This window comes from Cornus florida, unplaced genomic scaffold (genome assembly GCF_030987335.1).
Source record: "Cornus florida cultivar Cherokee Brave unplaced genomic scaffold, ASM3098733v1 CherokeeBrave_3.0.0_Hap2_Chr07, whole genome shotgun sequence".
NCBI classification, from domain to species: domain Eukaryota; kingdom Viridiplantae; phylum Streptophyta; class Magnoliopsida; order Cornales; family Cornaceae; genus Cornus; species Cornus florida.
In genome coordinates, this window is record NW_026775577.1 from 4612454 (window position 1) to 4684542 (window position 72089).

The following is a 72089-nucleotide window of genomic DNA, read 5'->3' on the forward strand; positions in this document are numbered from 1 at the left end:
TGATACAAAAAACTATAATTAAGAAAAGCTATATTTCATAAATATTTTTATTAAAAGGAGGGTATAATAATAATAATAATAATAATAATAATTTTTTATTTAAAAAATAAATAAAACAAAAAAGACAAAAGTCTAAAATCAATACTACTAATTGACATGATAAAGAATTCAGAGAAAAAGAAGAAGAATTCCGTCTATTGATTGGGATGTATTAATTTGAGTTATTCAAGTTTCAGGTTAGAGATTTTCATTCTGTGTTTTATCTAATTGATATTTTATATATTTACATTCATCATGTTTTAGAAAACTAATAAAAATTTAAAAAAATTTATCTATAAATATTTAAAAAAATTATTATATCTTATCATAACCATATTTAATTTAGAAATTTATTGTATCATCGTATTTGTGCTGTATGGTATTAATATCCTATCTTTTTATATTTTTTTTAATAAAATTTTACAAATTTGAGTTTTTATTGGAGTCTATAATAATAAAAATAACAAGAAGATACATTGATACAACCACCAATGCGACACTCGGCTCCTTGTGGCGGTCACAAAGGCGGCTATGACTGTCGCAGATTGAGAATGTCGGTCAAAATACAGTACGTATTAATATATATATATATATATATATATATATATATATATATATATATATTGTTGTTTTTTGTTTTAATCAATTCAACTTGAATACAATTTTTTATTTTAAAATTATTATATTCAATTAATGAAGTATTGGACGCGTTAATATTTCATGAATCCAATACGAAAACAACTACCATATCAAATTATTCTCACCTTACAGTTAAAGGTTACACCAGCAGCCCCGTACGTGGTCATAGAATATGTATCACAAACTCTTATTAAATAGGTAAGATGTTGAAATATGAAATTGCTGAAAGAAAAAACTAAAATGAAATACTGAGAATAAAGGGCAACTCATGACACTGCTGAAGCTGAAGCCATGCAGCATAACACCTGATTTCTTATGTCTTCCATATATATATATATATATATATAATAACAACTAAAATAGTGTATACCTACATTTACAGGCGAACTGTCTATGATCACATGCTTGTGGAGCGACCAATAACCTTGCTAGATACATTTGATTCTCTCCCGACCTCGACAGGAGTGTCGTGCACTTGGGGAAAGTGACCCCGTTGTTCCTATATTGATATTGCATCATGGTTTGAATGATAATGTAGATTAGACTTCATTTGCTTCAACATGGCAAGCCTAGTTTGCACATCATAAAGTTCCTCGTACCTTTGTTGCAATTGACATTGAAGGTGTCTAATGATGTCCGAGCATCCAAAAACTGGGAACCTTTTTCGTATATTAGACTCAAACTTGATAGATGTGATGAAGTCCTCCTTTTCATTCTCATCATTCAACTGATTTAATATCTTCGTAACGTTGCGCACACCGAAAAGACGGTGCACACTATGAAAAATCTCCGATTGATTGGCCGGAAAATATGGCGCAAGAATGCAATCTGAGGAGCATTTTCTCCTTTGAAGTTTGCATGCAGCACAGGCATGCCTTGATGTCATGTTTGGATCACATGCAAGGACTAGGAACACTGCAAAGGGTAACAAGAATGGCTTCATTGATCATCACCAAAATCTATGATTTATTGGAACAGAAAAGACTTGGTAAAAGTTTAAAATCTCAATCAAGAGATTGAACATTGAAGTTGTTGGGATTCATATATATATATATATATATGTTCACCTGTCACAGGAGTCACCTCCTACAAGGGGTTATTTGGAAAAGGTGTTTTTGGTTATTTACTTTTCATTTTGGTTAAGTAATCAAAATGTCCCTGTAATACTTGTGTTTATTGTGACAAGTATACTTCATAGAACTGTCCATGACATCTAAGTGAGTTAATTTTTCTTATTGCTTTAATGTTACTATTATATATATATATATATATATATATGTAATGCACAAATTTTTTTTATAATTGTGATTTCATTATTCACCATTATTTCTCAAATATAAAGCTTATAAATGGTTAGATTAATTATAGTGAATCTCATATGAGGGGCACATGAGATGATGTTTCTATGTATAAAGGAAGGCTTTTTAAATGGCAACATAATAAGTTTGTTTTATTCTGATTAACTTGGTTCTTTTAGGATTTTAGTGATTTGATTTCAAAAGAGGAGTAGATCGATTTGTCTCTTTGGAAGAGAAAAAGAAAAATCAAATTCAGGGCAATTACAATTTTGGTAATTAACAAGATAGTAATCATCTTTGTGATCAAACAGATAGATAAGATTGGCTTGATGATCAATATAATCAAGCTGTTTATAAGTTCTTTCTATGAGACTGCAGATATGTTTCCAAATTGTACAATACATCTAACTCTATTTTAATTCAAAATACACTATTTAAATGTGGATAATTTGAGCAATTTTGCAACAAGAGAGAACATTTTATTGAAAGAAAAATCATAAATAGTACTAACTAAATTGAATAGAATAAAAGGCAGAGATATAATGGGTTGTGTGTATGAGTGAACAAATTGGATTGCTTGGTTGTGTGTGAGGAACAAATTCAATCATTTAAAAGTACTTCTATTTTTAATTAGTTTTTTTTTTTTTTTTTTTTTTTTTTAAGATATACTTTTAAATGGTAGAAATTTTAGTTCACTATTTTAATTTTTAACTTTTGTAACTTTGTTTTAATAGAGATTTTATATTTTAGGTAATTATTTTTCTTTAAACAAATTTATCTCATTTTATTTTTACAAAAACAATTTTATCCCTTCCTAGTATTATCAAATGTGAGAACCCTCCTTTAGAAGTCATTATTATAAATTTGTAATAAAAGTGCTTTTGTTACCAAATAAAAGAAGTGCTTTTTATTTTTATTTTTATTTTTATTATTATTATTATTTTTTTCAACAAATGTGGTAATGATTTTCTCAATACATCTTATTTTTTGGGGCTAAAAACATAAATTCCCTATTGTTTATAAAAATTATCTATTAACCTCTTAACTACATAAACTATTATATTACCCTTCCATATTTTTGAAAATATATTATATCACTTCCTTCCTTAGTTGACAGTCTAAAATTATTAACAGGATTTTATCACGTGACTATCATATATTGCATTATAATGACAAAAATACCATTGTTTTTTTGAAATGACAAAATTGCCCTTCTCTACAGTCTCTCTTTCTATCTTTCTCTCTCACACACAAGCACAAACATGGCGACTGAGGAGTCCAATAATCCACGCCGGCACCTGTTGCATCCTCTATACCTCAGACTTTAATTTGTTGTTTCAATAGATGATTTTGGCAGTGATAATCGAGGCTCTGAATGACAAGAACGGCTCGAATAAGTCACCGTTTCCGAATGATTGAAGCAACAAAACCTGGTTTTGCCGAATAGGCACTGTAATTGGGACACCGGACCGGGTTGGATCAGGGAATGATAAGAGAGAAGATGAAGTTAGTTTATACCAGTCATCTTCTTCGACCTCTCGCAATCTCAGTCGTTCAAGCTGAGCTACACCCATACCTTTCTGACGCTGCATCTTCTTCTGAGTCGACTCATTCGACTTTGATTTTCTACTTATACCATGTTTCCCATTTTAAGACCTTGTTTATTTAGACCCATTAAAGCCTTTTGTGTCTGATCATCGCAAGCCATAAGAATTGAAGTAACCATTAACAACTAATGAAGAAAATGGGTTTTAAGAGAGAGAAAGAAGATGGGCTTGATAAGAGAGAGTGTGTGTTTCTGCCTAGAGTGGTTAAGTAAGAGATAAGGCTTGTGAGATGTCATGTTTTGATTGGTTCCTATTATCGTGAACCTCCACATCATATACATAACATCGTTTCACACCGAGGGTATTCACCCCAATGCTATTTCGTTTCACATGGAGGCATAATTGTCATTTTAAATTCACAATTTTATTTTTATATAATATTAATATAATATCAAGGGCATTCTTGTCATTTCGCAGTCACATAACGGTTATGTAACGAAAAGTGGGCAATGTGATAGTTTATGTTATTTTAGGAAACTTTTTAATAATTGAGGGGGTTATATGTAATTTTTGTAAACAACAGGGGTTTTTGTATTTTTAGCCTTATTTTTTATGTTCGGGTTATTCCGGAAGCTATAAAATTTCGTGAAAAGGGATTAGAGTATTGTTTTAAATTAGATGGCTATTAATGGATGTGGTGGCATCAGGAGATAGATCTTGGGCACCGTCCAGTGTACTACTTAGTTTTAGTGATTTTTCAAGCGACAAAGATTTTTAGGATGATGATTCAAATGCAAACAGTAACCAGTCTCAAAGACTTGAGAATATTGATGCTGGCATTGACGTTGGGAGTGTTGAATGACAAAGAAAGAGAACAAAAGAGTCAAAACTAGCATAAGGACGTCCAAAGAAAATTTCGTCTGAAACAAAGTTGTCTAAACAACTTGATTGAATGTGTGATGTTGTAGAAAATAGAAGTTCTACTATGCATTCATGACTTGACCCACCAGGATGTAGCATTCAAGAAGTAATGGCAATTGTGTCTGCAATTCCACAAATTTCTCGAGGGAGTGAACTTTTTCTATTTACCGAAAAAGAAAACAGAGAGATGTTTGTGGCACTTAATGATATTAAAACACAAAGTACATGGTTTAAACAAGAACAAGCTAGGTAACTAATTAACCCACCCCTTTTCCAAGGACTTTTAGGATAGTAATTAGGTTTCTCTTTCTTTAGTCTCGACTTGTTTAGTGATGATTTTTATCTTGCATTTAAACCTATTGGAGTGTGTGTGTGTGTGTTTGTTTGTTTTTTTTTTTTTTTTTTTTTAAGATTTGAATTCATGCATCCCTTTAATTACTATTCCAATTTTATTAGTTTTCAATTGTTTATGAACATGAATGTGTTTTAGACTTTCAATATTATATTTTATTTATTCAAAAATCGTTGCTTGTATTAAATGATATATGATTGTGTTTTAGATTTTGCTAATTTGTAAATCATTTTATAGCTCTTACATGGATTCATCGGAGGAAATTGAAAATGAAGACGCTGAGTTCTACGCTCTTGTGGTAGCAGGTTCCACCACAGTTATCACATATTTTAATAATTTTATTTCTAAGGAACCATGTAGAACTTCAGAAGAATATATCAGGTTCAAAGTTTTTGATGGAAATCCTTGCCGGTCATGATAGACGATGCTACGAACAATTTAGAATGAAAAACCCTGTTTTTATAAAACTTTGTGAAATTTTGGAGGAAAAGTATGAATTGAAAAGTAGTCGAGAAATTGGTGTGGATGAGCAAGTAGCTATGTTTTTAATGACTATAGGACACGGTGTAAGTAATCGAATGATTCAAGAACGTTTTCAGCATTCAGATAAAACTGTAAGTAGACATTTTACAGATGTGTTAGTTGCAGTCATAAAGATACTATTGATTTTATAAAACCTCTTGATCTTGATTTTAAAGAAGTTCCTAAATATATTCGTGAGAATCGAAAGTACTGGCCACAATTTAAGGTAATTCTTTATAGAATTTTATTATTTTAATTTAATACTATTAATTATATAATAATTAACTGTTTATCAATTGTTAGGATTGTATCGGAGCAATTGATGGGACACATATTCCCGCTGTTATCTCCAAAGATAAGAAAGTTCCATACATAGGAAGGAAAATGTATTGTACTCAAAATGTGATGGTCGTATGTGACTTTAATATGCTATTTACATTAGCATGGGCCGGTTGGGAGGGAACTGCTCATGATACTCGTATTCTTTTAGAGGCAACTGAGACATTAAACTTGAAGTTTCTGAAACTCCCAGAAGGTTCGTGTATACACTAATTTTATCTATATTATTTTTTCTATCCTTGAAAAAAAATTATTTAATATTTCATTAATTATTTGGTTTTGTATGAAATAATATCTTCTAAAATTTTACCGTCATAGATAAATATTATTTTGTTGATGGAGGGTATCCTAACATGAAAGGATATTTAACGCCTTATAAGGGAGTGCGATACCATCTTCCAGATTTTTGTCGTGGAAGTCAGCTAAGGGGCACTAATGAGTTCTTCAATCACGCTCACTTATCTTAATTTGAGAACGATTATCTAAAGAACCTTTGGTGTTTGAAAAGTAAAATGGTGAATTCTATCATGAATGTTTAGCATTAATTTTCCAAAACAAGTTGCAATTGTTATCGCATCCATGGTGATTCATAATTTCATAAGGTGAACGGCTATGTTGACAAGGATTTTCAGCATTATAATGAGAATTTAGATTTGGCACCTGATGAAGATAGAAATAATAATAATGAACATCCATATGATAGGTAAACTGGCAATGATAATGAGATGGGCGTTGTTCGTGACTGTATAGCTTCTAAATTATATTAGATGTTTATTATTTAATAAATTATGACTTGTACTTGTTTTTTAATAACTATAATACAATTATGCTATTTTGACGAGTAATATCATTATTAATTGTGGTTGAAGTATGCAGTTTTATTTGATTAAATGTTGTCTGTATTGTAAATCATAATATGATTGAAGGCTCGCGTGCGCTTTACACCCCTATGGTATTGATATATTGCGTATAACCCCACATTGTTTGTTCACTTCCCCTATACTTTAAAAATGGTGCGGATTAGTGCCTTTTGGACATTGACCTCTACTGATCGGTACCGGAGCTACAAAAAAAATAAAATAGCCCTCTATCTATGATTTAAAAAAACTAATAATATAACATAAAATAGGAAAAGACAAAGACACCCTTTGTCAATATGACATCGTTTCATGTTAGGGCATATTTACACACATTGTGAACCATTTCCTCTATCCTTGTTGTGACGATTTCTTCTGGTTATGCTTCGGAGTCGCCATGGAAACAGAGCTTTCCTTTGTTTTCTGGAATTTTGATTTGCTAAACCCTAGCATGAAAACTAGCGAAGATCTCAGCAATGAAATCAGAAACTGATCGAGGCAGAATCGTGAGATAGAACCGAGTTTTAATCACGAAGATCTCTTCAAACCCTTTCTTTAATTGAACCTCAATTTTCATAATTTAACTCGCATGAAACAACAATATCATAATCATCTAGATTTTCAGAGAGAAACCACAATCGATCAAGTATTTTTAAGGTTTAGTTTAGTTGGGGGTTGTTTTGTTGGAGTTCAAAGCATGGCGGGGTACTTGCCGTTGAAGACAAAGAGGAAGGAACTCGATCGAGTGAACGACGATTTCTTAGATTTCTCTCTTTCTTCGCCTGCTAGAAAAATCCGTTGATTGGTAACTAAAATTTCTCTAATTTCTTCATACAAATTTTGCAATTTCTCTTTTTACTTTTTCTCTGTATCAATATTACAATCTCTCTCTGTATCAATATCAATATTACAATCTCTCTTTAGTGAAAACATAACATAATTTTCCTTCGTTTGGTGGTGTTTGACAGTGCAGAGAATCGAGAGATGGAAAATGTAAGCTTTTGTACAGATAGGGAGAGAGAGGAACGTTTGGATGGTCTGTTTATATAAACCATACCACCGGATGTTATATATATATATATATATGGTGAGGAGTAATAAAGGAATATAAGAAGGGCAATTTGGGAAATAAATGATTTAAAATGGTCATGTATATATATGGCACATGACCAACTAACGTCGAATTTCCATCAAAATTCTGATCGGAGGTGCTTAGATGCACATTTTCATATCTTGTATGGATTTATATAAATAAATAAAACTATAAGGGTGTAATTCGCACATATTTTCAAACTATAGGGGTTTTTCAAACTTTCCCGTGATTGAATTTGCTTATTTTATTACTAAAAAATCACAAATCAGGTACAAATGAATTTATCATTTACATATGTTTAATTCATTTATATTTTAGTACTAAATACAAATACTATATAATAAATAAAATATGTGAAATAATAATAAATAAAAAAAAAAAAGAAAAATCAATACAAGTTGATCTTCATATAATTATTAAACTCAATGAAATTTTAAAATATTTAAATTGGGGAATTAACACATGTTTATTAGTGTAGGGGAAATAAAATAAAATAAATAATAAAAGTGTTTTAAGCAACATTGTTACCAAACATATTTAAAAGTGTTTCAAGTATAAATAAATTCTTTCACAAATTAGCTCGCAATATATTTCAATTATGAAAAATATTCACCTAAGATACCCATTAGAAGTCATTAATTATGAAATTTTTTCATCTTTTATTTATTTATTTAATTATTATTATTATTATTATTACTTTCTAGAAAAGAAATGGTACTTAATAACCACAACCGGAAAATATCTATGGTAATGCTTAATTTGGATATGAAAACACGTACACAATGATGTGGTTCCTTTGCCATCTCTGAATTCAAAACGAAATTATCATCTTCAAATTACTTAAAATGGAAGCCTTTATATAACAAAAACAGCTCATTTCTATAGTACTATTTTCCAATAGGATAATGTGCTGTAATCTGCACATTATGATCACCCATCTACATAGTCTAATGCACCAAAAATAGTTACGCGAATTAAACAAAGCATATATACTTGGGGAAAAAAAAACCAATGTTTGGTTCTGTTTTCTGTTTCGAAGTTAAAAAATCATAGAACAATGCTTTATGACAATCAATATAAATTACTCAAATTTGAGTTATTAAATTTCACAAAGTAATTAGTTGCACAAATTTTATAACACTTTCGTTTTCTGTGCATATAATTATCAAAAAAAGAACCAAACAGGTGTTAAATCTTACAAATCCATTTTTGTAATTGGATTTGTAAAAATTTGATGGAGCTCTTTCAAAAAGCAATAACGGTTCGCCTTCTCAGCCACCATGAAAAGTACCTCATAGCAGAGGATGACGAAGAATCCGTCTGCCTCCACCACAATGGCTCCTCCAAGAATGCACATTGGACTATCGAGTTTGTAGAGGGTGACGAAAATTTTTTGCGCTTTAAAAGCTGCTATGGCAAGTACTTGACGGCCTCAAACCTGCCATTCCTTCCCGGGGTGACAGGCCGGAAGGTACTTCAGACATTGCCGGCCAGAAAGGACTCGTCCATCGAGTGGGAGCCGGTGAGGGACGGATTTCAGGTGAGGCTGTTGACGCGATACGGCAATTTTTTGAGGCCGAATGGGGGCCTACCACCGTGGAGGAACTCGGTCACGCATGACCAACCTCACAGGCCTGGCACGCATGAGAAAATCTTATGGGACGTTGAGGTTGTTGAGAGGACTCGTTCAAAAGGGTCGTCAAGCCATCGAAGAGCTGCGACATTGTCTGATTTTTTAGATTGGGAAACAAGTTCACCTTCTTCTGTATTTTCCTCTCCGGATTTGACCAACAAAGAGAGTTTTCCTTTGGTATAGTAACTTTTTACCAACATATACGTGTATATATAATGATTCAATGAAAAATCTGGTAAATTTTTCGAGGATATATATATATATATATATAGGTGATATGGTTTTTTCATGCATCTTGTTAAAATACGCAGGCTTTGAATATCATTACGATTTACAACACATGCCCATTCATTAGTCCTTCTATGACAATGCTTTGCGAAATGAGGTTAATTTTTTGTATTTTGAAGAATGAGAACAATTTTTGAAAAATGATGATATACAGACTCTTTAAATTTGAAGGATTAGATATCCAAATATGGAGATTTAGGAAATAAAAAAAGTCATAATGAGGGTTTGTCATGCATGGTGATCCTAATGTTTAGAATTTATTACAACAATTGCATATCCTCCATCGATCATTTCTACTGTAACTATACTCTGGGGAACCGACAATACAAGTACCCCACACAATAATAAATTATCATTTTTCACTATTAAGGAAAATGAGAAGTCTTGGTAAAAAAATTATTAGATGGTTCTAGATCATTTGACATTTTGTATACTAATTCAATAAAAATAGATATTAAAATTTTTATGTAACATTATTAATACACTGTTGTGAGACAGTTTTCGCAATCGAAAAGTTTGAATTGAACTGGCTGGTCCATCAAAAATTAATAGCTTAGGACCAACTAATAATTTCTCGTCTTTAATGACATTGTTGAAACCTAAGTCACATAATATTTCTTAGTAGTTGCATGTCGCTCTCATGCTCGAAGCATGTTTTCGCTCTCACGCTTTGCTTGCACTCTCACTCCCATTCTCATTATGTTTGATTTAAATTTTGTCATTTTCATGCTCCCGCCCTCGAATTTGCTCTCTCTCTATGTGACTTAGGTTGAAACTAGATGTGACCAAAACTTAGGCCCAGTTTGGTTGGAGGGTAAAGAAAGGAAAAGAAAAAAAATGTAATGGAGGGAAATGAAATAGTATGTTTTGTATAGTTTTTTTAAAGGAAAAGAAATGAAACAAAGGGTTTGGAAGGATACAAATTAGGCAAAAATATTAGTTTTGTAATCCTCCAGAAAATGGAAAGAAATGGAAGGAAATGAAATGGTATGTTTGGTATAGTTTTTTAAAGAAAAAGAACGGAAATGAAGGGGTTTGGAAATATACGAATTAGGCATGAAAATGTTAGTTTTGTAATCCTCCAAAAAATGGAAGGAAATGGAAGAAAAGGGAAAGAAATGTTAACATTTTTCATAAAATTTTGCTAATACCAATTTTGTTCTTACTTTTATAAAAGACAAAGTCTATGAAAAAGGGTAATGATAGTAAATGTATTGAAATAATAATTAAAAAAAAAAAATTTCCCCCCCAAAACATGATTACTATAATTTCATTTCTTTTCTATTACTAATGAATCAGGCAAGTGATTAATCTCTTTTTTTCTTTTCTTTCTCTTATTTCTTTTCTTTTTCACTGTGCCAAATATAACCTTAATGTATACCTATAATCAGAAGTGGAGGTAGGATTGCAAAGTAGGAGACTAAAGATAAGAAAATTTAAAAATGAACACAAAAAAAGTTGTGAAATATTAGAAAATTTTCTTGTAGAAGTGAGATATGGTAAGGGTATATTATATTCAATATGGTCTTACTTCCATATCCAAGTAACTAGATTATGAAATTGATCAATTTTTTTTTTTTTTTTTTTTTTTTTTTTCACTGAAGATTCGATCCGAGATGACCTATAAACCTAATTTACCAAATTTAGATCTCAACTTAAAATCAGGTATAAAAACATGTTTATTATCCACCATCAAAGTACCCATTAGAATTCATATTCCAAGTAAAAATAAAATAAAAATTTATCCAATTGAATCTTGAACATCCATTCAACTATTAATTGATAAAGGTGCTTAGATTATGAAATAAGACTGCCCATGTTTTAGGAAATATGGGTTTATGTCATAATTTAAAGGGTAAAGTGCATTAAACCCCCCTAAATTATGGGGGTTTTGCAACTAACCCCCCTGAATTACAAAAAACCCCCCTGAACTTTCACTTGTTTGCAATTTGCCCACTCAGGCCACCGGAAAAGATAAAAGACAATTGTACCCTTATTCAAAACTACATCGTTTTTATCTCCCCCTCTCTATTTCTCTATGTGTGTATATATTATAAATATATGTATATAATATATATATATATATATATATATATATATATATATACATATATATATAGACACAGAGAGGAGAGGGAGCACGTCGATCTCGCCGGCCAGTTATAACGCCACCTCGATCATGTTGTCGTTGACCAGCGACACCGACGGCAAGCAGCCGTCGTCCTCGTCGGCGTTCCAGATCACCAACATGTCCCATGTGTCCCGCGAAGAACAGAAGTAAAGGCGACAAAGACCCGGGCGGCGGAGATGGACCATCACGGCCGAGTCCTCACCGGACGACCTTTTCATAGCCGACCTCTTCACGGCGGCAAACGACGAAAGCAGATCTGACATCCCAGTGTTGTCGAAGGTGCAGACGGTGATGGACTCCCGTAACTCCTTATGCCACACCCAGCGCGTCCTCACCGCCTCACCAGTAACTCCTTATGCCGCTGTTCTCTGTCCTCGTCGGCGCCGTTTCTGGGTTCGACGGCAACAAAAAACCATACCAGTTGCAGAGTTCGTGATTTGGGGATTTTTTTTATTTTTTATTTTATTTTTGGTTGAATATTATTTGGGGAAATTTGGCAAAACCATGATCAATTTCATTTTTTTGGCTAGGGTGGATTGGTTGGGCAGAATGGTGACTGTGGAGGTTTTGGGTGGAGAGCGGTGATGGTTTTAATTGGTTGAAGGTGGTGGTGGACTGGTGGTTATGGGCTGGAGGCTTCGGACGGTGGAAAGGATGAAGGTGGCCTTGGCGGTTTCGGCTTTGGATGATGTCGGCTGTGATGCAACGGCGGTGATGGATCGGCGAGGGCTCGGCCGTGAGGAAGAAATGTGACGGTGGAGTGGACCGGCCGGCAAGGATGAATCCAAGCTTCTTGTTCTGTAAATGGATTTTGATTTTTTAATTTTTTTGTAATTTTGAAATTTTCTTGTTCTGTAAATGGGATGAATCCAAGCTTCTATGCCTTGGATCGTTTCAATTCTAATGCCAAAGGACCGGTCACGAGCATCTATAAAACACACAACATATATATATATATATATATATATATATATATATATATATATATATATTGGCAGATATATACTGAACAGATCGATGAGGGAGACGGACAAAACGTTAAGGCTTGTTTGGATACTAGTTGAGTCCAAATGTCTTTAAAGGTTATTATGGTCTTTTTACATTCCATAAGGGTTCTATGGTCATTTAGAGAAATATGGGCTATCACATGGTAGAAATCCATCGGCCAGTTGCCGGATTGGGGTAAAGTGCAACCAAACAACATACTTCAGGGGGGTTTTATGCTACTTTATAAATTCAGGGGGGTTTTTTGCTCATTAAGGTATAGTTGAAGGGGGTTTAATGCACTTTACCCTAATTTAAATAAAAAGTTGGATGTTTCCTCATTTTCTAGTAGTTGTAAACTTTTTGAATTGTGGTTTCTAATTAATATAATTTATACTCTTGCTTAAAGATGGAAAAATCAAAGATAAACACAAGAACAGTTCAAAGAAGAAAGATAGTAGTAGCATATTACTCAGATAAACGCATGAACAGTTGGACTAATAGAAAGAGTAGTACTACAAATTAATTACATATGCACTGAATTTATATGAATAGTAGTACTAATTTTTATTATTATTTTTAATTAGATCTGGGTTATAGCCTAAGTTAGCTCATTAACAGTTCCTCCGTACCTATAACACTTTTCAACAAATACAATTCTACAAACTTTGTCTCTTTGAACAAATAATTCTAGAAACTCCATTTGATTTTCGTCTAGAAGAAAAAGATGATCCGCGAACACTAAAAATTATCAAATTAAAAGAATTTTTGGGATTCAAAGTGCTGGAAGAAAGCTGCAAAAGGCTAAGAATTCCTTGTAATTAATTACCGGGACGACTTCCTTGCCATTGAAGGATTTTGATTACGTACAAAACTAGTCTTTGTTTGTATCATCCATCAGTCTCGTCCAATTTCAAAGAAGTTGCATTCATCATTAAGGTTGGGCCTAGCTGAGCTCAAAGTCTCAATCTGTAACAACCAGATATATATTGCATATATATATATATATATATTTTAATTTTTGAATTCATGTTTATCCATATAATATATATCTATGTGGAATTATGAGGGTTATCGTATAATGGAATTTGAGAGATATCAGGCTATCAGTTTAGTTGATTTTTTGTTTTTTTTTTTTAAGAGTCCATATAGAACTCAACTACTAGATATATATCTAGACTTGGTGTATCGGCATTATTTTTTTTATGGGCAATACTATTCTGTGAGTAACGAAGAGGCGCAATACTATTCTGTGAGTAACAAAGAGGCTTAAGCAGATTCCATTGTCAGGCAAGTTAATTCTTGCTTCTAATTCTGTATTTATTCATGTATTAATGGTTAGATTATTAGATATGATTTAATTGTAGGACTCATGATATTTATTTTTTAGTGATATGGGGATTATACAACGAATTATTGATTGAATAGAAATTATATCTATTTCATTATTTCTTTTGTTTATTTGGAGGTGCATATTAGCATAGATTTATACTGATTGATTGTTGGGTTATAAAAGAAATTTAGTAATTAGGGTTAATGATAGTTTTGTTTTTTAGTGCTAATTTAGTAAAGGAAATATGAAAGAAAAGGCAAGGAATCCGTAGAAGCCTGGAATGTGGAATAAAGAGAAAACTGAATTTGTCTTGTGCGGGTGCCACTTAAATGAATGTCTAAAGAGGTTGATTTGGTTTTTGATAATATATATATATATATATATATATATATATATATATATATATATATATATATATATATATTGGTGCACATGCATGCTAGCAGCCGAAATTGTGGTGGGGAGAAGAAATGGAAATGTGTTCTTGTGGGGTCCACCACTTGGGTGTTATTTATGTAGTAAATTTGGTGGAGTTTGACACTATTCACGTTCTGATATGCTGGGTAAGAATATATCCTTTGTGTGTAGAAATAACAGAATAAGAGAATGAACTTAGTGATGATAAGTTGTGCACTCACTTAAAGTTAATTATTGGGTTTGCATTATTGTCCCAAGGTATGCACTTATATATATACATGTGTGCTATATATATTAAGTTTGATTGAGATTGAAGCTTAAAGGGAAGTAGGGACTTCTTTGGAAATACAAAAATGATCCAAAACAATGGAATCGATTAGTAACAGTAAGGTAGTACGACAATAAGAAATAGATTGTTACACTTGTCGTTATGTTTGAGTGGAATTCATGGATTTGGTTCTGTTTATTATGGAGTATTATATACAAATAATGGCAGAACAATTGGAGTGATATTAAGGTTGAAATTTAGAGTATTTGCAACCTATTGTAATTAGGGCTATAAGTTGGTGTGTCAGTATTAATTAATTAATTAATTAATTAATTAATTATTAATTATGGTATTGGATAAACTCATGATATTATGAGTTGGAATTATTTAAATATATTCAGTGTTTAATTGATATGATTAAACAAGTTGGAGCAGTAGTTTGAGACTTTTATAATGATGAGGTTGTTGAGTGCAGTCAAGGACTGTCTACGGAAGTGAATTACTCTTTTGTTATGGCCATTGGGCTAAAGGTGCCCATAGTATGTGGACGTGGTCAGGGGCCATCTGGGTGAGTAGACGTACAACCCAGCCACATGTGTGTATTTGGTAGTCAGGGACTATGCAATGCACACCATTTATTCGGAGTGGAGTCAGGGGCTCATGTGAGGTAATGGCATTAAAAACGCCAACTGATTGAGGGGAGCCAGGGGCTCATGTGAGGTAAGTGGGAATTTTAGCAATTTCTTGTTGAGCTTATGAGCTCACCCCTTTATTACTTTCAGGTGCATATGGATTAGCTTGCAAAGGAGGCTCAGTGAAAGAATAAGAGTTCCGGATTTCTACATTATGATTTTATTATTGTTTCTTAGTGAACACTTTGTAATAAGATTCACTTAGTTGGTGAAATTTTGAATTAGTTGGGGATGTAATAAATTTCATTTGGATTGATAGATTTTTGAATAAAAAATATTTTCTTATTGATTTAATCATGGATTATGGTGGATGAATGATGTGAGTCACGTACCAAGTTTTAGTATATGACAAGGGTTCTTGTGTTAGAATTTGCGGGGCGTGACAGTTTGGTATCAGAGCATAAGGTTTAAGAATCCTAGGGTGAAGGGAATGTTGTAAGAATGGAATTTAAGATATGAAATGTGTTATGAAATGCGTAGATTATCTGCTTCCGTAGCATGCTCCATCTTAGGTTTGATTGACCGTTAAGACTAATGATTATATCATTTTTCATTAAATAGGATGTCAGGAGCTGGTAGAGGCCGAGGACGACGTGCTAGAGGCAGAGGTCAAGGAGGCGCCGATCAGGGTGGTGCAGGCCGTGGCATGGCTCAGATGGATGAGGCACTTCAAATGCCGAATCCTAATACGGAACAAGTTCCCATGACCACATACATAAGGGACATACGCAAATTAGGAGCTATTGAGTTCGTTAGAGCTGCCGATCCACTTGATGCCGAAAAATGGATCGATGACATGGAAAAGTATTTTGAGATGATGGACTGCACTGAAGTGCAGAAAAGGATGATAGCTGCATTTTTCTTGTCGGGTGAGGCGCGCCAGTGGTGGCAAACCGTGACTAGGACTACTGTGGACATAGTCGCTATGACTTGGGAAGAATTTAAGACACGGTTCTATGAAAAACATTTTTCGCGGTCCGTGAGAGAAAAGAAAGGAATTGAATTCATGGAATTAGAACAGAGCAACACAATGACGGTTAGTGACTATGAGACAAAGTTCACGGAACTCTCTCGGTTTGCTCCTCACATAGTGGCTAATGAGGAACATAGGATTCGAAAGTTTGAGTGGGGTTTGATCTCCCATGTTAAAAGATTGGTAGTCGGGCATAGGTGTGACACTTATGCAAAGGTTGTGGAATGTGCCATGGCAATTGAAGAAAATAACAACAATATTTTTCAAAAAAAAAAGGAGCAACAGTCAGAAAAGAAAGGAAAAGGAAAGGGTACTTTCCAAAAAGCTCAAGGAAGTAAGAATGATCAGTTCCAACGTGGCCAATGGAGTTCAAGAGACGAACAAAATGAGCAGAAATGGAAACGACAAAGAATTGAAGGTGCTGGACAAATCAAATCAGTAGGGCCAACAAAAACGGGACAGGAACCATATAAATTCTGGGGAAATTGTTATAATTGTTTGGAGAGTGGACATATGGCAAGGTTTTGTCCAAAGCCACGTAAGAGTTCTGAGACGGGTGAAAAAGAACCGCAGCCGCAGAAGTAGGAGGAAGAGATTATGAATGAAGAAGTGGGGATTTATTATTATGATTATTTGTTTTTCTCTCTTTAGCTTTTGGCATAGGAATAAAGTAGAGGTTTGTGGTTACCTATTAATGGTTGCTAAGCATTTTTTTTTTTTATCTTTGAACATTTGGTTTGTTCTTTACATTTGGACATGAAAAAAATTTGGATTTATAAGTCTTGTAAATTCATTGAGTATTATTGGATGGTTGCCATTGATTTTTTTTTTTAGGAGTGGAAAAGTTAGACGGACTTTTATTTATTTTTTTATTTTTTTATTTTTTTATCTGATTGCACTTTAGAATCAGGATGACTGGAAAGAAAATTAATGAGAACAAACAGGAGCAAAAGATCAATTTATCGGCTTGTATGCGAGGGAGAACTCAAAAGATAGGAATGGTTATCAAAAGTTCTATTCCAATAAGTGTTATTCCAAAGTACAAACCGAGAAAGGTATCTAGTGTACGAGATTGGCCTCCATTTTACGGACCCAATGCGAACCCAGTTCTTCTCAAAGAAATGAAAAGTGAAGAGGATGATCTTGAAGAGGATCCTAAGGCGGAGTCGTTGGACCATAAATGAAGGTACGTAAATTTCGAGGACGAAATTTCAATTAAAGAGGGTAGAATGTAACAACCAGATATATATTGTGTGTGTGTGTGTGTGTATATATATATATATATATATATATATATATATTTTAATTTTTGAATTCATGTTTATCCATATAATATATATCTATGTGGAATTATGAGGGTTATCGTATAATGGAATTTGAGAGATATCAGGCTATCAGTTTAGTTGATTTTTTGTTTTTTTTTTTAAGAGTCCATATAGAACTCAACTACTAGATATATATCTAGACTTGGTGTATCGACATTATTTTTTTTACGAGCAATACTATTCTGTGAGTAACGAAGAGGTGCAATACTATTCTGTGAGTAACGAAGAGGCTTAAGCAGATTCCATTGTCAGGCAAGTTAATTCTTGCTTCTAATTCTGTATTTATTCATGTATTAATGGTTAGATTATTAGATATGATTTAATTGTAGGACTCATGATATTTATTTTTTAGTGATATGGGGATTATACAACGAATTATTGATTGAATAGAAATTACATCTATTTCATTATTTCTTTTGTTTATTTGGAGGTGCATATTAGCATAGATTTATACTGATTGATTGTTGGGTTATAAAATAAATTTAGTAATTAGGGTTAATGATAGTTTTGTTTTATAGTGCTAATTTAGTAAAGGAAATATGAAAGAAAAGGCAAGGAATCCGTAGAAGCCTGGAATGTGGAATGAAGAGAAAACTGAATTTGGCTTGTGCGGGTGCCACTTAAATGAATGTCTAAAGAGGTTGATTTGGTTTTTGATAATATATATATATATATATATATATATATATATATATATATATATATTGGTGCACATGCATGCTAGCAGCCGAAATTGTGGTGGGGAGAAGAAATGGAAATGTGTTCTTGTGGGGTCCACCACTTGGGTGTTATTTATGTAGTAAATTTGGTGGAGTTTGACACTATTCACGTTCTGATATGCTGGGTAAGAATATATCCTTTGTGTGTAGAAATAACAGAATAAGAGAATGAACTTAGTGATGATAAGTTGTGCACTCACTTAAAGTTAATTATTGGGTTTGCATTATTGTCCCAAGGTATGCACTTATATATATACATGTGTGCTATATATATTAAGTTTGATTGAGATTGAAGCTTAAAGGGAAGTAGGGACTTCTTTGGAAATACAAAAATGATCCAAAACAATGGAATCGATTAGTAACAGTAAGGTAGTACGACAATAAGAAATAGATTGTTACACTTGTCGTTGTGTTTGAGTGGAATTCATGGATTTGGTTCTGTTTATTATGGAGTATTATATACAAATAATGGCAGAACAATTGGAGTGATATTAAGGTTGAAATTTAGAGTATTTGCAACCTATTGTAATTAGGGCTATGAGTTGGTGTGTCAGTATTAATTAATTAATTAATTAATTAATTATGGTATTGGATAAACTCATGATATTATGAGTTGGAATTATTTAAATATATTCAGTGTTTAATTGATGTGATTAAACAAGTTGGAGCAGTAGTCTGAGACTTTTATAATGATGAGGTTGTTGAGTGCAGTCAGGGACTGTCTACGGAAGTGAATTACTCTTTTGTTATGGTCATTGGGCTAAAGGTGCCCATAGTATGTGGACGTGGTCAGGGGCCATCTGGGTGAGTAGACGTACAACCCAGCCACATGTGTGTATTTGGTAGTCAGGGACTATGCAATGCACACCATTTATTCGGAGTGGAGCCAGGGGCTCATGTGAGGTAATGGCATTAAAAACGCCAACTGATTGAGGGGAGCCAGGGGCTCATGTGAGGTAAATGGGAATTTTAGTAATTTAAATTCTAGATGGGTTACCAGTTCACAGGTTGAGTTAATATTATAGAATGACGAGGATTAGTAGATATTTCGCGGTCACTTATATATGTATATATATACGGATTTTAAGTAAGGATTAACTTGCTGAACGATGATAGTGTTTAGCAATTTCTTGCTGAGCTTGTGAGTTCACCCCTTTATTACTTTCAGGTGCATATGGATTAGCTTGCAAAGGAGGCTCAGTGAGAGAAGGAGATTTCCGGATTTCTACATTATGATTTTATTATTGTTTCTTAGTGAACACTTTGTAATAAGATTCACTTAGTTGGTGAAATTTTGAATTAGTTGGGGATGTAATAAATTTCATTTGGATTGATAGATTTTTGAATAAAAAATGTTTTCTTATTGATTTAATCATAGATTATGGTGGATGAATGATGTGAGTCACGTACCAAGTTTTAGTATAAGATAAGGGTTCTTGTGTTAGAATTTGCGGGGCGTGACACAATCCTAGGGCCTAGTCGACATATACTCCGAAACACCGGGCAATAATTTACATCAGAAACTTCTAAATTGAAATGTGAAAGGAAAGTAATGGACAAAAGAAATATGAATTTTGAAAAAAGTAAGATCTGTTTGGTTTGTAATTATGAAAATAATTTTTTATTCTTAAAAAATTAAAAATAAAAAATGATACAAAACAAACTTTGCTTGATTCCATTTTTTGAAAATTTAGTTATAAAAATGTATGTTTTTAGATAATTCAATTTTTTTTTTTTATATTATAACAATTTTATGTTTTATGAAAAACTGTTTAAAGAATTACAAATCAACCATATTTTCTCAGTTCTTGACAATTGTTTTTACAGTTACAAATGAACTAAATGTTTCATTTATGAGAAATGACAGATAGACTAACAACAGGAACTTAACCGTTGATGAAATTTGAAAGTTAGATCTATACGTATTTGCTAAATTTTTATTTATTTATAATTTTTCGGTATACTTGAGACGAGAGATTGCGCATCCCTAAAAAGAAATACTCCATTTGTCCCAATTTAGATGTCACTTTTGGAGAGTAGGAATTTTTAAGGAGACATGTGGGACATGCCTTGTTTTTCTGAAAAGTTACAAATTTGCCCTTTTAATTTTTCGGTATACGTCAGAGATTGCGCGTCCCTAAAAAGAAATACTCCCTTTGTCCTAATTTATATGTCACTTTTGGAGAATAGGAATTTTTAAGGAGACATGTGAGACATACCTTGTTTACTAAATTAGTAATGGTCACACAACCTACTTTATAATAGGGGTATTATAAGTGGGCATCACAAATAGAAGCTATCTTAATATTTTAAATACGTTTGGAGTAAGAAAAATTAAAAAATATATTAAAATTTAGAACTCTCCAACTCACATGACAATCGGGTATAGTTTATTTCAATTATTAAACAGAATTAATAATGTAACACATTGCATCACAATGCAGCGATTATATCACGAAACGTAACATTATGATTTATAAAATATAATAACCGTAAAATTGTTGTTTTTGTGATCTATAGGCACCTGACAGAAAAGAATGAGTGTCATCCTAGTTCCATTATGTTACTTCCATAGTCATTGATTTGGAGGCTCGCACAACAGACTATTAGCCCAGTGATAGAGTGCCCCCTAATAATTGTGTCGTCGTTGCCGAAACTATGTGGTATGATTCCGTAACTATCCCATCAAATTATTTGGACCCACACGTTACCAATGGGATCAGGGATACTTCCAAACAGGTCTATATTTCACTTGAAATGGTATACAATGAACCATATAATGAAGAGTCCAAATTGTCAACTTCATACATTGGATGAGTTAATTATATATTAGGTAAAGTGCATTAAACCTCCTTAAATTTTTTCTCTTTTTTAATAAACACCCCCATAAACTTTAAGGACTACACTTAACCCTCTAAAGTATTCTATTTGTTGCAAAAATTCAAACTCTGTTAGTTAGTTGGGAATTAACGGTAGGAGCAGGCACGTGACCCATGTGCTTTGGTCAAAATAAATATTGCCATATATACCCTTATGACTGTTAAAAACAATATATATATATATATATTTATCATATCGCATTGTACAGAGAACCCCCAAATTCGAAGCCATAATTTTCAGTTCGCCACTGATTTTCAGCAAATCCTTCTCATTTCCTTCTGATTTGCTCTCAAATCTCCATATTCAGGTGACTCGCTCTCAAATCTTCATGTCCAGTTCAGTTCCATTCCATTCCATTGCTCATCGGTAAGCTCACCAGCATCTTCCAAGTTCATCGCCACCATTGCCGTACTTCATTGAAGCTTCGTGACTCCTATAGTCGTTACCGTCACCATTCTGATCCGCGACCATCGTTAAAGAACAATCGTCGCCGTCCTGTGGGTTCATCCTTGCTTGTAGGCCGCCGTTTCAGTTCAACTCACTGTCGTCTGCCCTTGTGGTTCAGCGCCGCCATTGCTAACAGTCATTGTGTTCGCCGGTAAGCTCGCCGTCGCCATGCACCTCTGTCACTACCGCAGCAGAACAGACCCACCTTTCATCGGTTGTTCCTTGGTCGTTGTTCCTTGTATTTCAGCATCATCCATTAAAGCATACTGTTATCACGGAGCACATAGGTTGCAGTTAGTCACGGCGGTCCCGTGCACAACGCCGATCCTTGCATTGCTCGTTCTATCCTTAATAAACCAAAGGGATTTATTTACAGACCAAAACAAGTTTTACTGTTCGTATTGATGCTGTCTTCAACAAACTGAGAGAAAACAGAACTCCTACCGCCAGCTTAGGCTTTTGTCTATACCTTGTTGATTGGGATGGGACATTGTTTTGGTCATTGTTACTGGGCATTGTTTGGCGCCATTTTGATGTTGCTGGGCATTGTTTGGCACTGTTTTGATACACACGATCTTATTGATAGGTTAGGTGGTTAGGTGTCGCATGTTTATTGGTTCTACTACCCACAACAGCTTATTAACACCCAAAAATCGTTCAAACGACGCCATCAAAGTAAGGGTTAAATGGTCATTTTCTTTTTCCATTAACGGCTACTGACGGATGGTTAGTGGGTGCAACAAAGTCATACTTTAGGGAGTTTTATTGTAATCTGGTCATACTTCAGGGAGGGGGGTTCAGGGCACTTCACCCTTATATTTTTAAAGTGACACATTGATTGGTCCTTTTATGACAGTGCTTTGCGAAATGAGGTTAATTTGGTGCATTTTGAAGAATGAGAACAATTTTTGAAAAAATGATGATATACAGACTCTTTAAATTTGAAGGATTATATATCCAAATATGGAGTTTTAGGAATAAAAAAAAAAAAAGTCATAATGAGGGTTTGTCATACAAGGTCATGCTAATGTTTACAATTTATTACAACAATCACTTGTCCTCGATCGACCATTTCTACTGTTACCATACTTTGAGGAATCGATAATATAAGTACCCCGCTCAATAATAAATTATCAGTTTTTACTATTAAGGAAAATGAGAAGTCTTTGGTAGAAAAATTGTTAGATAGTTTTAAACCATTTAATATTTGATGTACTAATTCAATAAAAACAAATGCTAAAATTTCTATGTAATATATTACTACACTGTTGTGGGACAATTTTCTTAATCGAAAAGTTTGAATTGAACTGATACATCAAAGAGCAATAGTTTAGTACTAACTAATAATTTCTTGTCCTTAATGACATTGTTGAAACCTAAGTTACACAATCTTTTTCAATAAGTGTCACTCTCGTACTCGAAGCGTGTTTTCGCTCTTACATTCCGCTCACACTCTTACTCCCGTTCTCATTTTGTATGATTTAAATTTTGTTGTTTTCGCGCTCTCGCCCTTGTTCTCGCTCTATGTGATTTAGGCTGAAACTAAATGTAACGAGTTCGGAAGGATATAAATTAGCTAGGCATGAAATGTTAATTTTGTAATCAACCACAAAATAGGAGGAAATGGAAGGAAATAAAAAAGTATGTTTGGTATATTTTTTTTAAAGGAAACGGAAGGGTTCGGAAGGATACAAATTAGGCATGAAATGTTTGTTTTGTAATCTTCCAAAAAAATGGGAGCAAAGGTGAAAAAAAAAATACGAAGGGTTCTTAAGGATACAAATTAGGCATGAAATGTTTGTTTTGTAATTCTCCGAAAAAATGGGTGGAAAGGGGAAAAAAAAATGCTAACATTTTAAATGAAATTTTATTAATACCAAATTTGCCCTTACTTTTATAAAAGACAAAGTCTATGAAAAAGGGTAATAATAGTACATCTATTTAAATAGTTTCATTTCTTTTTTCTTTTTCTTTTTTCTTCTAAAAACAAGATTACTATAATTTCATTTCTTTTCCTTTATTAATGAATCACACGAGTGATTAACAATATCTTCTCTCTTTCTTTTCTTTTATTTATTTATTTATTTATTTTTTATTTTTTCTTTTCCATTGTACCAAACATAACCTTAATCTATGTCTATAATACTTTTCAATAAATACAATTCTACAAACTTTTTATCTCTATGAACAAAAACAATTCTAGAAACTCCATTTGATTTTTGTCTAGAAGAAAAAGATGATCCACAAACACTAAAAATTATCAAATTAAAAGAAATTTTGGGATTCAAAGTGTTGGAATATACAGAGGGAAGTAATTACTGGGACGTCTTCCTTGGCATAGAAGTATTTTGATTACGGACAAAACTAGTCGTTGTTTGTATCATCAGTCTGGTCCAATTTCAAAGAAGTTGCATTCATAATTAAGGTGAGCTCAAAGTCTCAATCCTAGGGCCTTCTAAATTGAAGTGTGAAAGGAAAGTAACGGAGAAGAGAAATATGAATTTCAAATTTGTAATTATGAAAATAATTTTTTGTTCTCATAAAGTTGAAAACAGATAATTGTACCCAAAAAAAAAATTTTTTTGCTTAATATATTTAAAGTGAACCCACATTGAAATTATAGTTGATACGTTGAATGAGTTAATAATATATTTAAAGTGAACCCACGTTGAGTTACTCTTAATTTCCAAATCAAAAAATCCAACTTGCACATAATCAACCTTAGTCTCAAATTAAAGGTCAACAATTAAACACATCTAAGAAGCTTCATATGTAGTCAACCCATGTACTCGAGTCCTTTAACTCAAACAAAACCAATTAAGGTTGGGCCTAGCTGAGCTCAAAGTCTCAAACCTACGGCCTTGTGTCATCATATACACCGTGACACCAATACCCTTCAAAGCTTTAGGTTTTTAATAACTTTGCTGGGTGTTAGTCCTGTTTTAGAGGGTTTTACGTCTTTTAGCGCTACTAGCGTTTTCTTTAGTTTATCGGTGGTTCCTTATCTTGTCCGTGTAGATGCCGTATGATTGTTTTTTTCAAGTTTACAAAAAATAAAAAAAATAAAAACACATACACCGTAACATCGGGCAATAATATCGCAAGCTTCTAAATTGAAATGTGAAAAGAAAGTAATGGACAAAAGAAATATGAATTGTAAAAGGAAAGTAATGGACAAAAGAAAGTAAGGTCTATTTGTTCTTTGAAAATTGAAATCATAAAAGTATAAAAAATAAAATAAAAATAAAACTTGTTTGGTTCAGTTTTTTTAAAATAAAATTATAAAAATGTCTGTTTTTAGATAACTATAAAAGATTGTTATGTTAGAATAGTTTTATTTATTTTTAATTATAGAGAACTGTTTATAGAGTTACAAACTAAACAAACTCATTTTCAGATAATTATAAATGATTATTCTCTAATTTTTTTTTTTTTTTTTTTTTGGGTTCTTAAGAACTTTTTTTTTTAAATTACAAACGAGCTAAATGTTTCATTTATGAGAAATGATAGACTAACAAACAAGAACTCAATTGTTGATGAATTGAAAATTAAATCTATACATATTTGTTAGAAAAATTTTTATATATATATAATTTTCCGATACACGTGGGACGAGAAATTACGCGTCCCTAAAAAGAAATAATCAAATACGACTTCTTATTGATTTCATACATCAATTAGAAAAATAGATTCAGATGGCATTGTAATTCTAATATGGTTCAATTGGAAGCATGCAAGCCCGCGACATTAGTGTTCTGTACATCATAGAACTACCACGTAACAACTAACGGTCCTGCACTTTCCAAAAAAAAAAAAAAAAAACTAACGGTCCTGCTGGAAAAACCGATAGAATTGGATGAGCTCAACTAAAGTTGATAGAAGAAGATGACTTGTGTTAACACTTCTTGTTTACTAAATTAGTAATGGGGGTATTATAAGTGGGCATTACAAGTAGAAGCTATCTCAATATTTTTTAAAGGGATTATCACAAATAACAATTGTTAACGACTCATAGTTATCATTTAATGTAGTCAAACTCTTATAATTTTAAAAAAATAAAGTTGACCAAAATGCTAACGTGAACATGAAAAAAATACTGTTTACCCTCGTTGAAGTGTCACTTTTAGGTATATAGATAACCACTTTTTGTGCACCGAAATACCACTTTTTATACATCAAGTACTATTTTTGTTTTAACTATAGAGATATTACTTTTTTGTGTATCAAATACCATTTTTTTGTGTAACACAAAAAGTGGTACTTTCTTATATAAAAAGTGATATTTATGTGTCCAAAAGTGATACCTTCTAAGAATAAACAATGTTTTTTCAAGTTTTTATTTTTTTAGAAATTATGGAATTTTAACTCTTTCAACATTGAGTTAGTTAACTAAATTGGTCAAATCTTAATTGCCAAATCAAAATGTCCAACTTGCACCAAAATTGGACTTTAACCCTCTTAATTGCCAAATCAAAATATCCAACTTGCACATAATAAAAGTCTCAAACTAAAGTCAACAATTAAACATATCTAAGAAGCTTCATATGTAATCAACCCATGTACTCGAGTCCTTTATATCAAACAAAACCAATTGAGAAAAAAACATCAACACCGCAACAATTTAGGCCTTTCAAGCATGGAATTCTTCAACAAAGCCAAAGCTGTTCGACTCCGAAGCCATCTCGACAAGTATCTAGTGGCCGACGAGGACGAAGAAACCGTCCGGCAGAGCCGGAATAGCTCCACACACAAAGCCAGATGGACGGTGGAGATGGTTGAGGGGAAGAGCCACGTCATCCGCCTCAAGAGCTGCAATGGGAAGTATCTCACCGCCTTAGACGAGGACTTCCTTCTAGGATGGACTGGAAAGAAGGTGCTCCAGACTATTCCGGCGACGATGAAGGATGGTTCAATTGAATGGGAGCCTATCAAGGAAGGGTCACTGGTGAAGCTGAGGACGAAAGGAGGGGGGAAGTTCTTGCGCGCAAACTGGGGGACACCACCTTGGAGAAACTCGGTCACTCATGACGTTCCTTACACAACTGCAACGCAAGATTGGGTTTTGTGGGAGGTGGAAATGGTAGAAATGTCTACGTTGAACTCATATGACTCGCTGTCCAGTCATGAGTCATTGTCGAGTTGTGTGTCGCCGGCGTTGAGCTTTTCATCCGCGCTTGATGATGTTGCAGGTATTAACACCCGATCACCGTCCATGGACTGCGGTGCGTCCAAACATGCATCGGGAAGACAGGTATTTTCCGTTCACGATCATTATCATTAATAGAATCGTGAATTCTCTTTTACTCCGTATTTTTTATTTTAAAGTTGGCAATAAAATAAGAAATGAGATTTCGTGTGCATAATAGTTATGAATAAAGAAATGAGCTTAACCAAACTTTGGTCCAAATGGGACCAAGTCAATAGCCACAAATGGCCGCGAACTCTGGCGGGCACATATATATATATAGACACACACGCACACACAGTCATATAGAAATGTAGCGTGATTTTTTTTTTTTTTTTAGTGGATCTGATGCAAATCAAGGAAAGCAGTGTTCTAAAAAGAGGGGTCACTAAATTGTTATACCAAAAACTTAATTTTACTTGGTTTTCTATATGATTTTAGAGTAATGGCATAGATTAACCATGTTGCACAAAGACGTTGACCACTGAATTGAGAAGGCCAAGGTAGCATGGTGGTGGGCAGGACAGATTCAGGAAATTGTGGGTGGGGAGCAAAAGTGAATTTAGTGTATTTTTTTATTATTTTATTTTTTTTGTAATTTTAAGAGGGCAAAGTCAAATTTTTATAGGTATATAATTAAAAATAAAAAAATTAATGGTATATAATATTAAAAAAAAGTTCTAGTGGAAGTCAATTGCGGCTCCTGGTGGTGGGTATTTCTCCTAGGACGTGGGAGCTGAGTCGACCTATGCCCTTCACCAAGACGACTCGTACACTTTTCAACATAATAATTTCAATTCTTTATAGTGTAGATTGTTTAAAGTGGTATCCATCTTCAAATATATAATTATTGAAAGCAAAATGATTGATTCATATTTTTTCATTTCAATTTCAAAACACTAATTTCAAACCACCAAACAAAGCATGAATTGATTTACTTCTAGTTTCTCAATGCAGAATGGTATGGAATTCTTTGACAAAGCCAAAGCAGTTAAACTTCAAAGCCACTTGGGCAAGTACCTACTCGCCAACGAGGACGAAGAAACCGTCCGGCAAAGCCGGAATGGCGCCACTTCACGTAATGCTCGGTGGACAGTCGAGTTCATAGAAGGAAAGAACAATGCCATCCGCCTCAAGAGCTGCCATGGCAAGTACCTCACCGCCACCGACGAGCCATTCCTTCTCGGCTTGACCGGGAAAAAAGTCCTCCAAACAATTCCGGCGACAAAAATGAACAATGCCATCGAATGGGAGCCTATAAAGGAAGGGTTTAAAGTGAAGCTTCGAAGTCGAGACGGGAAGTTCTTGAGGGCTAATGGCGGTACACCGCCTTGGAGAAACTCCATAACACATGATGTTCCGAATAGAACTGCAACTCAAGACTGGGTTTTGTGGGGAGTGGATGTGGTGGATATATCAGTATCCGAATCCGAGCCCGTGTCGACTTACATGTCGTCCAGCTTTTCACCGTTGGCTGATGATTATACCGATTCTCCGATAAATGGTTCGCCGTTGATCGTCTCCGGCAGCTCTGGACATGTGCCTGAAAGTCAGGAACCTTTTTTTTAACTGAAACTTCTTTATTATACGCATTTACCAGCATTTTGATTACTCATTTTTTTTTTTTTTGAAACACGATCTACAAAGTGGTTAGGTATACACACACACAGCTCATAAACATATAGCAGAAATCTTTATTTGATTCCAACAGGGATCCCATGAGAAAATATCTTTATTATACATTCAACAAAGTTGCATCACTCCCTAAAAAAGGAGGAAGAGAAACCGGAAGAAACTAAAAAAAAAAGGAACAAATGAGTAGATTTTGCAACTGCCTCTGGCCCATCTTTGAAATAAATAAAAAACAGCCAATAACATAACCAATTCAAGAATCCCAACAAGTAAATAGGCATGAGCTATGTACAATACGGGCAGAGCTGAAAAGGGAGGTTTTCAGGTTGCAGCTGAAGCACACCACCGGGCTGCTTCTCTTCTCCATAGAAGTGAAACTGATCCAACACTTGCTGCTGCTGCTGTCCCACTAGCTTCAGTTCTGTCATCGCGTGCTGATGAATCTCCACCTCTGCAGCTTGTTGCTTCTGAACATGATTGCTCATCAACTACTTAATAGCAAAGTACTTGTATTGTTAGTTAATTCTCTATTTATCAAGATATTTAAAAAGTTTACCATGTAAAATCGTTAAAAGAACTAACAGTCTCAAGATAATCATGATTTTATGCTTTGTTTAGCAAGGTGGAAACAATATGTATATGAAGGTCATTTTTTTTATTATTTTATTTTATATATATATGTGTGTGTAAAGAAAACAGTTTCTTATTATTGTCAGAGAAGCCCCTCAAACGAAAACGAACTAATCATAAAAACCCAGTAGCAGTGTGATGGACTAACGCATTCATTCACATCTCTTCTATATCCAACTAGGCACTATAGTTCATCCAATTTGATTTTCTGCCATCAAAATTAAACAATAAAAAAGAACAATGGTTTAAAAGGAGAGGCGATGTTTGGCCAAACTGTTTATCTAAGTCATGAGAAAAGTGGTATAATTCATTCGAAAAAGGTGTGAGATTTAATATAAGATTTATGAGGGAAAATTTGTAAATGAAGTAATATGAGAGTTGAGACAATGAGCGGATACAAGAAAAAAAGCTTTTTCAATGATTGAGCCCCCACCGGTAACAGGGTTTTTCAAGCTCAAGGACTATGCAGTAAGATACCCATGTGAGCCAACCAAGTTATGTGCTTGTGATTATGTTACACTTGATAAATATTGAAGTAACTAAGGCCTCGTTTGGCATAACTTCAAAAGCATAAAATATTGATTTGAAACTCTGAATAACATGAGATGACTATATATTATCCTGTTATAAAATATTTTTGTGGCAGCTTGTTTGATAACATGTAATATATGAATAGTTGTTGTTCATATACCACAATGAAAATATCAACACACTCGAAAAAAGTAAAAAAGAATTAAGGATTGAGCGAGCAAGGTAAACCATATAGCAACAGTCAACAAGTTAACACCAAACTGAAATTACAAACAGAACTTCAGAAATTATTGATGCATTTATACATGTTTATACATGTTTGAATGACATACATGATACTAATCAATAATTAAATTTAGGATTGGTGCTAAAAGTCTAAAATGGAGGTACAGAAAGCTTAATTAAAATGTGAAAACAATGAATGAGAGAAACAAATAATTTAAAAAAATGTACCTTTCGAGCTTGAACCCTGTTGAGTGACTTCTAGCTGTTGTTCATCCGGATTTATACCTCACAGAACTCAGATCGCCCTTGTAGCATTGCAGACTTAACTCAAGATGATGAGTTTCCTTCCTCATCTTTGTCATCTCTTTGAATATTTCCTCCTACAATTAATTTGTGAGGAAAATAATAAGAAAATAAATAAAAATTCCTGAAACAACTTCGCCTTGGAACTATTTTTTTGTCTTGCAATGAACCCCATGTTAATTCCACAACTTTACATGGAAATGACTACCATTGTGAACGAACCCTCTCTACATAACATGTGGACACACCGGACTATCCATATCACATCATCAAAGGTCCAGTTCACATTTTCTTGCCTGGATGACGGAACTCCCAAGCATTGATTCAACATTTGTGTATAGTAATTTGCAACAAAGGTCCAACTTAACATGCCTAACATATCATAACTTAATGCCATTGTCAGAAACAATACTAAGCTTTCTTTCTTCATTCCTTTTGTTATATAGTTCCTTTTGTAATACTATATAACAAAAGAAATTAAAGAATATGCTTGACAGATAGGAAAGCTCAAGTTGGGTATAGAGAAAAAGAGGAACAAAAATGAAAAACAAAAAGAACAAAGACAACCAAAGCAAGACTTGAGAAGGAACCCAAAATAGACTGACAGTGAAAAAAAAAAAAAGAATTAAAGAAAAAAAAAAAAAAACATAAAAATTATATCACTATGACAGATAGAGCAGGGCTTTGATAATAGTCACATACACACCATTGAAGCATCTGAGCAAGTGATAGATGAAGTCAACAAAGATACAAAAGCTTTTAGTAGTATATAAAATTTCAGAACGTCTACTAACCTCTTCTCTTCAAAGGAAGCTACCCTCTCAAGCCATACCAAATCTTTTTGCTAACTTCCATGGCAAATATTCTCTGCCAGTCACACTTTTGGATGTTAGTAGATTGAAGGAGAAAAAGGCAACCAACTACACCTAGAATGTTCATCCAGCCTTGTAAGCTTAAAGCTTCTCTCTTTCATGCTGAATATCCATAATCAATAGATAAAACTGAATTTGCAAGCAAGGATGGCAAAATTCATATTCAACTCCCAAAGAAAAAGGAAAAGCAATGAGAGTTTTAACACTTTCATGTAGGTTAGTTATGTTACCTTACCTGATAACTCACCCATGACAGTTCCTTAAAATCCAAAACAACTATATATACATACAATTTACCCATGTATTTGTTCATTTGTTCTAACAAGTTTAATAAGTCCAATAAACCTGTACACATTCTCCTTTCTGTGATCTGTCAAATAATATAAAAGGTGGAGTTCAAACATTCACTTCAAGAAAGTTATCTATAAAAGACTAAATATTATGTTCTTCCAGCTTTATACTGTACAAAGCTCCAAAGCTCTAAAGCTCTCCTACTATAAAAAAGAAACGATTTTTCTTTTTCAACATTGAAAATATGGAGGAGCGGCATCAAATGACAAAGCGATTAAGGAAAAAGGATAACTGAAAGGCACCCATTTATTGTGGAGGAAGGGTTCAATTTTCCTAAACTTGGATCAGGAAGAATGTTATCAAAAATTACAGCCCATATCCACTTTTTTTTTTTTTTCTTTTTCTTTTTAAATTGAAAACATTATTATGGACAGACCAAAGCCAGTGATTTATATATTAGTGCAATCAATACTAAATTAATAAATGCAAATATATATATTTGACAATAAAATGTCTCTAGCAAACAGAAGTCATTTTTCTGATTGAGCTCCCATAATATTTTCCTAGTCCAAACTTAAAACTATGACATCATTTGAAACAAGAAATGTTGGATTTCAAAAAAAAAAAAAAAACACAAACAGCTACACGAACAGTTACAGTAAAAAGCAAGTGAAACGAAACCCCTCTAAATTGAAAACCGTTTACTCTATCATCAAGAAATTAAATAAAAAATAGAACTTGAAAAGTAAATCAAGCACAATCAAAATGGAACACCCAAACCAAACCTAGAAATCAAAAGCAATTAAGATAGAGATTGAATTACCCTGTAGATTTAATAGAGAGAGAGTACCAAAGAGAGAGAGAGCATATGAAGATCGCCTACTCCCGACTTCATGGCTGAACTGCTAGAGCAAGGAATAACATACTTGAAATCCATTGGAAGATACAAGAAGTCAAAAGCTGACACAGTCTGTTCTTCAGTTTCTGCATGAGACTTAAACTTGTTGATCTTTTCATTCTCTGACATACAATGTTGGTCTAGGAATTTCAACAACAGTCGACGACTGCAATCAAAGCCCCAAAAATGAAGAAAAAAATATTAATCAGAATCAAAACAACATTGTATGTCAGAGAATGAAAAGATAAATAAAGAACCTCCTGTCCTTCCCATTCACAAACCCTAACTCGCCCTGCTGCCTACCATCATCACTTCCACCACATCCTTCTCTCTTTCCTCCGACTTTCCTCCAAAAAATCAGGAATCGATTAATCAACAGATCAATACACAAAAACACACAGCGGCTGAAGCTTACGAACGGCGAACGCGAACTGAAACAGCGGGCGATGGAAACTGAAAGATATGGGTTTTGATTTTTTAAACAATCTGGCATATCAGATATGGGTTTTGATTAGGTAATAGGTTTTGAACTTTTGATTCTTGCAGACAGATAGATAAACTGAAATATATGGGTTTTCAACTTCTGATTCTAGTAGATTTTCTAGTTAGCAGTTGCAGAGAGAGAGGGGGGTAAGTTCAGAGTTGAGAAAAGAGAATTGAGATGGAGGCGATTAGGGAGTTGCAGAGAGAGAGGGGGGGGAACTTCAGTGTTGAGAACGAGAATAGAGATTGACGCGAATGGGGAGTTGCAGAGAGAGAGAGGGGGGCAAGTTCAGAGTTGAGACCGAGAATAGAGATGGAGGCGATTGGGGAGGCTGAAGAGAATCCTAGGGCTCGACGAGATTGGTAAATTTAGAAACAAACTAGCTAAAGTTTGGCGTCCTAAATTTCGCACTTAGAGCATCTCGGGTGCTGGAAGCTATTTTTAGTTGTCAAATGAATATAATGTCAAAATGTTATATTTTAGTAATTTTGTTCTTATAGTGCATTTAATGTAAAATACTATTTTTGACACAACTATCATTTTTTTTTAATTATCATTCTCCCTATTCATATTTGTACCAATAATATTAATATTAGGTACATTCCAAGTCAAGTTATAGACATCAAAAGAAAACTAAAATTAAACCTAATTAAAAAGAAACAAAAATCTAAAATATCTGATTAAAAAGGACCAAAATATATATATATATATGTATAAATTTATATATTTGATTATATTGTTATATAATTTTTTTTTTCTTTTTCGGAAATTCATATATTATTGTGTGTGTGGGGGGGACCAAATGAAAGGTCATTGGAGTAACTTTTTCTATACATCTCTCAAATTATGAGTTTGAAAGCTCAAAATTAAAGAGCATTGGAGATGCTTTAAGATAGTAGCATTTCTTTAGCAAACGCCGGCTAAAATATACACCTAACCTACACCAGTCACCAGCGCCTTTAAAGAACACCGACAAAAACCTAATCTGTTGTAGTGGCTCAGCTTTCAAATTTACTTTCGCTCTTGTTCTTGTTCTATGTGACTTAGATTGAAACTAGATGTGACCAAAACTTAGGTCTTGTTGACACCCATTTTGGTAATTGGGTTTAGGCTTCCATTAGACTTGGTTATCAATGATATGGTAATATGGGTCAAGAACATAAAGCCTGGTCAGTGATGATGTGTTAGGAGTTTGGGCCGAGAAGGATATTTGGGTTATGGAAGGTGATTGGATTGAAGGTGGTTTGGAATAGCATTTTAGTTGGAATAAAATCTATTAGTGCTATACATGAACAGTGACGTGGCAGCTTTCATACAAAATAACGCTATATGCAAGGATGCTACATGGATAGAAAGTTTTTAAACTTTATGTTAGATAGGATTTATGTGTTTACTTGATTTTTGAATTAGTATTTAGTTAGGATTAGTTTAATTTGAATAATTATGTGGTTGTATTATAATATAACTAGATGTTTGTATTTAGGAATTTATTTTACCATTTATTGTATAAATAAACAGAGAGGCACGCTGTGCAAGAGGTTCAGCACCCTCAGAATCATTATATTTATTTGTTTACTTTCTCAACCACTTTCCCCAAATAGCATCCTTGCTATATCTCTGTCTCTCTATCTCTTCTCCCTGTCACTTTCTATATCTATTTCTCTCCCATTTCTATTCTATCATTATTTACTATAAATTATTCACTATAAAGTCCTTTTAACTAAGGCAATTAGAACTCATCAAGGAGTATACTTGTTCTCTTCCTCCTGTAATCGCCTGAAAGTTAACCTTTCAAAAGAGACTGCAAGTTGACAAATCACATTTGAACCATATATTTGGTTCTGGCACGCCCGCAACACATCAAATTAAGATCGGATCTTAGGAGTCGATTTTAGGGTCAACAGGTCTAGTTTGGTTGGAGGGTAAAGAAGGGAAAAAAAAAACGTGGTAATGAAGAACGAAGGGATTTGAAAGGATACAAATTAGGTATGAAATGTAAATTTTGTAATGCCCCAAAATATGAGAGGAAACGGAAGGAAATGAAATAGTATGTTTAATTGGTATAGTTTTTTAAAGGAAAAGAAAGAAAATGTAGGGGTTTGAAAGTATACAAATTAGGCAATGGGAAAAAAATGGAAGGAAAGGCAAAAAAAAATACTAATATTTTTTATGAAACTTTGTTAATATCGAATTTGCCCTTACTTTTATAAAAGACAGTGTCTATGAAAAATGATATTGATAGTAAATGTATTAAAATAGTTTTTATTTTCCTTCTAAAAACATGATTTCCATAATTTCATTTTTTTTCTTTACTAATGAATCAAACACAACAAGTGATTAACAATATCATTTTTTTTGTTTTGTATTTTTTTTCTTTCCCTCTTTTTTTGTTTTTGTTTTTGTTTTTTTTCACTGTACCAAATATAATCTTAATGTATATCTATAATACTTTTCAATAAATACAATTCTAAAACTTTTTGTCTCTTTGAACAAAAACAGTTCTAGAAACTCCATTTGATTTTCGTCTAGAAGAAAAAGATGATCCACAAACACTAAAAATTATCAAATAAAAAGAATTTTTGGGATTCAAAGTGTTGGAATATACAGAAAGGTGCAAAAGGCTAAGAATTCCTTGGAAGTAATTACTGGGACGTCTTCCTTGGCATTGAAGGATTTGATTACCGACAAAACTAGTCTTGGTTTGTATGATCATTCTGGCCCAATTTCAAAGAAGTTGCATTCATAATTAAGGTTGGGCCTAGCTGAGCTCAAAGTCTCAATCCTAGGGCCTTCTAAATTGAAATGTTAAAGGAAAGTAATGGTCAAAAGAAATATGAATTTCGAAAAAAATAAGATCTGTTTGGTTTGTAATTATGAAAATAATTTTTTATTTTTATAAATTTGAAAAGAGAAAATTGTACCAAAAAAAAAAAAAAAAAACTTTTGTTTAGTTCATTTTTCTGAAAACTCAATCATAAAAATGTCTGTTTTTAGATAACTCTAAAAAATTATTATGTTAGAATAGTTTTATATTTTATGAGTTATGGAGGTCTGTTTATAGAGTTACAAACCAAATAGACTCATATTTTATGAATTCTTGATAATTGTTTTTAAAGTTATAAACGAACTAAATGTCTCATTTATGAGAAATGACATACTAACAAACAAGAACTCAACTGTTGATGAATTGAAAGTTGGATTCATACGTATTTATCAAAAGATTTCGATATACGTGGAACAAGAGATTTCGAGTCCCTAAAAAAAATACTCCCTCTCTCTCTCTTAAAATAAGTGTCATGTTTTTTTTTTTTTTTTTTTTTTCAAAATAAATGTCCACTTTCTCTTTTCAAATAATATATTTTACATCTTTCTAAATATGTCTTTTGAGTTTAAAATTTTAAACTTGAATATTCAAAACTTAAAAGAACAAATTAATAAATTTTTAGTCAGACAATATATCTCTCATATATTTTCTTAAAAATTACTATTCTTAATAAATGACACTTAAATTAGAACGGATGAAGTAATCAAGACCTGCTATTGATTTCATAAAAACATCAATTAGAAAAATAGATTGAGATAGCATTGTAATTCTAATATGGTTCAATTGGAAGGTCCATATCAATGTAGGCCCGTGACATTAGTGTTCTTTACATCATAGTACTACCACGTAACAACTGTTGGAAAGACCGATGGAATTGGATAAGCTCAACTAAAGATGATTGAAGAAGTGACTTGTGTTCACACTTGTTGTTTACTAAATTAGTAACGGTCACACAATCTACTTTATAATGGGGGTATTATAAGTGGGCGTCACAAATAGAAGCCATCTTAATATTTTAAATCGTTAGGAGTAAGAAAAATTAAAAAACGTAGTCAAATTTAGAACTTCCCAACTCACACGATGACTATCGGGTAGTATATTTTAATTCTTAAACAGAATTAATAATGTAACACATTGCATCACAATGCACGATTATATCACGAAACGTAATTTTAAGATTCTAAAGAATAAAATTATTGTGGTAGTAATCGTAAAACTGTTGCTTTTGTGATGTAAAGGCACAGAAAAGAATTCGAGTGTCATCCTAGTACCATTATGTTACTTTCATAGCCATTGATTTGGTAATTTTTTTTATTTTAAATTTTTCGGTATACATGGAACGTATGATTGCGCCTCCCTAAAAAGAAATAATCAAATACGACTTGTTATTGATTTCATACATGCATCAATTAGAAAAGGAAATGACTTTTATACCGAATAATTGCAGTGAATTGCTAGACTTATTATTTTAATTTATGCAACAAATAAGAAAGTGGAGATTTCTACTTAGTTGTATCTGGTATAAGTAGTTCATTAAAAATTATTTGATTAGACAATTTAACTACAAATTTTCGGTGTAAGTATCACTATTCATTAAAAAAAAAATATTTAGATAATACTATAATTCAAATATAGTTCAATTGGAAGCTTCATATCAATGCAGGCATGTGACATTAATGTTCTGTACATCATAGTACCACCGTGTAACAACTAACTTTAATGTCACGCAATCATGTTGGAAAAACCGATAGAATTGGATGAGCTCAAACTAAAGATGATAGAAGTAGATGATTCGTGTTCACACTTGTTTACTAAATTAGCAATGGTCACACAACCTACCTACTTTATAACGGGGGTATCATAAGTGGGCATCACAAATAGAAGTTATCTTAATATTTTAAATACGTTAGGAGTAAGAAAAATTAAAAAATATATTAAAATTTATAACTCCCCAACTAACACGACAATCGGGTATAGTATATTTCAATTATTAAACATTGCATCACAATGTAACAATTATATCACCATACGTAACATTATGATTCTATGAAACAAAATTATTGTGCTAATAACCGTGAAATTATTGTTTTTGTGATCTAAAGGCACCTGATAGAAAAGAATCCAATGTCATCCTAGTTCCATTATGTTACTTTCATAGTCATTGATTTGGAGACTCGCAGGAGAGACTATTAACTCAGTCAAGATAATTACCTCAATAAAACTATGTGTATGATTCAACAACTATCTCATTGAATTATTGGACCCACTCGTTTTCAATGGGATCAGGAATACTTCCAAACAGGTGTATATTTCACTTGAAATGGTATACAATGAACCGTGTAATGAAGAGTCCCAGTCGTCAACTTGATACGTTGAATGAGTTAATTATATATTTAAAGTGAACCCACATTGAGTTAGTTCACTTAATTGGAAAAATCATTCCTCTTAATTGCCAAATCAAACTATCCAACTTGCACATAATCAACTTTAGTCTCAAATTAAAGTCAACAATTAAGCACATGCATCTAAGAAGCTTCATATGTAGTCAACCCATGTACTCAAGTCCTTTAAATCAAGCAAAACCAATTGAGAAAAAACATTAACAACCCAACAAATTTAGGCCTTTCAAGCATGGAATTCTTTAACAAAGCCAAAGCTGTTCGACTCCGAAGCCATCTCGACAAGTATCTAGTTGCCGACGAGGACGAAGAAACCGTCCGGCAGAGCCGGAATAGCTCCACACACAAAGCCAGATGGACGGTGGAGATCGTTGAGGGGAAGAGCCACGTCATCCGCCTCAAGAGCTGCCATGGGAAGTACCTCACGGCCTCCGACGAGGACTTCCTTCTCGGATGGACCGGAAAGAAGGTGCTCCAGACTACTCCGGCGACGATGAAGGATGGTTCAATTGAATGGGAGCCTATAAAGGAAGGGTCACTTGTGAAGCTGAGGACGAAAGGAGGGGGGAAGTTCTTGCGCGCCAACTGGGGGACACCACCTTGGAGAAACTCGGTCACTCATGATGTTCCTTACACAACTGCAACGCAAGATTGGGTTTTGTGGGAAGTGGAAATGGTAGAAATATCTACGTTGGACTCATATGACTCGCTGTCGAGTCAAGACTCGTTGTCTTGTCCGTGGACGCCGGCGTTGAGCTTTTCATCGGCGCTGGATGATGTTGCAGGTTTTAACACCCGATCACCGTCCATGGACTCCGGTGCGTCCAAACATTCATCGGGAAGACAGGTATTTTCCGTTCACAATCATTATCATTCTTCTTCTTATTTCATAAAGACTATAGTGTTCACATCAAATTTTTACTTTTATTTAAAAAAAATTTATAAGATGAAAATTGGCAATATGATAAGGAATGAGATTTCGTGTGCATAATAGAGTTATGAATAAAGAAATGAGCTTAACCAAACTTTGACCAAGTCGACAGACACAACTTGGCTGCGGACCCTTGCGTGTGAATATATATATATATATATATATATATATATATAAGTGTTGAAATGTGATAAAGTAATTCATATAGAAATGTAGCGTGTTTTTTTGAGTTTAGTTGATCTGATGCATATCTTGACATGGAAAGCAGTGTTTTATAAAAAGAGGTGTCACATTGTTATACTACAAACTTAATTTTACTAAGGTTTTTATATATCATTTTAGAGTTTTTTTTATTTCGATAATAGGGACAGTCAAGATTTTGTCACAACTAATTACTCACACGAATTGAGTAAAATTCACTATATTCGTAATTGTGATCTCAAAAAATTATTCGCACTTAAAAGGTATCGAATTTGAGACCTGAAGCTTAACGAGGCTTCAGGACTCAAATCTTTTTCACTAGCTTTTTCCACTTAGGATTATGATTTTAGAGTTATGTCCTAGTTTAACTCATATTGTACAAAGGGCGTTGACCATATGTACACCCTTTGTTTCAAATTATGTATTCATGTTTTAGAGCTTAGCTTTTTAAAATGATGAGTTTTAATATTTTTTTTATTGTATTGATTGTGATGGAATTATCAAAGTATTTATAATGTTTCACACGGATGATTTATTTTTCAGAGGTTCAATGCAAGAAGTGTTATATTGGTAATATTACAAAAAGTAGTACTTTGACTATTATTTTGGAACAAAAAAATGAACAAATTTTGTTTTTTTTTTTTTTTTTTTGTAACAAAAGGAATATAATGTTTTTAGAGTCGATCCTATGCTATAATTCCCCTATTCGCTTTTACATTTGCTTCTTAACAAACTAATTTCAATCTTGCTCAAAATTGATTAATTGTTATACAGTATTGACGTAAATGAACTAAGTTTTCTTCAAGTCACTAAATTCATGCAACCCAACAAAGCATGAATTGATTTACTTTCAGCTTCTCAATGCAGAATGGTATGGAATTCTTTGACAAAGCCAAAGCAGTTAGACTTCAAAGCCACCTGGGCAAGTACCTACTCGCCGACGACGACGAAGAAACCGTCCGGCAAAGCCGGAATGGCGCCACTTCACGTAATGCTCGGTGGACAGTTGAGTTCGTAGAAGGAAAGAACAATGCCATCCGCCTCAAGAGCTGCCATGGCAAGTACCTCACCGCCACCGACGAGCCATTCCTCCTCGGCTGGACTGGAAAAAAGGTCCTCCAGACAAATCCGGCTACCAAAATGGACAACGCCATTGAATGGGAGCCTATAAAGGAAGGGTTTAAAGTGAAGCTTCTGAGTCGAGACGGGAAGTTCTTGAGGGCTAATGGCGGTACACCGCCTTGGAGAAACTCCATAACACATGATGTTCCGAATAGAACTGCAACTCAAGACTGGGTTTTGTGGGGAGTGGATGTGGTGGATATAACAGTATCCGAATCCGAGCCCGTGTCGACTTACATGTCGCCCGCCTCCAGCTTTTCGCCGTCGTCCAGTTTTTCTTCGTTGGCTGATGATTATACCGATTCTCCAATAAATGGTTCGCCGTTGATCGTCTCCGGCAGCTCTGGACACGTGTCTGAAAGTGAGGTAACTTTTTTCAACTGAAACTTCTACACCTAGCTTGTTTGGCGGTAAGACTACTAATTGACATTTGCTTTACATTTAGCTATATTTAAAAGCACTAAATTGGAGTCTTTCATTTAAAATAGAAAAAATTTAGTTCATAGTTTAAATTGAATTTCTTTCCTATATTAATTTGAAGACTTAATTTTAATTTGATATTCTCAAACATAATATTACATTTTTCTCATTTTATTTTAGCATTCTAACATTGGTAAATGATCAAAGTTGTACAAGAGATTACGGTTCCGTTTAGCATGCATTTTGTTTATGATGTATTTTTTTTTTTTGGACTGTTATGGTGTTGATTTTGACAACAAAAGCATATTTGGGGCGATTTTGTTTTATTTTAGTCGATGCTAAAACATTTAGTGAACCATGACCCAAAACCAAAACACTACAATGTTGTTTTTTTTGTTTTGACAATTGTTCATGGCCCAAAATCATAATGGTAGTACAGCACGAGGCAAAAATAAAACGCCTAAATTTTTTTCTCAAACGTGCTTTGAATTTTTTTTCAAAACACTCTTACAACAAAAATACTGTTTTTATTTTAGCCAAAAATAAAATGCGCGCATGCTAAATAGGTCCAATTTTAACAAAACATGGATATGATCACAGCAAAGTCAACATCTCTTGTAATAAGTATCTTTAACCACTTTAAATCATTGAATAAATCATTCATGCAAAATGTCTTAACCAATCTACTCACTAAACATTCATCTTAGGTGATTAGTTGAGTATTTATTTTAAGATAAGAATTCAGTATATTATATGTATTTGTAAGTCTTGACTCAAATTCAAAATGTCCAAATTTAGAGTTCGAATTGACAAGCTAGTGGGACCCCTGTGACTGTGTGGCTGACTAAACAACGACAACGTTGAATTCGTGATGTTACTATGTTAGAGATACATCCAGCAACGCATATAACGTTGTAGTTCTCAACCGTCATTTAATTTGTCACTTCAACCGTTGGTTTACAACTGAATCCAAAATCGAAAAATCAAACACCAACCTCTACCGTCCTCCCTCTTGTCCCAATCCCCCAACCTCTGCAAATCTCTCTATCTTCTCTCTCTGAAATCAACTTATACCTTGATCTCATCATCATAATTGCCATTATCCCGTACCACGTATACCTCATTTTGCTTGCATTGCTTGTAGTTTTGATTAATTTGGTTCACCAAACACATATTTCAGCTACATTGCAACATTATTTAATGATCTGATTTGTTTTTGTTGGTTTGATTTCAGAGTGGAATGGATTTCTTCCGCAAAGCCAAGAGTGTCAGACTCCGGAGCCACCATGGCAAGTACCTAGTAGCTGAGGACGACCAAGAATCGGTCACCCAAGACCGGCATGGCACGATCAAGAACGCGAAATGGGCAGTCGAATTTGTCAATTCCAACAATGTGATACGTTTGAGGAGTTGTTATGGCAAATACCTCACGGCCTGCGACGAGGAGTTCCTTCTCGGCGTAACAGGCCGAAAGGTCCTGCAAACTATGCCGAGAAAATTGAACTCATCGGTTGATTGGGTGCCAATAAAAGATGGGCCTCAGGTCAAGCTCAGATCGCCTGTCGGCGGCAACTATCTACGAGCAAATGGGGGTTTGCCTCCGATGAGAAACTCTATAACGCATGACATTCCTTATAGGCACATGGATTGGATTTTGTGGGATGTTGATGTTATTGAGGCAAGGACAGAGCCACCACAGAGCAAACCAGAGCGCAAACCGGAGCACAAACCAGTGTCACGAGCTGGTTCTGTGGATTCAGAATCGAGCTCAGCTGCTTATAGCCACAAACCGGTGGCAAGAGCTGGTTCTATGGATGTAGAATCAAACACGGCCGCTTATAAGCACAAACCGGTGTCACGAGGTGGTTATTCGGATACAGAATCAAGTTCCGTTGCTTATAAGGACAAACCGATTGCACGTGCTGGTTCTTTGGATTCAGAATCAAGCTTGACCTCTAATAATCATAGATTATCGAGATTGCCCAAAGTCGAGGTATGGTTTCATTTTCTATGGCTTGAGTTTTGAACCAGGATCCTCTTTTGTACCGTTGTTTCTATCCTGTACCTTTATATCGCTTATGTAACAGCTTCATATCATTATGAAACAACTACATTATATCATTTTTTTGTGGTGTTGCATTACGATACTTGTGATGTAGGATGGGCGCACAGAATTCCCTCCACATGAGGGGATCCGAATTCTTGAGTTTTGTTTGTGTTTGATGCTACGGGAACTGAAATGGGTATCTTTCTATTGCAGCCTAAGTTGCCGGATGAGCCAAAACGGGCGCCTCAGGTACCTCGACATGATTCTTTTGATTCAGAATCAGACTCCGGTTCATTTCATCTTAGAGCACCTAGAATGTCCAGACTTGAGGTTTATTTGCATTTTCTTTGGTTTGAATTTTGATACCAGCTTTTATTAGGTGGGTGATGTTATTGAAATTGAAATGGGTATTTGGGCTATTGTGTCTCTTGCTATGCAGTCAGGCGATTCGTTTAGTGGTTCACCGGTGAAGTCTGAAGGCCGGATTGTTCATTACAGTGTTGTTGATGACAATGGAGATGTTGCTGATGGAAAAGAAGAGCTTTCGCTCAATTTCAAGGGCCATGGATTGGCAGAATTGACTCAAAAGTTGGAGGAAGAGACGGGTTTGGAGAAAATAATATTGTGTAATCGCAATCCATTGAATGGACAGCTCTATCCCCTTCGTTTAGCTCTTCCTCCTAACAATGCAACCTTGCGTGTGGTCGTAGTCCCTCCTTCTTCACAAGGTCAATTTTTTTCGACTTTCTTGATGTTAGAAATTCCTTGACTAACCTTTTTGGTTAAACTATTAGGTTTGAATGGTATTGTCTAAAACACTATACTTGATCATGATCTTTCATTATCTCCTACCTATAACAATACTATAATAGTAAAGGGGTGGCACCAAAGGGATTGGCCTGTGTTGGTGTTCAAGATTGCATCTTCAAAAATTTCTAAAGGAACACTGCCATATTTTTTAAAATGTTATGCGCAACTGAGCTAAATATGTGTGAAAAATTGTGTTGAGATCAAATGCAGTACAGTTTGTATTGCATCAGATGGCTCACAATGCACAAACGCAAGCACGATCACACGTATGTGCACTGTGAGTCGTCTAATGCAGTACAATACTGCATCGGACAGGTTACAATGTACAAACGTGTGCGTGATCACACGTGTGTGCTGTGAGTCGTACTATGCAATATAGTACCGTGATGTCCTGCTAAGGATACGACCACGTGGAAAATTACCCTTGTGTCAACAAGTCAAAAACCCAACAATAAGGGCGGCTTTGCTGATCATCAGAGTTTGAAGCTTTGTTGCCATGAGTTTAGCACTTCCTATATTTTATCTCTTCATCCTTCTCTCTTGTCTCCTTCAGCATATGATGTTGTTTTTACTGTACAGCCCCTTTGTCACCTCAACTTTTTGCATCTTTTGAAATTGTCAAGTTGATCTTGAATCATATGTCTTCCACTTTGTTAGTATTTGTTGGTTTAAAAAGCTGATCTTGTCTGTGCTTTTTTATTACCAGTGGCAAAAGATTTTTGTCCAGAGACTCCTTCAACATGAACCTGGCAACAGCAAAAGTGTTCCAACACTGGCCCGAGCCATAGCAACCTACTTCAATCTCCTTGCCCTACCTGTACTTCAAAGTCGATCATACTTGGAGTGATTGTGCTTCATCATTTGATCAACTAGTGAGAGCAGTATCATCACATTGAGCACTCAAACTGTGATGGCTTTCTTTAGTCATTGCAGGGATTCAGCAAACTGTTCCTACCCAGAGATAATACCACTGCAGCTTCTTATATCAGATTCCCATATCAATCTATATGGGACATGGTGAATGTAATCTATATTTTTCTCAGTTAGTGTTTGATTATGATAAATTTTTTGATTGTCAACAGGCTGTATATATTGAAAAACTGTCTTTTTATTTATTTATTTTTAAAAGTTTTCAACACTCAATTTTGAATTCTTTGGCTTAGAAAGACTAATACAGAGATTACCTCACCGAGGAGAAAATTTAACCTTTCACCCTCGTTGAAAATGCTGGTTATTGATATGGCATTTGAGCTGGATAAGGCTTTGCATTTTGGCTGTTAAAATAATGGAAACAGCATATTGGAGTTAGCACAAATCTTCATTTATTTTTCCAGAAGAAAATGTAGATATTGCTGATAGGTGTTGAATCTATGAATTTGGAAAGAGTTACAAAATGTACAGGGACAAGGTATCTTATGTCCAAGTTCTCCAATTCATTTGACATTCTTGGCAGAGAGACTTGAGCATTGTGCTTCAACTATGACATAAATGCACTGTTTCTTTTATTTTCCCAATTTATAGATTACTTCGGTCAGAGGGAAGAACATGTGTACTGGAAAAAAAAGGTGGAAGAAAGAAATGAATATTATCAGGAGCGATCTAAAGACAAACTAGTTGATGGAGAATGAGCTATGATTTTTAATGGATATTTTCAATGGATGAGTGGCACGTGTTCCGCCTCTACTTTTGGAGAGGGGGCAAAGATAAATGAAATTAGGAATTGATGTAAATTAAGGTTTTTTACTTATGCCTATTATTATTTTTGGTAGTTCAGTTTTAGGTTGTTTTTCATTATTTTCCTATTTTTAGGGTTTTTAGTGTTTGGTAATAATTTTGCCTATATAAAGGCAGAAATGTAACAAAGTTTTTCAGCTTTGGATTGTTGAATAATATTGTGAGTTTTAGAACTCTCCCTCTTCTTCTCCCTAATGTTCATGCTTCTCTCAATCCCTCAGTCTTTCCAGCTTACCCCTTCAATCTATCTTCTCATCCCCTTCATCTGTCTTCTCACATCTTTCATCTAACCTCATCTCATCTTCTCATTCTCATTCCCTACTTTCTTTCTGATTCTATTTCAGTTCGGTATCTAAACAATATTTGTCCCGTGTCACTAGTATTCTACAGAGAAGTGCAAATTATGGAAATAGAAATTAAAAAAAAAAAAATTGAAAATTGTCCATCTCCACTGTGGCTTTGAGCACATATTCATACAACAGCTTGAGGAACAAAATACATGCATATCTAGTGAACTATGGTCGTTGGGGGAACGACCACATCCAAAGGAATAACATGCAGGCAAGAAATTTTCGAAGACAATATATAGTGCAGGCCTCATCGAGTGCACATATATTATACCATCATCAGGCCTTGCGGACAATGACAGAATTTCCTTTTGAAGGATAATCAGCATTGGAACTCTTCATTCCAGCTCCAGAAACATGTTTCCATCCCTATAGCCTCTCACCCAATATTGTGAAGGGACACCATTATTCATTTGTCAGGTTAGGACTAGGCAGTATACCTCTTTAGCTGAACAAACTCAAATTTTCAAGTAAATTCTTAACATCTTTTTTCAAGATTTGAAATTAGAACCAATATTTTTACTTCTTTATTCATTAATTTTTGTTGTGTTCTAATGGAATATCTTGGAATTTTCAGAATTTGGAAAGTTAAGACATTCCGACTAGATTGATTCCAAATTGATACCCAAAATTATCCCTGTTTATTTACATACACGACATTCTCTATGCAGGCTGCTAACCTTTTTTGACATGTTGCAAAGCAACACTTGGGGACTACAAGGGTGAAGCTATCGACAACAAAAAATATTTAAGAAAAAAAAAGTTCAAATGGTTCTAATTGAAGAACAGATGACTAGAACATAGAGCAGCATGAACTATCAAATATTTTCAACTAGAGATATTATAGCAGATAATTCATCTGTGTAAGTGTGACATAGTAGTTTGTGGGTGAACTTGTACTATTGAAACATGTCACCAAAAGCAGGCCATGCTTTTGGGGAAGACAATAATGAAATGAAGCTGCAATGAAAATATTTTATTTTAGCTCTCTGCTCAAGTGGTCAATGCACCAAAAAATGTTGGTAAAAATATGAATAGTTTCTAGAGCATGTGTAGCAGAATTCTTCGAAGGAACAAATTAAGTACCTCTGTTGCTTCATCCCAATGATTTAGTGCCAAGACTAACAGTTCAAGTTCATGATACAATAGCGATCTGTGCATCATTGGTGGAAGTTGATAGCGAAAGAATAACTGACATATGGCAAGACAAGCTTTTAAGGTCCATTGGTCAAGCACTTCTTCAGAGAACTTACACAAGCCATTAACTGCTTTGCAATAGTGAACGAAGTTGTAAGTTGCAATTCTTGCTGCAGTAGATATTCAGATCCTCCGAAGGGTGGTGAATTAAGTCGAGGGACATTAGATCAAGCATAGCATGTATTTGTGCTCTGTATGGGTGTGAGACATCTCCCGAGACAAATTCATTTACCTCCCCATCGACTTCTATTGTACTGCATCCTGGTGTTTTCTTGAGCCCTTTATTACTAATTATCATGCGTATCCGACCTGCATCTTCACACCTTTGTGCAGCTAAATAAATGTTTGATAACTGAACATAAATTCCATCGGCTTCAGCTCTATCATCAGTTACTATCAATAGAAGCTCTTTGACAGCAAGCTCTGCGAGATCAACGTTATTATGGATTCGGCAACCACTCAATAAGGCACCCCAGACAGAAGCAAGAGCTTTCATAGGCATCTTTTTTATGAGATGAAGTGCTGCATCTAATTGACCTGCCCTGCAGAGCAAGTCCACCATGCAACTATAATGCTCATGTTGAGGTAAAACACCATATTCAATTTCCATGTTGTCTAAAATAAATTGACCTTCTTTTTGAAGCCCTGCATGTGTACAAAAACCCCAAGAAGGACAATCCCATCAGGCCTAAGCCTGTCTTCCACCTGCATCCTCTCCAAGAAATGAATTGCTTCTCTTGCATACCCATAAACAGCAAATCCTCCAATTATTGCCGCCCACGAAAACACATTCCTTTTAGGCATCCGTTCAAAAACCTCCAAAGCCATGTCAATGCACCCACACTTGGCATACATATCAACAAGTGCTGTTCCAACAAACACATCTGATTCCAGCCCCTTCCTCTTCTTAACATACTCATGAATCCACCTCCCTTGCTTAAGAGCCCCTAAACGAGCACAAGCCGTAAGCCCAGTAGTCGCACAAAATTCATCAGGCATTACTTCACACAACATCATATCCCGAAAAACATTCAATGCCTCCGAAGCCAAACCAAATTGTAGATACCCACTTATAAGAACGTTACACTGAACAACATCTAAGTTAGATATTTCATCAAACACCTTCCGGGCATCATCCAAAGCTTTACACTCAACATAAAACCTGATTAATGCGGTCCGTACATGACCATCCGACAAAGCCAAACCATTTTTAACCACCCAATTGTGGATTTGCCTACCCAGAAACACCCGCGATGCGTTAGCACAAGCAATGAGAACGAACGGAAACGTGTGGTGATCGGGACACGGAGAGTCGTTGCGCAACATGAGATGGAAGTAATGCAGAGCCAAGTAGGGCTGAGAACTGCGAGAATAGGCTCTGATGAGAGTGTTGTAGATAAATGAATTGGGGGAATGGATTTGGGTGAAGATGAGGGAGGCGTAGGAGAGACTGCCGGAGTCGGAGAGGGCGCAAAACTCGAGGAGCTTGCTGATGGCATAGTTGTTGTGGTGGAGGCCGTGCGTGATGAAGATGGCTTGGATGGCCTTGAGTTGGGCCATTTTGGTGCAGCGTTGTGCTAAAGACATACACCACTTCCATGTTTTGATGCTCATGTGTGTCTCTGTGCATTATCGTGGTGGAGCTTGAGGAGCACTGGATGGGCTGTGACCCTTTAAATTTTGGGTTGCATATTTGACAACAGTTGATTGACCGTTATTTCAGTTAGAGAAGTTGGTTTCCCTTTTCTATTATGGGACTGATTAGTAAATTCACAACTTCCCTTGGCGCGAAAAGCTGTTTTCTAAACTTTATGATTAACTGATTTTGCAAACGTCCCAAATTTCTTTTCTTTTCTTTTTCATGTATATAATCAGAATTTTTTTTTTTTTTTGGGTCACGAAAAAAACTAATATGTAAAGTGGTTTTTGCAATGACAATATTCCGACAACTTTTTACAGTTGCACTCACCTATCTAACCATTGGGAGTCTTGGGACAACCTCATGCAATGTGCAAGGTTTTTTCTTTTTTATAATTATTTTTTACAAAGAAAATACTAAAACCAAACTGTATTTGTGTCTTGTATATATACAAACGAGATTCAATCATATTCAACAAGTGATTATGCGTCTCTAAATTTTGATTTGAAATTTACATGCTGGTTAAGTCATATTTTTTGAAAAAATTAATTGCTTGAATTTTAATTGATGTCAACATATGATAAGTAGAATTGACCTCGTATATTAGTTAAAGTAAATACGCATACCGTGGTTTGAACCCCCGACCTCCTCTTTAGAAAGAAAAGGGTGATACCGCTGGGCCATTTGTTCGTATTTGAGAAATAGCTTCTTTTAAGTTAATTGTTAGTATATAAAAAACATGAATGTTGATTGGGAGTTTGAACTAAATTTCTTTTATTTTTAAATATTGACAAAATTTTCACAAAGACAAAATTTAAAATTAAGCAGGAAAGTGAGAGATCATCTAAGGAAAGTTGGTGCAGACTCAATGAAAAATTATCTCATGCAATCACAGTGAAGACCGACAATTTTAATGTTTCGGGAGTGTGTTTTGAGGGCTCGACTTGGCATAATAGTAATATTGTTGTATTGTAACACAGAGATGTCACTATTTTCGACCCTAAAGTAAAGGGAGCCTTAGACATTAGACTAGTTTTTAGTCAAACCCATATAAAGTCAAGACAAGAAGAATGATGACCACCTGGAATTCATGATGAATCACATAAAACACTTCCTATCACTACCGTCATCTCGAATTGCGAACTAGAAAATTGTAAAAAATAATATATATATATATATATATATAATAATAATAATAATAATAATAATAATAATAATTGTGAACTAGGAAGTGTTTTATTAAACACTTCCTATCCTATCACTACCGTCATCTCAAATTATCACTGTAACGACCCTAGCTGTTGCCAAAATTTAAAAAAAATTCGGCATAATCTCCCCTAAAAATGGACCTTCAACAACCTGTCCTAATACACAAAACACATAATATCATCCAGCATCCCATTCATCTGTTCATTATACTTCAACATAGTTCCTCTCATGGTGGAACATCCACACACCAATTAATCTAAATTATCATAATTATAGTCCCAAAATACATGGTTAAGATTTAAAATCCCTGTATTACAACGTTACATGATACAATTGTATGGAAACTTATACCATAATTCCGTTAGTTTCATTTACATCAAACAAAAGATAAGTTTGTTCTTAAGTTATAAGGCCATGAATACTAACTTAGTTACATCCCCACAACTATGAATATACATAAAACGGTCAAAATACAAAATAACAAACAACCTTCTAACAACTTTCAAGCTTGAGGTGGATTGTCGTCCACCGGTTCATTTCCAAGACCTGAAAAAAATAATATAAATAGTAGGGTGAGCATAAAGCTCAATAGGTGACACTTAAGACACAATTCTTGTGTCCTTGTGAATCCAAACAAAGCATAGGCCAATGGGAAATAGGAATCATGCAATATAGGGAATTAAAACAATATGCACGTCAATTCCAATTATAAACCATGCAGTGCAATGAAATGCAATGCATGCTAATGCCACTCCCCATTTTCATTCACCAAACTATTACTTTCAAATGTTAATACAGCCTGCCCTTTGGTAACCCCGCCGCGACACGAGAGGAGAATTGGCAATCGTCCCTAGACCTTTGGTAACCCCGCAGCGTCATCGAGGGGCCCGAACAGCTCAACCACGCTAGGGCGACTCCCTAGTCCCTTCTAGGCTATATTAACCTCAGGCCCGTTGGTAACCCCGCAGCGACCGGATTTATCAAAATTATTTGACAAAACTCTTCTCCCAAAATTTCCCCAATTTTTATTTCAAGACAAATTCTCCCATTTCATGCATCCCAATGACATATGCATGGATGTACATATAATCTCAATATTATGACAATGAGAAATTTGGCACAATCTAAATAAATATGTTCTCATTAGTCATTTTCAGCATGTTAACACATAGTGGGCATGATAAAACAACATCTAAACATACTTTACACATGAAACAAGTCATAATCAAGCTCTTAAAAATTCTATAGACATCATTCATACAATCATAGATACAATTAACTCCCAATTAAACATGTTTGACACAACAAGGAGGTGTAATTCACAATAGAACAAGAAAGGAGTGGATTAAGATGCCCCTACCTCAAAATGAGCAAAATCCTTAGAAATGGGTTATTAAATTCGAGCTCCCAAAGAGGACCAAAAGTTGGAATTTTTGGTACTAGCACGTAGAGCTCGTCGTGTTCGTCGTTTTGCCTCAAACGGCACCTAAATCCGCCAAGTAACGAAGAAGAAATCTTGCCTCAAAGATTGGGTTAAAAAAAAGAAGAAAATGAAATAGAAAATTGAGAGAGAGAGATAGATACGGGGAGAGAGAAAGAATGAGAGACCAAAAATGGTCTCTAGCCACTTAAGGCTTAGTGGTGGGACCCACCAAAAATTCTTTTCTTTTCTCTTTTTCTTTTTCTTTTTAATTTACAGACATTACATTCTCCCCAACTTTAGAAGATTTCGTCTCCGAAATCAAGACATACCTGGAGAAGAAAACAACTCTGGATACTTGGAGCGAACCTCCTGTTCGAGCTCCCAAGTAGCCTCCTCGACTCCATGGTGTCTCCAAAGGACTTTCACCATTGGTATCGTCTTGTTCCTCAACACCTTTTGTTGTGTGTCAAGAATCTGAATTGGTCCTTCCTCGTAGGAAACATCCTCATCAATGTCTACATCAACCCAATTCAAAATGTGAGATGGATCTGGCTCGTACTTCCGTAACATCGATACATGGAAAACATTGTGGACCCTATCCAACTGTGGTGGCAAAGCAAGTTTGTAGGCAACCTCTCCTACACGGTCCAAAATCTCAAACGGTCCGATGAATCGTGGCGACAACTTGCTACTTTTCCTGAATCTCATCAATCCTTTCCGTGGAGAAACCCGTAGAAAAACATGGTCTCCCACCTCAAAGGATAACGACCGTCTCCGCTTATCCGCAAAACTCTTCTGTCGGCTCTGAGCTGTAAGTATCCTCTGTCTGATCAGCTTAATCTTCTCAGTAGTCTCGAGTACTATGTCGGGTCCTAAGGCGGCGGTCTCACCCACCTCAGTCCAATAAACAGGAGACCTACAAGGTCTACCATACAACGCCTCAAATGGAGCCATCTCAATGCTCGTCTGATAATTGTTGTTGTAGGCAAACTCAATAAGTGGAAGGTGATCCTCCCAACTACCACCCAAGTCAAGTACACATGCTCGAAGCATATCTTCCAAAATCTGGATAGTCCGCTCCGACTGACCGTCAGTCTGTGGATGGAATGCCGTACTCAGATGCAACGCTGAGCCAAACGCTACTTGAAATCCTTCCCAGAACTTCGAAGTGAACTTAGCATCCCTATCTGACACAATGGTTACAAGAACTCCATGTAACCTTACAATCTCTTTCACATAAAGAACACCAAGCTTCTCTGCATCATCTATTGCCTTAATAGGCAAAAAGTGAACCATCTTGGTCAATCTGTCAATGATGACCCATACGGACTCATTGCCCCTTCGTGATCTTGGAAGACCTGTCACAAAATCCATAGCAATATGCTCCTATTTCCATTGCGCTACAGGTAATGGCTGCAACAAACCGGCTGGTCTCTGATGCTCGGCCTTCACCTGTTGACAGGTAAGGCATTTAGCCACAAACTGTACAACATCTTTCTTTATCCCGTTCCACCAATACTGACGTCTCAAATTATGATACATCTTGGTACCACCTGGATGAACTGCAAAACGGGAAGTATGAAACTCCTGTAAGACGTCATCACGACAAACTGTAAGAACCACCAACAAACCCCTGAACCGTAGACCCCCATCTGTATACAAGGCCCAATCTTTCACTATTTCACCACTGGAGATCAAAGTGTGAATGACATCTAAATCCGGGTCCTGTCTCTGTGACTCACTCACTCGTACAACAAGAGTAGGCTGAGCCACAAGACTAAACAAGAATGCCGGCTCGCTGTCAACATCGTCGTCAAAATAATACAATCCTATCTCTGCCAAATCCTTAAGCATCTTCCACTTCCGAATAGCTAAACAGGCCAAAGTTCCACGAGATTTTCGGCTTAAGGCATCTGTTACCACATTTGCCTTGCCCGGATGATACTGCAAGTCAAAATTATAATCTTCCAAGAATTCAACCCATCTTCTCTGTCTATTGTTCAAGTCCTTTTGGGAGAAAAGGTACTTGAGACTTTTATGATCCGAATACACCTCGAATCTCTCGCCATACAAGTAATGTCTCCAACACTTCAAGGCAAATACAACTACCGCTAACTCCAAATCATGAGTAGGGTAGTTGTACTCGTAATTCTTCAACTATCGAGACCAATAAGCTACTACTCTACCATCCTGCATTAACACACACCCTAAATTATCACGTGAAGCATCATAATAGATCACATAACCCAAGCCGCGCTCAGGTATCACCAACACTGGAGCCGTAGTCAACCTTGTCTTCAACGCATGAAAAGATGACTCACAGGCTTCATTCCACACAAACTTAATCCCTTTCCTGGTTAAACGGGTCATAGTGTAATACCCTTAGTTTTCAAAAGGATAAGATTGGAATTTAATTTAATTTTATTTGTGTGGATTTGTGCTTAGGTGTCAAATTTTGAATTTGCAGAGTGGGTTGGTTTAAATTGTAGTTTTTATTTTCTTTAATTGAATTAAATTCGCTTTTAATTGTTTAAATGCTTTGTTATTTTTTCTAACTTGTTATTATGTGAATTATTTATTTAATTGTTATTTTTTCTAACTTGCTTGAAGTATCTTGAAGTATTTGCCCTAATTATGTTTGTGATTTTTTTTGAATTACTTGTTATTATGTGAATTTATTTAAATTGCATGTCATTATTTGTTTAATTGTTTAAGTTAATTAGGTTTAGATTTACAGTTTTTAGTTCTGCCGATAGTGGATTATAACCTAGGATTGTTTATGGGCCGAGTGAGTTATATTAGGGTTTTATTTGAGCCTAGGGTTAGTTTGCCTATATATACTCATCTAAGGGGTTTGCCTAGGGTTTTAGAATACCATTACGACACAGTAAGGTGGTGAGAAGTTTTGGAGCAGTTGGGAGGAAACAGAGAGATAAACAAAGGTGTCGTCGGAGAATTGAGACGGGGAAAAGCTAAAGGCAAGTTCTAACTGTGATACCCCTCGGATCCGAGACACGGGTTGATCAGGCCCAGGCTCAAACCCGAGGGAATATCAAACAATTAAAGTATTTTAAAACGAACACATATGACAAAAAGAACAATAAAGATAGAATAAAACTGCAAGAAATAATAATTATAAAATCCTCCATGTGTAACTGAAAATTGAAACTCCAATCCTTCAAAACTTCAAAGTTACAACTTGGGAATCCGCTGATGGACCACTAAAAATTCAACTGAGACTGAAACTGAAAATAGATAATACTAGAAACATCGGGGAAAGTCCTACGTAATCTGGTGAAAGTGAGACTGTCCTCGACAAGCACGATCAAGCTCTAAGGCTGGAACCGTCCTGTACCTGAAAAGAATAATAAAGGAGTGGGTTAGACCCACGAGCAAGTTCTAATCTAACTGCAATACAGTGACCCGATACGCAGATACACCGTTGACATCTCACAATATCTATCTAGTCCATACGTATAAATATATCCACACTAAGGGACATTCACTAGTCTATAATAGGGGTCTCAACCTGAATAGAAGGCAACATGCGAATACGCACCCAAAGGTGGGCATGAGTACATAGACCTAACAGGGTACACCTCAACCTATTATAACCAGCTACGCATCCACTGCATATACGCACCCTAACCAACAAGTCTGAGACTCAAGCTCAACTCGTGGTACCATAAACATATATATAAAGTCCGTCCAAATCCAGGGTAAGCAGTTTAACAATTTATTAAACTGACCTACAATAAACCAACTAGTTAGTCACTCAACTTATTCAGTGGATATGACTTAACTACCATCCGTTAATCCAGGAAGTCATCCAACTTGGTTACAGCTGATCTGACTTAGTCACAATTAGGATTCGATATCTTACAATCCATTCCATTAATCCATTAGGTTAGGTCTTAGCGTTTTGAAGCTAAACCATCCCTAGTATGCCACCGTCCCATACCGGTGCATATAATCCTCCATATCAATGCCAATTACAATATAGAAATCATAATTTAGTAAATTACATTCCAAAACATTATCCAAATAATTGCAGGAAGATATTTGATGTTCTAGCAATTAAAAATCCAAACGATAATCCATATCATTGCAGAAAGTATTTACTATTTCAACAATTAGCCTCCAAAGCATGCATAGGTCAACTTCGATACATCAATGACCCTATAATGTATTTAGAACAATTTATAAACATATTAGATCTCACTGGAATGCTCAAAAATAAGCTTGAGCAATTAAGTCTTCTTCCATCCCTTAATCGTGTACAATGTGCATAAATTTTATACAGTTTGTTCCGTTAATTTAGAGGTAAATTTTAATCAATTAAAAGACCTCTTAATACCCAAAGTTAACTTCTTAATCACCATGGCAAGTCCCAATATATTTTTTTAAACAGTTCCAACACACAACAGCTTCAAACAGTGCATTAAACACCTGTCGGAAGCAAACTGAGCGAGAACAGGTTATGAACAAAGGGGGAGCCGGCTCCAATTTTTATTGGAGCCTGCTCTACTTGGGTAGAGCCGGATCTACACCTCCTAGAGCCGGCTCTACACTAGGGGGGAGCCGGCTCCTTCCTCCATGGAGCAGGCTTTCTCCCTCTCTGAGAGCCGTCTGTGACTTCTGCGACCTTCTTCTTCAACGCCGGCCGCTTCCCACCCGTTCTATTTAGTTTTAGACTGTTCCCAAGGGTCCTAACTATGTCCAGTATAATCCCCATGGAGTGTTTACAACAGTTGAAATCAAAAATAAAAACTACAAGTTCCACAGACAAATCATGCTTAGGAAACAACTACTGTAATGAACTTTAAAAAAACCATCACCGAATTTATTCAAGGCAAAGATAAGGTTAAATTGACATATAAAAACATGCTTAATTTAATTATTGATCCATTAGAACCCTAGAGTATGTCTAGGTGCACAGAACACAGGCCAACGGGAAGGAGGAAGAAAAGAACTTGCCTGAAGTTTTGGACTCAAAACTTGTCGCCGTCTTCCCAACGTCCGGTAACCACTGCAACACTGTCTAGCCTCCGAATACCTCTGCCCTTCCCTTCTCCTAGGTCCAACCCTGAAATCCCCGTCGAATCCCACACCAAACAAAAGCTGTTCTCTCAAAACCTCACTCTGTATTTCTCTGTTTTTATGTTACGCGAGTAGAGTTTTTTTTCCAATCCTTAATACCAAGAAGCATGTATATATATAGGCGTACAAATCCCAAACCCTAATCCTTGTTTAATAGAGACAGAGCCCTCCTTGGCCCATAAACCGACCTATGATATATACATTGCCGGCTATAACTGAAACCCTAATATAACTATATGTGTCCCATACAGTCCCGTGAAAACCAAATTAAACAAAACAAATAAATTTACCACTTAAATAATTAACTAGAATTAAATAAATTAAATCAAAACAATTAACTCAAATAAATTAAAACAATTAAATTAATTTACTACCACTTAAATAATTAACTAGAATTAAATAAATTAAATCAAAATGATTAACTCAAATAAATTAAAACAATTAAATCAATTTACTAATTACAACACTTAAACAATTAAATAATCAAATTAATTCAACTAATCACACATAATCAAATAAAATGCAATTAACTACTAAATTAAAATCCCCGGGATATCCTTTTTAAAATTAGGGGTATTACACTAACCTCATCTCTTTCCCTTTTACTCGTGTTCTTTGCATGCCTAAGTAGTTCCAGGAAATCGTTAAATGAAATTTAAAACTGACTCTGCATGTTTAGAACTCCTTATAACAGTATGTGCTGGAACTTGTTACGAACTGTTTGTTTTGTATTTAACTGTGCAATTGTTCTTTTAAATTACTGTTAATTAATGGTAGAAGGGGTTAGATGGGTTTCCTTTGGGTGGTTTTGAACACAAACAAGGGTGTTAAAAGTTGTAACACAGAGGGACGGAAGTAGTGCAGACAAACGGAAAAGAAACAAACGAATAGAGGAGAGGGAGAACTGGAGGCGGCTCCAAAAGACCATGGAGCTGGCTCTACATGGTGTGGAGCCGGCTCTACCATGGTCTGGAGCCGGCTCAAGCATTGGTGGAGGCGGCTCCACCTTGTGGGAGCCTGCTCTCCTCGTGTGTTTCCAGTTTTGTGAGTTTTTGAGAGTTTTGGGGCTGGTTTTGCTATGGCAGAGGTGTTTAGGAGCTGTAAATAGGATTTGGGGTTGATGAGTGGGATTAATTTAGGTCTTTAGAGGGCTCATTAATTCATAGTCAACCAACCAGTAATGTTGTTTGGAACAATATAGAAATTCTAAGCAAACTAGTAAACTGTTTTGGGACTTAGGATCTAAACCACACAGCCTTAGTTGTAGCAGTTTATTTGGGAATGGAGTTAGGCTCTGTTCATATTTCTGTGATGGATTATAGGCATGTAGGACTACAGAATGAATTACATACCTGTAAGGGATGGAAAGTGTGCATTTACATTGAGTGTATTGTTCACACTTGGATAATGGTGGAGTAGTATAGGATAAGTATGCAAGTTTGTAAAACAAATCTATCATGTTTATTTGGATTCATTTAAGGACTATATATATTTGATATGTATTAAAAACTATGGTACTGGTTGAGGTAGGGCTAAATAAGTTTGTTAATTAACAAGCTTTTGTCATGCATAATGTGAAGCAGTTCATATTTACAATTTATTGAGTGACCGTGGACTTGTTGGATATACTATAGAGTGGATAATTACATTTATTATTTGTATGGTCAACTGTGAATGTTGGATTACTGCAGGATAGGTTATATAGCTGATAATTGCATTTATTACCTGTGTTGTCAATTTAATTGGATGTCAGACTAGAATTAATTGAAGAATTATACATATATATTTTCTGTCAATTAACGGGATGAATGCTGGATTTGAACTTGATGATTTAGTAAACTTTGTCTCGTTGGTAGATGGATGGATTCTGGATTGTTAGTTAATAAACTGTTTAAATTCTGTATTATCAACTATATGGATTATGTGGACTTTCTTTGATGAACTGCTCAAAATGCTACATCATTACGGATCATTTGCATGGTATACACCGGTATGGGACGGTGGGATACGGAGGGACGGATTAGATCAAAATGCTAATCCCTACCCATTCATACATATGGAATGGATTAACTAAAACAGTTAAATCCTACATGGTTTCATGTCTTGTCAACTAAAATTGTTGAACGACATATTGGATGGTTATTTATATTTCTGTATTAGGAAGGATAGGGTTTTAACTAAAACGTTTAAAATCCTGATTAAATGTGGTGTCTTGAGCGACGAATAGTTGAGCGGCACTACATTGGTTTGGATGAGAATTTATATATATATAAAATACGGTACCGTGATCTGAGTTTGAGTCTCACAGTCGACGGTTAGGGTGCGTATATGCAGTAGGATGCGTAGCTAGCTATGTTGGTTGAGGTATACCCTGTTAGGCTTAGGTAGTCATGCCCACTCAGGTGCGTATTGCATGTTACCTTCTATTCAGGTTGAGACCCCCTCCATAGTCTAGTGAGAGTCCTGTAGTGTGAATATACTTATGTAAGGACTATTAGCTATTGTTGAACTGCTTAGGATGTATATGCGTATCGAGTATCTGCTTGGATTGTAGTTAGGATAGAACTTGTTCGTGGGCCTGACCCACTATTATTTTTTCAGGTAACGGACGATTCCAGGTCTTAGATCTTGTTCATGCTGAGCAGAGACGACTACTCATTCTACAGACGATGTAGGAGGTTCTTCATGGTTTAGCAGTGGACTTCTTTTTAGTTGTTCGCTTTCCAGTATTGGCTTTTGATTAGGGGTCCACCAGATGGATTCCCGAGTTGTATTATAATTAGAGAAGTTGGATGTAACAGACTAGTTCTTATTTATAAGATTATGCTGAAGTTTTCAATAAAGGATTTTTATTTAGTTTCTTTTCAGCAAAATTGTATTTATTCCTGTTTCCTACATTGTATTCTGTGTTCGTTAAATTGCTAATTGATTTGATATCCTTGGGTTATCGGGCGTGGGCCTAGCCAACCCGCATCTGGAAATCCAGGGGTATCACACATAGGCACTGCCAAACGGGAGAAATCTTTCACAAATCTCCGATAGTAACCCACCAGGCTAAGGAAACTTCGGATCTCAAACACATTCTTGGGTTGCTCCTAATTCAAAACAGCTTCAATCTTTGATGGATCAACTGACACTCCGCCTTCTAAAACAACATGTCCCAAAAACTTCACCTCCTGTAGCCAAAACTCATATTTCTCGTATTTGGAATACAACCGGTGCTCCTGCAAAATCTGTAATACAATACTCAAATGGACCTCGTGCTCCTTTCGAGATTATGAATACACAAGAATGTCATCCACGAAAACTACCACAAACTGGTCCAAGTAATCGTGAAAGACGCGGTTCATTAAGTCCATGAATGCAGCTGGCGCATTAGTTAAGTCAAAAGGCATAACAAGGAACTCATATTGTCCATACCGTGTACGGAATGCTGTCTTCGGGATATCCTCATCCCTAACCCGCAACTGATAATAACCAGACCTCAAGTCAATTTTCGAGAAACAACTGACTCCCCTCAACTGATCAAATAAATCATCTATCTTTGGTAAAGGATACTTGTTCTTGATGGTGGCACGATCGATGCACAACCTCAAAGAACCATCTTTCTTCTTAGCAAACAAGACCAGTGCGCCCCATGGTGACACTCTCGGTCAGATGAAACCTTTCATCCTCAAATCATCAAGCTGTCTTTTTAATTCCTCCAATTCAATTGGTGCCATACGATACGATGCCATACAAATCAGCGTGGTACCGGGCATCAAGTCAATAGTAAACTCCACTTCTCGGTGTGGAGGTAACTCTGTCAAATCCTCCGGAAACACATCCAAAAAATCACAAACAACTGCAGGATAATATTCTTCCACAACATCATCCTCTTTAGCTATAAGGCTAGCCAAAAAGTAATAACCACGACTCTGTCCACGAATTCCATGAAATGTGGGAATCACTCCGATTTCCCACAAAAAAGAAACAGTTTCCCTCGGGAGTACAAATTGTAACCTTTCCTCTGTAACTGTCGATCGTGGCATGAAATGAAGCTAACTAATCCATCCCGAGAATGATATCAAAGCTAGTCATCTCTAGGAGGATAAGATCAAACACAAAAGTCCGCCCGGCTATCACAATGGAACAGTCCCTCATGACTCGGCTCAAAGACACTGAAACTCCAACTGGCGTATCAACACACAACGCCTGATCCATAAAACTGACCTCTAACCCTGATGCAAGTGCAAATGATGATGAAATGAAAGAATGAGATGCACCAGAATCAAACAAAACACGGGCCCAAGAACCAAACACTAGAAATATACCTCGGAGAACTGAAGATCCAGGAGATGCATCAGTCGGTGCAAGGGCAAAGACACGCCCCTGCGGTGCCTGTGCCTGTGAACTAATAATCTGAACACCAGACTGTTGTGCCGACACAGTAGGAGTATCCCTCATTGCTGGTCGTGAACCCTGAGAAGACAAGGCAGGCTGTGGTGGCGATGGCGGTGGTCTGAAACCTGATTGAACCGTAGCCGACTGTGACGGCCTCTGCCGTGACCCTCTGCCACTAGTGGTGCCTGCTCCCTGACTCGGATAGTCCCGAATCAAATGGCCCTGCTGGCCACACCCATAACAAGCTTTCGGAGCTGAAGAAACTGAAGTCAATCTCATGGGACAACTGGACTTGTAATGCCCAGGCTGCTGACATTGATAACAAACAACTCCATCCTTGTCAGATCCAACTGGCATAGGAGTGTTAGGAACAGATCGTGTAGATTGTTGCCCCTAAAACTGAAATGAACCACCCTTGTTCTTCTTCCAAAAAGATCCTTCTGAGGATGGCCTTGCACCCCTCTTCTGCTTCCACTGTTCTCTTCTCGCATCCTTATCTCTGTTTCAGAATATACCTTGATGAACTGTGCCGTGATCAACGGCCTCATCCGATCATTAAGACCAGAAACAAACTTCTGAGTCTTGTTAATTTCATCTCTCACCATTTCTGGAGCAAAGCGAGAAAGTGAAGTGAACTTATTTTCATATTCTGCCACTGACATGCTCCCTTGGATAAGGTTATGAAACTGGTCTTGTAACTCCCATCTTTTGGAAAACGGAAAGTATTTTTCATAAAATAATTCCTTAAACTTGTCCCAACTCATCTCCTCCACCTTGTACCGGGTCGTAACTGACTTCCACCATAGTTTGGCATCCTTAGCAAATTTATAAGTAGCTAGGATGATCTTCAAATGATCCTCTGTTACATCCATAGAAGTCAATTGAGTTTCAACTTGCTCTATGTAGTCATCTGCTATCATTGGATCCGCACCGCCCTCAAACATAACCGGCATCAGCTGAGAAAACCCCTTAATAATCTTGAGACGCTTCTGAGCTGGCGTCTCCTTAACTTGAACTGTAGGTTGTGGTGCTGACTGCGATTGAGCAGTAATCGTTGCCCTCACGACATTTTGCAATAAATAATTCAACTCCAGTGCCACAGAACCTTCACCCACTTCGACAGGTGCTTCAACATTATCCCTCCTTGTGGGGACAACTCTCGGGGGAATCAAGTCCCTAAGAAGTGTGTCCTCATCATTTAGCTCATCCGGATTGGAGCTGGAGCTCTCGCCAACATCACCCCTAGTAGGTCTAGGGCCAATTTCCCTGATTTTCTCACGCCGTGACATCGTTCTATAAAACAAGGAAAACAATTCAATAACGATAACACTAAGATCCAACCGTGAACAACCCAACGCAAAAAGATACTGTACAAACATTTAGCATGTAATACTGTGCAATGAACACATTAATATAAGCAAATAAGCATATAAGCACGTAAGCAGTTAAGTATGCTTTTTCACATAGCAAAACACTTTTCCAAACAAGGAAATAACAATGCAAATGACTTCCCAGACAACCTAGGTAAGCCTCTACCCGTTGTCCTAATGGTATTCGAACCATCGCTCTGATACCAAATTTGTAACGACCCTAGCTGATGCCAAAATTTTAAAAAAATTCGGCATAACCTTCCCTAAAAATGGGCCTTCAACAACCTGTCCCAATACACAAAACACATAATATCATCCAGCATCCCATTCATCCGTTCATTATACCTCAACATAGTTCCTCTCATGGTGGAACATCCACACACCAATTAATCTAAATTATCATACTTACAGTCCCAAAATACATGGTTAAGATTTAAAGTCCCTGTCTTACAACGTTACATGATACAATTGCATGGAAACATATACCATAATTTCATTAGTTTCATTTACATCAAACAAAAGATAAGTTCGTTCTTAAGTTACAAGGCCATGAATACTAACTTAGTTACATCCCCACAACTATGAATATACATAAAACGGTCAAAATACAAAATAGCAAACAACCTTCTAACAACTTTTAAGCTTGAGGTGGATTATCGTCCACCGGTTCATTTCTAAGACCTGAAAAAAATAATATAAATAGTAGGGTGAGCATAAAGCTCAGTAGGTGACACTTAAGACACAATTCTTGTGTCTTTGTGAATTCAAACAAAGCATAGGCCAATGGAAAATAGGGATCATGCAATATAGGGAATTAAAACAATATGCACATTAATTCCAATTATAAACCATGCAGTGCAATGAAATGCAATGTATGCTAATGCCACTCCCCATTTTCATTCACCAAACTATTACTTTCAAATGTTAATACAGCCCGCCCTTTGGTAACCCCGCCGCGACACGAGAGGAGGATTGGCTATCGTTCCTAGACCTTTGGTAACCCCGCAGCGTCATTGAGGGGTCCGAACAACTCAACCATGCTAGGGCGACTCCCTAGTCCCTTCTAGGCTAAATTAACCTCAGGCCCGTTGGTAACCCCGCAGCGATCGGGTTTATCAAAATTATTTGACAAAACTCTTCTCTCAAAACTTCCCCCATTTTCATTTCAAGACAAATTCTCCCATTTCATGCATCCCAATGATATGTGCATGGATGTACATATAATCTCAATATTATGACCATGGAAAATTTGGCACAATCTAAATAAACATGTTCTCATTAGTCATTTTCAGCACGTTAACACATAATGGGCATGATAAAACATCTAAACATACTTTACACATGAAACAAGTCATAATCATGCTCTTGAAAATTCTCTAGACATCATTCATACAATCATAGATACAATTAACTCCCAATTAAACATGTTTGACACAATAAGGAGGTGTAATTCACAATAGGATAAGAAAGGAGTGGATTAAGATGCCCCTACCTCAAAATAAGCAAAATCCCTAGAAATGGGTTCTTAAATTCGAGTTCCCAAAGAGGACCAAAAGTTGGAATTTCTGGTACTAGCACGTAGAGCTCGTCGTGCTTGTCGTTTTGCCTCAAACGGCACCTAAATCCGCCAAGTAATGAAGAAGAAATCTTGCCTCAAAGATTGGGTTGAAAAAAAGAAGAAAATGAAATAGAAAATTGAGAGAGAGAGATAGGTACGGGGAGAGAGAAAGAATGAGAGACCAAAAATGTTCTCTAGCCACTTAAGGCTTAGTGGTGGGACTCACCAAAAATTCTTTTCTTTTTTCTTTTTCTTTTTCTTTTTAATTTACAGACATTACATTCATCTTCTTTCTTTCTTTTATTTTTTTATTTATTTTTTTTTTTTCTATGTTACAAAAAGAAAAATCATTTCACACGTCGAAAGAACATCATTCCCAGAGACAATAACCTATTCAAATCTAATATAAATTACACATGAAATGAAAGATAAATAAATAAATAAATAAGTAAAATATTGTTTAGGACCTGAATGTACCTTCACAGTTTCGTAATAGAGCATAATCCATCGTTCTAACTTTAGACTGTAAGCAAAGCAGTAATTATGTTGCTTATAGTAGCCAACTTAGAAATCAGACAGAGATATTAGCGAAGATATATTGACCATGTCCCATAAAACTGATCTTGGACAAAACAAACCTTGCAGTTTTCTATTAGCAAAAGTGGTTTCTGTTTTCGCTGAAAGGAAAAGAACCGGGAGAGGGTATATCTGGTATTTTCATACCATCTGAGCATAAGTACAAACACTATAGCATTCATATATTGAGTATATAGCAAAACTAGTGGTCATGGAAATCACAGACTTCATATCTTTACAACAGTTGGATAACGGGAAATGTCTTTTGTAGTCTGAATTTTATCCACCACTTTAGTCCTGAGTAGGTTTCTCATTCGAGCCAAAAGAAGTTCCTTGCCTCACAGTAGCTTTTCTGGGATTATTCCATCTAACATTCTGATCATCAGGTGAGGAAACTTGACAATGATAACCACCAACATCAATCCCATTCGGACCATTTGAACGACTGTTACCACCATACCAGGTTTCTGGTTCGCAGTACAACTGCTCATAAACACTTGCACCATCGTCAATTATATGCTTTGGGTAAATAATAGGCACTGTCACAGTGCCTATTGTTACCGTCTCTCTAAACATTGCTGGTTTAGTTCCACCTGTCTTCTCATCTTGCTCAGCAAGCTGCTTCTGTTGAGCCTAATTTTCAACTTGTCTTTGATACTCTTAAAGCTTCTTCAAGCTTTCTTGCCTCAGTTTCAACTCGTCTTTGATACCCTACAGCTTCTTCAAGCTTTCCTGCCTCTGCTTCAAGCTCAATTCTCTGCCCATGTTCCTCTCCTTGTTTTAAGTCATTGACATTTAAAGAAATGTCACTCTCTAGATTTGAATGACCACTATCATTGGCGAAAGGGAAGTGACTGGAGGAAGACAAACGTCAAATCCAAATTAATCTCAACACATGCCTAGGAAGTAATAGCAGAAATGATGTGATAGTTTATATATAGAAAAAGAAAAAACTAAATATAAAATTGCTGCTACGAGCAAAAGCAAAAAGTCTTACGCTTGTTTTGCATCCTCTTCCACTAGAATATGTTGTTCGTTACCACGAATAGCCTGCAATATCATCAAAAGCATTAGACTACCATGTACAAATAACATGTGGACAACTATCAATTGTGATAAAAGAAATAGAACCAAACCCGACAAGATTAAAATTGAGTTGTAAGAAATAGAACCAGAACAGGCAAGATTATAACCTTTGCTTTCTTTGCTTTTCTGTGATCTTTTTTCTTTTTTCCATTCTGCGACTTTTCCTGTGAATGTCTTGTTTGATTGCCTCCTTTACTAACATTCACCTTGGAATCAAGTGCAATCTCTGCTAAAAGAGCCTCTGATTTCTCAGTTGCATCTTTGTCAGCAAGGTCCTCCAAGTGTGCCTGTAACGGACAGCGAGAAACTCTGACAATCCACACAAGTTGGAGAACATTACAGAACACAATATAGCATAAACAGCACAAACACGCATGAATGACCTCAAAAGAGGCAACATGATGGACTGATAGTCATGAGCAGATACTCTGGCAAGTATAGTTTCGAGCTGCTTCATCTCAGCAACACTCTTCATGATCTTTGCATCAATTTTACTAAGCTGCAAGACTGAACAATATGAGACCAGGAAGGAAGTATCCAAGAAGTACATCTAGGAATTCAGGATTCAAGCACTAAAGTTGAGGAAGAATCAATTGACTTAGATGTTGAATAAATAAAATATCAGGAATAAATCGAGAGAATTCAAACATAATTTTAACATTGGCAAAAGCAAAGCAATTCGAAATAGAAATGAAGCATATGTAGGTAATAACAAACTTGACTGAAATAATTAATAACTTCACAGATTATTGAAAAATATATGCAAGTAACAGATAGTGGCAAAGCGTCATGATTTTTTGAATTATAAAGGTTTAATCGTGTAAGCTCAATAGCAATGATTATATATTTCAATAAAAAACAATTCTGGGAAGTTCTGCATATATCTAGACCCAAAATATTCAGATAAGGCTTTATTGAGTTGAGTTTAATCGGTACCAAGAACCAATATCAACCTTTTCAGACAGCCAATCTATTCGCCTTTGAAGTGATTTATTAATGCGTTCCTCTTCTTCTTGCAGATAGTCCTGCAGTTTGCATTCTCTGTCTTCACTATGTTCCAGGTCACATAAAGATGAGGTTACAGCAGTCAGAGTTTCTACAGATCCTAATTGATTAGCATCAATAGTTTGAGCTTGTTGAAGTACATTTGATATAATATCTAATTCAACTCTACTGCGGGTGCACATATCATTATCATTCCCCTTTCTAAGTTCTTCTTGATGCTTCCTCAAGAGGCATCCATAACTTTGATGGACATATTTTGCACCTTGTTCCCTCTTCTCAAGTTCTTCAACACGGATAGTCTCAATCGCATACAAAGCTTCCTCATAGCTCAAATGCACACATTTTCCCTCACATATGCTTTCTATGAGAGAGAGTTTCTTCTCAAGTACCTTAATAATGTACTTTTCTTCTTGTTTTTTACAATCATATAGATGTGTCCACGATGCTAACTGTTCTACGATTGGAAGACTAGCAGACAACCAATTAAAAAACGAATCACTATCTCGCAGCACAGCAGCTTCATGGTGACTAACAGCAGAATTTGCTAAATTACCATTATCTGAAACACTGCTATCATATATGTGCGGGGAATAAGCTCCACACACAGTAGACGCTCGTCTGGAGGAAGACATTGTGGGTCACCAGTGAGAATAATTCTCTCACTGATTTCATAACCTTGATTGCCATCAAGGCAATGTGGGACATCACAGGACTCACTATTTAAACCACATAAACCACAGGCCTGAGCCATTTCCTGCAAGAATTGAAGGACAAGCGCCAGCTGCGAAGTCCCCAAAAAACAGATGCAGAGGGGAGATTGGCCAAGGCCATGCATCAGAAACTGCGATATTGGCACAACTTTATCCAATTCTTCCATGGTATATTGCATTATCTTGGCAAGATGGCTCTCAGCAAGATACTTATGCTTTAGAAGCAATTGAAACATGTCACGGATTCCTCCAAGTAGGGATGGCAACAGGGCGGGTTTCCCTGGATCCCGTCCCGCCTTTTTTAATTTTTGTCAAGTCCATGCCCGCTCCGAGACCTGCGATGGGTTGGATTTTCATGTCCAGCCCCGCCCCGTTAGGAAATAGTGTGCCCCCGCGCCCGCCCTGATAACAAATTTTTTCTCCCACTTTTTGGAACTTAAACTCCTGCTATTTAAATGTGGAAAGCCTTGAAATGGTACAACATAAATAAAATTATGTATCCCAACAAAAATAAAAAAATAACATGCACATAACATAATTCAGAGAACATAATAAACAAAAATAAAAGTTTAATACAACCAAATCACAAGAAGTTCTAAACTCCAATTTCCACCATAATCAAAACAAAAGTAAATTTAATACAAAGTTTACATCCCAAATTAGGATTGTAAGAGATGGTTAATTGGGTAAGCTGCTAAAATAACTTATTAATATTATATATATATATATATATATATATATATATATATATATATATATATATATATATGCAGGCTACAAAATTTGTATCCATGCCCGCCTCAACGGTATAAAAAGTATTTCCATATCCGTTATTAACGGGGCGGGGTCCCGGCGGGGCGGTAAAAATTGACATCCCTACCTCCAAGGATCTCTGCACGCTCAGAATCATCCTATAATGGCCACGAAGGAAGGGTAACAATATATGATAGAGAGTCCTTCAAACAGTCTTCATCACCATCCCCATATTCTAAACAATCTTTGTCAACAAACTGGCATTCTGGCTGACTTTCAATAATTCTCACGGCTGCTGTGGTGTCCACCGGCTTCCACGGATTATTTACAAGCATCTCCACCCAATCAGCAGGAACTTCTATGGGCACAATTGACTGCAACTTCAGCGAAAGCTTCTCCATGTGCTTGGCTTCAAGATGATGCAAATGGGATTCTGAGTCTGTGAACTTCTCATCACAATAGCAACAAGACCAGAACTTCCAAGTACTCTGTTCAACAAAACTCATAGCTTCTGATAGAATTTCCTCTGTAGAACAATCCTTGAAGGAACTCAAATTCTTCCTAAGATCACAAATCCTAATTTCAAGCAATCCAAGCTTTTTCTCCACACCCATTGAGTTAAAATACACCTTAACTTTTTTCTGTCATGTTTACACATGAATGAATCTTCTTCACATTGGCACTCTTCCCCCAATTTTCGACTCTCCTCGACAGAGACACCTTTTCTTCACCATTTCGCGATTCCACAGAAACTGAATCATAATGCAGAAGCTTTGCCATTGCCAACTGCACCTCAATCTCCTTCTTCCGCTCCTCTGGCATCTTAATTACCTTCTTAATCTCATTAGGCCGCTTAGATTGAGCCAATAAAGCCTCCATCTCACCATATCTTCTGCAATCCCTCATCTTCATCTCCAAGCTAAAGATAATTTCCCGCAATTCTTTTTGTACAAAGGCAATACGCTCTCCAGCAAGTGACTCCTTATATTGATTTTCGCTTGAAAAAGAATCTTTTGCTGGATCAATTGGACTATCAATTGATAATCGTCTCCTACACTCTCAAATTCCTTCCTCCAAATCTTTACCATCACATGATATCAAATTAAGTATTCTCGCATAGAAAAGCACGAATTCAATCGAATTCGGAGATAGAAACACTGCTAACTTCGCCGACTTGGCGGCCTTGTTTAAGAACATTTGTTTATTTGCACTGTCGTCGTCGTATTGACAAGCGGCATTGGAATATATATAAGCTTGAACACGGTATACGAGTGCAGAGGATTCGTGGCAGAAAGCTACCTCTTTAATGAGCTTCAAGGCTGTGGTGTATTGGTGATGTTTGCCAGCAGCGAGCGCGGGCTTGCATTGATCCAAGATTGGAACAGGAGGAGGAGATGTTGTGGAATCGAGTGGTTCGGTCTTGCTCTGTTTCTGACGAAGTTCGCCAGTTGGAGCGGTGGTAGTTGGTGATGCTCCGCCGCCTACGCTGGATGCGGCGGCGTTCTTTGGTGTCGCTCGCTTTTTGGAGCTTGAACAATGGTTTCGCTTCTTGGGTCCCATTTGATGATTTGACGAGGCCCAAACTTATATGACCTCTGTGCTGTCTCTCTCTCTAGTGAGTGTTCAGAGAGAGAGAGAGTTTCTCGAAACAAAGAACATTACGCTGGAATAGCATCTAAGTTAGAAATTTCATCAAACACCTTCGGAGCATCGTTTGATGCTTAGGCTCTAGTTTATGATCAAATGGCTTAAACTATAACACCGGAAGGAATTTTGTGCGACTCAATAATTAGTGTTTAACAAGGACTTTTTGTTATAATTAGATGGGTAAAATGCATAAAACTCTCTGTATTATTAACTTTTAACAACTAACTCCCTTGAATTAAAGATTGCCCCCTAAACTATTGATTTGTTGCAATTAAGGATAGACTCATCACAAAAGATTATTTCACCCTTTCTTATTAAATTTGCCATTTCTTATTAAATTATTTTTTATTATATTTTCTCTTATTTAAATATTAATTATATCATTTACTTTAATTTTATAATCAGTATCAACTGATTATAAAAATGAAAAAAAAAAAAATAGATTGGTAGCTATCATTTTCTAAAATGATTAACTTAATATAATAAAACTTATTATACTGACTTTAAAAAAATTTAGTGTAAAAAATATTCTTTTTCAAGCAATATTCATGAAAAATTAATAAATTACATAAATTAAAAATATTTTATTTTTAATGCAATATATTTATGAAAATTAAGAAATTTCTTAAATTGTTTCAAAAATTTCTATTGAAGATTTTTATTTAAATAATTAATTTAAAAAATTAAAAGCAAACTTGTAACGACCCAAACCCGGGGGTCCGGATCGCTAATTGGGTCCTTACCCAGACCCGAGGTGACATAGGGGTACTATGGTCATTTAATGATTTAAGGTCCACTAAGGTAAAACCGTCATTTACTAGAGTCATTCCATGAATTAAAAGAAGTCTAGAGGCCTTGTAATCATACCACGTCCTTCTAATGGTTCTAGAGTTCATAGTGACATAATGGTCTTTTGCATGGTCAAATAATAATATTAAACCCAAAAGGGTAAAAATAGACTTTTACCGTATTCGAATGGTGATATAAAAGTCCTTGGGAGCAAAATAGTCATTTTTAGGTCAAAATACAACATTCATACCCTTCATGGGTAATTCTGTTATTTTCTAGGGTCATTCTGCACTTTGGTTAGGGTCTGGGGGTCATTGGGTAATCATCAGTTCATCTAACCGGTTAGGAAACCGAGGAGATGAATGGTCCAGTAAGTTTACAAATTTTCAGATTACGTGTAACCGGTTAGGAGATTTTTCCAAACAGAGTACATGAATGGTCCAGTTGAAGAATTGTAAAAAAATCATATCTAACTGGCATCTAACCCCTTCTCTGCCATACATCTAACCGAGTACGAGAAATCTCCTACCTGGGTAGTTGAACACACAAAAACCTATCTAACCGGTTAGGAAACCCCTCATAACCAGTTAGATGGGAAAAACCCATCAAACCAACACGCTGTCCATTCATCTAACTGAGTAGATGTTTCTATCTAACCGGTTAGATGCTGCCCAAGGATGAATCTGCGAAAATACATACTTCCAAAACCCAACCAAATGCGATCCCCAAGCACCTAAATATGAAATTAAAGTTCCATGAACATCATCAACCCATAAACGTTTTATAAAATCTATAAATATCATCATTCATACATCTTTGAAAACATTTATAAAAGTGCAAAAGAATGTGATTACAAGATGATGAGGCCTCTATGGCTATAATTACAAAGGCTTCGCTTGAAGATCACAAAAGAATATAATTACATTACAAAATCATTGTCCATACTAGTCTATTACAAAAGATGTCAAAAGTGATCCATTCTACACTTCTAAGCTTATGAGGGTGCGTCGTCTACAATATCCTTACCATGTCTGAAAATGATAAATATAAGGGGTGAGCAAAGTTTGCTCAGTAGGTGGTGCTTAAGACATACCTCTTGTGACCCCATGAATCCAAACAGTGAATAGAACTGTAACGACCCTAAACTGAAAATCAATTATAAAAAAAAAAATTCGACACGACCTCTGCTAAAAAGGAGCCTACAACAACCTGCTCAAATGAAGAAAAAAAATGCATTGGCCTTTCAAGACCTATTCAACCTGCCCCAACATACAATACAAAATATATATATATATAATACATTCCCCAATACCACAACATCAACAACCTTCCCAAGTTAGCCGATCATCGTCATCCCATTCAACTTAAGCATTTACATAATTTCGCTTCCCTTCAAAATACCAACAAGAGTTATGATTTATAATACATTACCTTGGCTTGCAAAAATGAACACACGACATTCTAGTTTTGAGACTATACAAAAAAAAAAAAAACACGGGCTAAGATACAAAAGATAACAAAATACAACTCATAATCTTCTTCAAGCTTGCGGGGGATCGTCATCTGCCACTTCTTTTCTGAGCTCTGAAAAATGTTAAATAATAGGGTGAACATAAAGCTCAGTAGGTAGTGCCTAAGATGCACCTCTTGTGACCCCATGAACCCAAATAATGAATAGGGCAATAGGGAGAGGGGTCATGCTAAACCGGGAAAAATACAATGTAAATCTGCAAGTTCAAAACAAATGAATGTCGCGCCATGAATGCAATGTCATGCATGTCACTCCCATTTTCAGAAAACTTCCATCATTTCACAAACTATTAATATAACTCGCCCTTTGGTGACTCCGCAGCTACATGAGAGAATGATTGACTACTGTCCCTGACCTTTGGTACCTCCGCAGCGTCATTTGGGGCTCAGATAGCTCAACCACGTTAGGGCAATCTCCCTAGTTCCCTCTAGGCTATATTAACACACCGGCCCTTTAGTGACTCCACGGCGACCGGGTTTTCTCAAAACCGTTTCACCAAATTCTCCCCAAAAATCCCCTTTTTCATTCTT

At 35.6% G+C, this 72089-nt stretch overlaps 3 protein-coding genes, 1 long non-coding RNA gene and 1 pseudogene across 6 annotated transcripts; 3 read left to right on the top strand and 2 right to left on the bottom strand.

Moving 5' to 3' along the window:
- The first annotated feature begins 8841 nt into the window (after window positions 1-8841).
- On the top strand, window positions 8842-9423 carry LOC132316124 (uncharacterized). The gene has a single exon (XM_059814632.1). The coding sequence runs from the start codon at window positions 8842-8844 to the stop codon at window positions 9421-9423; it is 582 nt and encodes a 193-aa protein (XP_059670615.1).
- Window positions 9424-26208: 16785 nt separating this feature from the next.
- Window positions 26209-28665, top strand: LOC132315863 (uncharacterized). The gene is made up of 2 exons (XM_059814278.1): window positions 26209-26948; window positions 27840-28665. The coding sequence occupies exons 1-2, from the start codon at window positions 26334-26336 to the stop codon at window positions 28449-28451; spliced, it is 1227 nt and encodes a 408-aa protein (XP_059670261.1). The 5' UTR covers window positions 26209-26333; the 3' UTR covers window positions 28452-28665.
- LOC132315864 (uncharacterized) lies at window positions 28554-33161 on the bottom strand. Of its 3 annotated transcripts, none has more exons than XR_009483864.1 (5): window positions 32546-33161; window positions 32190-32430; window positions 30998-31070; window positions 30129-30280; window positions 28554-29002 (listed from the first exon to the last, which is right to left on the bottom strand). It is a non-coding gene; the product is annotated as an uncharacterized LOC132315864 (long non-coding RNA). The 3 variants fall into 3 exon arrangements; XR_009483863.1 differs by having other exon boundaries at window positions 32522-33161; XR_009483862.1 differs by having other exon boundaries at window positions 32190-33156.
- Window positions 33162-38098: 4937 nt separating this feature from the next.
- Window positions 38099-44645, top strand: LOC132315862 (uncharacterized). Its single transcript, XM_059814277.1, has 6 exons — window positions 38099-38818; window positions 39971-40591; window positions 41880-42638; window positions 42906-43022; window positions 43132-43420; window positions 44209-44645. Exons 1-6 carry the CDS (start codon window positions 38204-38206, stop codon window positions 44244-44246), a joined length of 2439 nt encoding a protein of 812 aa, XP_059670260.1. The 5' UTR covers window positions 38099-38203; the 3' UTR covers window positions 44247-44645.
- A 1961-nt stretch (window positions 44646-46606) lies between these two features.
- On the bottom strand, window positions 46607-48800 carry LOC132315865 (putative pentatricopeptide repeat-containing protein At3g28640; annotated as a pseudogene).
- Window positions 48801-72089: the final 23289 nt, after the last annotated feature.

Bases quoted from the DNA above. Each gene is read 5' to 3' on its own strand.
- LOC132316124 (XM_059814632.1), top strand. From the start codon at position 8,842: ATGGAGCTCTTTCAAAAAGCAATAACGGTTCGCCTTCTCAGCCACCAT.
- LOC132315863 (XM_059814278.1), top strand. From the start codon at position 26,334: ATGGAATTCTTCAACAAAGCCAAAGCTGTTCGACTCCGAAGCCATCTC. The intron at 26,949-27,839 runs GTATTTTCCGTT...TTCTCAATGCAG, and splicing joins AACATGCATCGGGAAGACAG to AATGGTATGGAATTCTTTGA.
- LOC132315862 (XM_059814277.1), top strand. From the start codon at position 38,204: ATGGAATTCTTTAACAAAGCCAAAGCTGTTCGACTCCGAAGCCATCTC. The intron at 40,592-41,879 runs GTAACTTTTTTC...GTTTGATTTCAG, and splicing joins GACACGTGTCTGAAAGTGAG to AGTGGAATGGATTTCTTCCG. The intron at 42,639-42,905 runs GTATGGTTTCAT...TTTCTATTGCAG, and splicing joins CGAGATTGCCCAAAGTCGAG to CCTAAGTTGCCGGATGAGCC.